The sequence below is a fragment of the Kryptolebias marmoratus genome, linkage group LG19 (assembly GCF_001649575.2).
Source record: "Kryptolebias marmoratus isolate JLee-2015 linkage group LG19, ASM164957v2, whole genome shotgun sequence".
Taxonomy (NCBI): Eukaryota; Metazoa; Chordata; class Actinopteri; order Cyprinodontiformes; family Rivulidae; genus Kryptolebias; species Kryptolebias marmoratus.
Genome location: NC_051448.1, coordinates 7125395 through 7197483, shown reverse-complemented (window position 1 = coordinate 7197483; position 72089 = coordinate 7125395). Strand labels below are relative to the sequence as shown.

The 72089-nt window shown below is 38.4% G+C and overlaps 2 protein-coding genes across 3 annotated transcripts in view; one reads left to right on the top strand and one right to left on the bottom strand.

Moving 5' to 3' along the window:
* enpp1 (ectonucleotide pyrophosphatase/phosphodiesterase 1) overlaps nt 1-16205 on the bottom strand; it is a 29522-nt gene extending 13317 nt beyond the window's left edge. The window contains exons 1-8 of one of the 2 annotated variants that reach the window (XM_017412058.3): nt 15946-16205; nt 15580-15611; nt 14724-14973; nt 9907-9976; nt 3836-3893; nt 1906-2003; nt 1753-1832; nt 244-363 (exon numbers count right to left, since the gene is read on the bottom strand). In XM_017412058.3, coding sequence (XP_017267547.1) covers nt 244-363; nt 1753-1832; nt 1906-2003; nt 3836-3893; nt 9907-9976; nt 14724-14858 — 561 coding nt within the window. In that variant the 5' untranslated portion in view covers nt 14859-14973; nt 15580-15611; nt 15946-16205. Of the gene's footprint in view, nt 1-243; nt 364-1752; nt 1833-1905; nt 2004-3835; nt 3894-9906; nt 9977-14723; nt 15021-15579; nt 15612-15945 lie in introns of those variants that run through there. The other variant, XM_037981656.1, reaches the window with a different exon arrangement.
* A 9894-nt stretch (nt 16206-26099) lies between these two features.
* Nucleotides 26100-58383, top strand: kcnk3a (potassium channel, subfamily K, member 3a). The gene is made up of 2 exons (XM_017411838.3): nt 26100-26550; nt 56242-58383. The coding sequence occupies exons 1-2, from the start codon at nt 26268-26270 to the stop codon at nt 57159-57161; spliced, it is 1203 nt and encodes a 400-aa protein (XP_017267327.1). The 5' UTR covers nt 26100-26267; the 3' UTR covers nt 57162-58383.
* Nucleotides 58384-72089: the final 13706 nt, after the last annotated feature.

Below are 72089 nucleotides of genomic sequence, written 5' to 3'. Positions count from 1 at the left end.
TAGAAAGGAGACATTCTTCATACGGAAAGAGGAATGAGATTTAAGAAGCTTCCCACAACTTTCAGTCCCCGCAGGATGTCACTTCGACACGACCCGAATCCATAATTATAACAAGAAGCTCACAACTGGGAGAGAAAATTACAACATGACTCGAGATTAAAACAAGTGTTTTTGAGCTGAACGCTGGCCTCGCTTTCAACGAGAGCCAAAGTTCGTTTTTATGCATCACACAGATCCACTTACTGGCTCTCCCTGGTACCACATCGGGTTGTATTTCTCGTCACTCCTTAAGCTGAAGAAGGCATTTTGAGTCACGTCGTACATCTTGTTGTCCACGATCCCATGGGACTCGGGATAAAGGCCCTGCAGGAGCGAGAGGTGAAATAAATTCGCAGTCACAGGCAGCTGCTTTGATACTGTAGCTGCAGGGGCTTTGAGTACTAAATGTACAATCGCTCCACATTTAAAGCTGCTTTTTAACCTCATCTTGGTTCCACAAAGTACATTACAATCTGTTTCTCATTCAGCCGCTCACCCAAACACTCATTCACTGCTTTTGTTCTTCATATTTGCACTTTACATCACGTTTTATTCGTCTGAATCACTCTTCATACCACGGCCGCCCCGAACCTAAACATGGCTGGAAACCAGAAGAGTTTACTTCAATTACAGGGAACCGTTTTCAAATAACAGGAGGTGGAATTTACTCGGTGAAGCTTTCAGATGTTTGTTTTCTTCTCCATGCACATGTAAACCATTAGGCCCTAACAGAGAGTTAACTTTAAATTGTTGTGGACAGAAACTGAGTCACTGCGGGGTAAACAAAGCCTTTAAATTGAGTTAAAAGTAACAGCAGAGTTAGGAAGCAATGTTTCACTTCAAGAAGAAACAGCATATTTTAACACATTTGGTTGGAAATCATCTTTCAGCTTGCAGTTTTAATTTCAGACAGCTTTTTTAATGAAGTATTTGAAAGCTAAACCAGTTTCCTCTGACCCATCTAACCCATATTCCTTTGGTAAAGACCCTTCAGAGTCATTACAGAGACTGAAGATGTAAATTAGCTTCGGTTATACTTTTTGCACATTGATATATATACAGTATGTTCATTAATATGTATTATGCTTTTTATAAAATAAACTGAACTGAAACTGAGCAATAATCAAACGGATTTTCCCTCTGTGCTTTTTAATGGTTTTATCCAGATGATTGTTCAGATCTCAAGGATATAAATGAATAAAGATTACAGAATTTTAAAATAATCAGCAGTTTAACAGCGCTTGTCTTTATTCTCATTAAAGCTCAGACACCCAATTTATCTTGAGGCACTCAAGACTCAACAAAAGCTAAATATTTACAACCTAACAGAGCGCTGTCATAAACTGAATTTTCCTGCAGACTGACTATTTGCTAACCCGCAGGACTTTTGTTTTTCCGTCTCGAATGCAGCATTATAATAAATCTGCATTCATTGAGGACGTTTATGAGCAGGACGAAAGGTCTCATATCTACGTTTCGACACGCGATGAAGCAAAATTATAACAAAGAGCAAGAAAAACAGATGGACCAGAGAGCTTGACATGCTCTGTTTGGGAACATTATGATTTCTTAGTCAATAGTCTCTTAGTCAAACCCCCTAATATTGTTAAATAAATCCAAATGAGTATTTCTTCCATCTGTGACAAAAACAGTTCAGACAGAGGATGTCTTTGTGCTCCCTGAATTAACTCGTGATTGTCTGAAAACACTCACAGTCACGATGCTGTAATGGTTGGGGAATGTCTTTGTGGGGTAAACAGGTCTGAGGTACGGCGTCGTCGTGCCAACGTTTCCTGCAACACAGAGGTAGGAAGTGACATTCGGACGCCTGAGGAAAAACCTCAGAGACCCGACTTGATGACTTACTTATCTTGTTGATGACAGGAAGGTGGTCCTTGTGGTCTTTTAGATATTCAGCCCGGAAACCGTCCAACGAGATCAGGATAAGAGGAGACCTTGAAAAACTGAACAGGAAAAAAAGACCTCATTAACATAACTCAAAGGTCCTGTTAGAGTCAACATTTTAGCCTTGTTTACCATCACAGTTAATGGAAAATCTCCAACAAGTAAAACAAGATTAGGTCATCCATGTGGCTGGCAGCAGACATTGTATGAAGATGCTGCTCAGCTGTGTAAGAACAGTTAAAAATAAGCAAACTACGAAGGAAAAAGTCCTGCTCTGAACTGAGAGAATTACAGTACCTCCGTTTGTCTGTGGCTGATGAACTAGAAGTTGTGGAGGTAAACATGTTGAGGTGATTATTTCACAAACAGCATGTTTTACTAAACCTGAGCACATCCTTTTAGGCTTTCAGGCGTACCTATGCCAGGGGGCTTTGGGACCAGATTTCTTGAATTAGGCTTGACAATGTCAAGTGAAATCATCTCTCAGCAGGAGACATTTATTCTACTTGTATGCATTTTCTCTTTAACCTTCTTGAAGCCCTCAAAAGAGAGAGAGATAGAGAAACCCTTGTAACTTTGGGTCAATTTAAGGGTTAAACAACAAACATAGAATACAATTACTCAACTGCAGGCAAATTTTACGCAACTTGATGTTTCTAAATTTCATCCGTTTTGTTTTTTTTAGTGGTTAAAAGAGTCATTTTGGACCAGTTATATGAACTTTCTGAGGATTGTAAGAAGTGTTAGTTCCCTATGTGTTTGCTTTTGCACTGCCAGAGGAACTGACGGTCAGCGCAGCCATGTCATTAATACACATGAACAGCAACAATGGATGACACAGTAGTTCCAGCTGTGTGTTGTGGGTCTTTGGTTTAATTTATTTCTAAAGCTGAGATTCAGAAAAAAACAACACAGGCGTATTTTGAGCGTACTTTGGGCTGTACACGTTCAAAATGAGCAACACTAAAGCAGACAATGACGACATGAAGTAGCTTTTCTACTTTAGAAATCCAAACACAGTTTCATGTAATCTGTTTATGTCTGGATTAATCCCATACACTTACGTCACTTTAGAGGCCATATTGAGCAAAAAAACAAAAACAGAAAAAGGTTTAAGGACTGTTAACTGATTTTATATGAACTGTAAATGTTTTAAGTTTTAAAGAACTTCTCCCTGATTATCACTATGACTGTCATCTACTTCAAGCAATCTGAACTTTTCCTTCATTTAGTGAAATCCATGTGGCGGCTGCCTTTCGGCGTGGCGGCGTGTAAAATGCATAAAAATCAACAGTTTCCAAAGGAATATAAAAAAAACAAAACGCTGAACAATATTTGTGTTGTCTACTAACAGAATAATCCAGAGAAATAAAACCAAACCCAGCAAAGCGAGTGACAAAAAAAAGAAGTAAAATTATTTTTATTGTTTTAAAACCAAAAATAATCACAATTTTGAGCAACTGGTTTCTCTTTCCACTGTATGATGAGTCTGTCTGGGGTCACTCCCTTACCAAAGCTGCAACACACACGTGAAAACACACTCGCTCTACTAACAAACACATGGCCGATTAGTCAAAGTTATTAGCCCAGTTTCCATAGAGACTCATGTTTCCACCACTGGAAAAACAAGTGTTAGGGTTATTTACACATTTTGAAACACAAAGAAGACAGACTGAACTGTCACAGGGACGTAAAAACATCACCCCTTTTCCTTGTGCTCACATTTTAAAGCTGTCTGCAGGAAGAATACCCGCTCCAGCTCCAAACAGCTGAATAGCTTCATTCTCGGCTACAAAACAGCTTGAAATTCATCCCTCAAACAGGAGGAGCTAAAACCAGCAAATCCATAACAAGACGTGACTTTTCTTTCTCAAAATATGGCTTTCATTACCCAGATGGACACTGTGTCTGCTGAACTTCCTTGAAGTCCTCAACCAGCCAAGACTTTCCTGTCAGAAAAAATAAAAAACATTGGTGAGAAAAATGTTGGGTATATTGCATTTTTTTTTCCTGAGCTGAAGTAGCTGCAACACAAAATATTTACATTAAGTCCATAAATTTAGAGTTTAGGTACTAATTTACAATAAAGACCCCTTTATAAAGAATTTAGTAACGGTTATTCACAAGTTTCTAAACATTTTATGAAGCATTAACCATTTATTAAACAGCTATAAAAGCACTATTTATACACTGAAGAAGGCTCATTATTTATTCAGCTGAAGGGCTCATGTTAATTTTCAAACATTTTGTCAGTAAGTTACCTCCATTTGTAGATACAAAGTTTGTTCTGGTTGAAAATGCAAGCCAAACAACGAGTAATAAATGACATTTACCTCAATTAAAAAAAGTACAGCCCTTGATTTTTCTAAACAGTGATCCCGCTTCGATGAACAGTGTTTTAAAAATGACTGGTAGTTCTTTATAAAACATTAATAAATCCTTTACAAAGAGCCCCTTATTGTGATGTGAACCCACCAGCACCATTACAATAATAAAATCAGACTTTTAGATATGATTTTTTTAGTCAAAGCTTTGGTTTTTAAGAACAGTTCCAAACTTGGTTCTCATTTCTAAAAAAAAATAAAATAAAATTTAATGTTTATGTCAAAACAAATATCCCATGATCACTGAGCCTCAGAAGGCAGTTTGAGGAGATTTGCTTGTTAAAGAAAACAATAGTAACTGTGATTAAATGGGTTTGTTCAGTCATGGGGCTGCCGTCAAAAATCTAGAAATAGATAACTGATTTTTATGTGCTTTCATGCAAGTTAAGTCTCTGCAATTTAGTTTTTATATTATAGCGAAACGGTCTCAATGTAAAATTATTCACATCCTAGTGGAACAAGAAGAAAATCTGTTTATCATTTCCACAGATGAGACGAAGGTGACTCAGCCCGGAATCAGTGTGTGTGCGTACACAAAGCAAGAAACTGTTGTGAAAACATGATGACAGCTGAATGAGCCGGGTTTCACTTCCCTCGTCATTTCTTATCCCCTGCCACAGAGCCGTTTCAGCAGCAGATCAACACACACTTTTCTGTTTCCGTACATAAAGCCACAAGTTTAAACTGAAAATATTCTGAGAAAGGACAGGCTTTAAAGTTCTGCTTTATGTAAAAAAAAAAAGCAAGTCAGAATCTGGATAATATTCTGTGTTTTAGAGATCACAGATTATGACATCCGGCTGACGTCTAAACAGTCATTACTTCCTCTCAGTTTTTTTTTGCCTCCAGCTTCGTTCCTTCCTAAATATCCTTCATTTTTGGGTTTCTGTTCTTTGGATTTCCAGAATCCTTCATGTTTTTTCATTTAAATTCATTAGACCTTTCCTGTTTGCAACTTACTACTTCCTGCTTGAACTCTTGATACTTTTAATCAACCTTGACAGTCCTGATTGTTGGAATTAAGTCAACTTGTTTCTTGAAAACGTTTCATCTTTTATCTGGAAGGCGTCTTCGGTCCTGATGATGGTTTTAGCGATCTATTGATGTTGCAACAATCGCACTGAATTGTCCCTCAGAGTCACATGGATCTGACCCGCCCGTCCCTCCTCTGAGCTGAATGGGTCAGAGTTCTTTACGTACAAAACTAATGTGCTTAAGTCACATGTTTCAGGGTGTGAATGGTTATAAAAACACTCAAAACAGGCGTCACAGTAAGTGTTGGATTGTTGAAACCTGAGACAAACCATCTGTCTTCTCTCTACAGAAGTCTGTATGTTACTTTCTTCAAAGCGGAGCCTCTTATCGATGAGGCGTAGCAGAATGTCGACCGGAGGAGCTTTGTGTGGTGTCATGCATTCTTGAAGGAGCAGTTTTAGTTTCTATCTTTTAGGTTCTTCTTGCTGCGATGGACTGCATCCACAACATCCCCACTCCCCTCAGTTTGATTCTATTGAGTGTTTCCAGATTTCTTATCTGTCTTGATAAAAGCCCAGTTCCAGTATCCAAAGGTTAAAAGGCCTTTTTCTGATGTGTCTGTGCTCCTTATGCTTCCCTTTTGTTCTAACAGGGTTATTCTCAGCCCAGTGGAGTTCTGATAAGTTTGTATTCCAGTGAGCGTTGAGATGATAAAAAGCAGGTTCTTGTCTCTCCGTGTGAAGGTTTTTTTTTTTTATAAACATCACTGATGAGGCTTTCATCTTTCTTAACGTGGACCAAACAATTCAAAGCAGCAGCTTAACGGCTGATTTGGATTTTGAAGTTTCTGCTAAACTTGTCTAATGCACAACTTCCAAGCAGGAATGAAAATCATAGGAACGACGGCACAATAAAAAATAAATAAAGGCTTACATTTCCTTGAAGGAATGCATATCACCTGCCACCTTTAATGCCAGAGATTTAAACTAAGATTGTCTTTTGCTTAAAAGCTAAAGCTGTTTTGTCAAACTTTAAAAAGAGTGTCATGTGAGATGTTGTGAATGACTCTCAGCTACGACCGCATCAAATCTGAGCTCAATATCTTTATTTTTGTGTTGGCTATGGTTGATTAGCTGTGGCAACCATCTTGAATTGGGTTGACTCCAGTGATCCAGTGATGCATTTCTGACAATTTCATTAAACTTTCCCTCAGTGATCTATGAGATGTTTTGTAAACAAACAGCGTTGACTCCGACAATTATTGCCAAAGTTTTAAACAAAGATCTGTAACGATCTTTTTAGTGCTCAGAGTACGTGTTGGGGGATGACTAAAACACCAAATTTTAACTCAATATCTAGAAAAGTAAAAAGGTTGATTGGCTCTGGAGATTATAAGGTTGACTTCAGCTGAACATCCAGGATGAGCGCACAGAATAACACAGAGTTTGGGAAAAACAACGCCAGGGAAAGTCCAAACGCTGATGTTGGAATAAAGCCTGAGCAGAAAATAAATCCCACGTCAAACTGCGACACAGTTTGACGCAGAACTTAATCTGAAGGTCTTTTTCCCCCACAGACAGGGCAACACCAGTCAGGAAACTGTGGGCCCCTCTCTATCATATTTCAAACAACTAATACATTTATCAAGTTTGTAGACAAGGAGAGTCTTCTCATGTTGGTAAGAAGCGCCCTCCTCACCGTCTCGAGACCAACATTGTGGTTTGAACCGAACATGGGGATGCTCTGTCTCAGGGGGACAAGATGCTGGGATTTACAGTCAACGGCAAACTCTGCTCTCAGAAAAGAACTAAACTCTTTGATAATTTGTTTCTTGTCATCCGTTTCCAAAAGCTACACAAAGAAAACTGTACTATGACAGATGCACTGCAAGGCCATGAATAAAACAAGTAAACAGGAGCCTGGGCAAGTGAAAGGAGAAAAAAAAAAAATTCAAGACGTATTTTTTCCATGTGGCTTTCATGTCGGCTGAAAGAGCACCCCACCCTTAAAGACAGCTGCCCACATTCACCGCTGCTGCCCCAGAAAAAGGAAGAGGGGCGTTTTTAGCCTGGCAGTTTACAAAGACCATACTGATGCTGCTGCCAGCGTTTAACCAGAGGGAATGCTGAAAACATTCCTGTCTCGTTGGAGGGAAATAAAAGTGCGTTTATGACATGTTTTGCACAGAAATCGGAGAGTGAGGGGTTAACTTGAGACAGCACGTCTCAGGGGTTAACCCTCACATCTAGCTTCTCAGTAACTTGACCTAATGTACCTTCAGTCCTTCCCTAAATACTCCCCGTTTTGAGTTTCCAAAGAATCTGTTGCGGGACTTTAGCAGGATCATTACCTACTTTTTTCCGACAACACAGCAGTTCTGTAGCTCCACAAAGCCGCTGTGACGCTTTGATTATTATTTTACCCACTAACCACTCTACTAAAACAATCCTAAATGGATAAATGCTCCGAGCGTAACCAAGCAGCCTGTCTCATGCTGTAACAGCCAAAGCTTTCACAGTTTATGAAGATTTAAACTTATAACTAAAAAAATAAAAAAACAAACTTGTTAATGCCTTCATATGGAAAGTTAACACTGAGGTTTCAAACAAAGAAGACTGCTGCAGAAATCCGAGTCTAAATAAAGTATTAAGGTTTGTTTACCCACCTTTCATAATGTCATCACTAATACATAACAGACTTTGCATCTTAAAGCACTTATTTATGTAATCTTTTATCTGATTGTCTCTCTACTAACTCTGGCAATTAGTTTAACAGATGTTTTCAAATAAAGAAATTCTTCGTTGTACTTCAAACTTGGTAGGTGTTTCATTGAGGCCCTGTAAAATGCTACGTGTTGACGTGTTGGTCTCTTAAAGTAAACTGTAGACACACCAGCCGCCCACTATTTAAATTCTAAAGAAAGTGTAAAACAAACAAACGTAGCATAAAAACAGCTCTCCTTATGTATGACTCCCAGTTCGTCACTTTGTTTATTTAGCCTCTTTCTCAAAAACACTTCTAAACCATGTAGATCTATGTAGGGGCTGAGGAATGAAGTTAACCTGCTGCTGTTACACCTCCGAGTTGCAGAGGGAGGTAGTCACAGAGCTGAAATGGTCAGTATGTGTAAGGGTAAGCGGGCATTGTGGCTTGCTGTAGTGATGTCAGGCAGTCTCCGTCTACTAGAGATGGGCTGTGACTTTCAAATATTTAAAGTCTAGTAACTCACACACTGAAAGGAAAAACAAATCTGTGCATCCTAGTGTATAAAGTGGAAACGATGGTCGGGGATGAGCTGAGCTTTGCTGTCAGACTACGTGCATCCAAAACCACGTTGATCCATTAAAATGTAGGAACATAAAGATCCCCATCTAGCTGAATTAGCAGCACATCTCTGTAACCAAAACTTCTGTTTCATTAGAGAATATTTCAGCTGCAGGACTTTGGGCGAGTAAACTTTAACTTTAATATTTGGAGGAAAACTAGCATAACTATCAAAGAATTCAAAAAGTGTTTTTGCTTCACCTGTACGTAACTAATATCAACGCTGTCGCTTCAAATGGTTTTACAAAGCGGGCTTCATTCACAGGATGTGGAACGAGCTGTTACTTCTCGTCTCAGAATAGGTGTTATTAGATATTTTTATCATTATTACTTTTAGATTCAAGAGTTTGCAGCAGCAAACCTCCACACTGATGACTAATAGGTGATAAGACACAAATAGAATCAGAGAAAATGGAAATAAAATCTAAATAACTCAAACCAGCAGCAAGCCCACATACAGTTCTCAGATCCCTTCAGAGTCCCTGACACTATCAGACTCATTATTATCCAATTTTTCAGCAGTTAAAATAATGAACTGACTAATGGAATACAATCACTCTCTTTGCGTGTTGAAATTTCTGGCAATACATAAATGAAACTTTCAACATTTCATCATTATTTGCCAATTTTCTGGTCTTGGCAGAACTGTTATAATCAGCTGCTAAAAGAGAAGAAGATTACTTCATATAGTTCTTTTACATCAAACTATGCTGACAAACGTGCTTTTAATCGAACATCTGGACACAGTTTTTCGAAACCTGGATTTTCTGAGCTAACTCAAACCAGCCGTGACACAGAGGTGTTTGTCATTTTCACCTCTGCTGAAGGAACAGTCCAACAAAAACAAATAAGACTCGTCAAATCTGTGGCAACTTTCAGAGCTAGAAGTATTTTATTTTAGCAGGACAAAACCCTGTTTTACAAACTGTTAAAACCTGCTGAGCTGCTTCACATGGTTCAGTTGTAAAGTCACTTTAATAAAGCGGCTTAAAGAGTAAAAACTGTTTTAAACTCAGCGAGCAAAGCTTGTCTAATGTTCTTTACATGTGATGCGCAAGTTTGTTGGTTTGTAGGTAAATTATGGAGGCAAGTCATGACAACGCTGGTTTTTAAAAGTTATTTTTTCCCAAGAACTTTCTACAGAAAAACAGTTAACACCTCCTTTAGTTTACCAACTTCTCATATTAAACAAGTTTTAATTTTCTTCAGTGTTAGCTGTTCCACTCATCTTTCAGTTTTTTTTGTAAATAATCCCTTTACTAATAAAGATGAAGCTTACCTGTGTCCTTGTTTCCCATTTTCACTGAAATCACTACAGCCAGCACGACAATCAGAAGGAGCAGCAGGACCTACATTTTAAACAAAAACAGGTAATCACATATAACTTATCAACATTTATCTTGGATTGCAGACAGAAAGAAAAGAGCTGAAAATAAAATAATGTTTAAAGGTCATTAGAACAAAGTTCATTTCTCATTGTTCAGTCTCAACACTATATGGACTAAAAGATGTTAGCAGCTGATTCCAAATATAACTTCAGAGGAAGCTAAAAATAAAACCCGAAGTTGAACAGAATATAAATGTTATCACAGAAAAACATCTGTTCCAAGTTGCTCTGCAGCATAACCTGTTAAGATGGTGGGTTTAAAACTGCATAATAAAGCCACCGTAACAAACTTCTACAGTCTTGAAATAAGTCATCATCTTCAGGAAACTCAATGAATATTTTCACCTCTAGAGCTGAAAAAAACAAGACACATTGTTATTAAATTATGTTGAACCTAAAATATGGGCAACATGAGGATAACATTTACTGTGTGGAGACCAGCAGACCTCTTTATGCTTTATTAACAATATCACTCAGTACTTAAAGGCTAAAGGTGGGCTGTAATCTAAGAAAGTAATCATTGGATCAACATTAGCCACACAAACATGGCTATAACTCAGTCAGTTTTACAAATAATGAGCTACGATTTGACGTGGTAGTAGCTGAGAGTCATCCACAGCACCTACTCTGAGCGTGACATCTCACCATATGGTGCATAGTTTTAGATGGAAACGGCTAAAACTCTGTCATCCCTCAACATAAGATGATCTTAAGTCTAAAACGTGAGAAGCGTTGGGCGATGTGCATTCCTCCAATGAATCCTGGGAGTTTAATTCAAGATGGAGTCGCCTCTCCTCGCCGTGTCCCGTCCACCCCTCTCACAGCTTCATCTGTGGAAGAAGCTGATCCGTAGAGCCAATAAAAGTGCTGCTCTGGCGTTTGTAATTAGAGGGGCGTATCAAAGGAGACGGACTCTAAAAACAGTTCATGTAGAGATGGGGGGTGGGAGGTGGGGAGCATGTTGTTATTGATAGCATCGCCTGAAACCGCCCTGCAGTAGTCAGTCTGGTTTATTTATCCTGAAGTCTGAGACAGTTTCTATGTTGCCAGGTTTAAATATTCTTCACAACAAACTAAAGTTAGATTCTGTGTTTATTTATTGAAGATCTGTTATTTCAAATATGTGCGACATAACTCTTTAATTAGATTTTTCATCTTGTTACCTCTCAGGCTACAGTGTTACTTTTAATGTTTACTCATCACATTACATGTAATTTTCTCTTATAAAACAACTTTCCCCCCCTATTTTTGATCAAATGATCTAATTTTCTTCTTTTAATCATTTAGGGAAAGTTGCTTCAGTTAGACACTCACAGCAAAATGTAGTTATTTGGTCATGTTTTGTATTTTGCTTTAATCAACTATTACTGCTGTAAGATTTCATCACTCACTAGGTTTATTTATAAGAGCAAAACACTTCAAAGTTGACTGGAATACCCATCTGCAAGCTACCATTTTCATAAAGCTCTAAATTGAAGTTTTTGTTAACTTTTACAAAAACTGAAACTGATAGTCCAGTTACAAACAATATCTTACCTGTTGTAGATGGCTCCTTTGGTTTGGAGTTTAAATCTGACTACATGACGAGCTCAAAGTTCTGCCATCTTGAAATGCCTCAAACGTTTCAGTGGTTTATTCTTTACGTCACGGCTGATTTTACTTCAGGGTTATTTGGAAGGGCAGCTCGCAGCAGCAGCTGGTTGTAGCACTTTATGTGCAGACTAGGGAACTTGCAGCAGTAATTTTGTTAAATTTCTGCTGGAATAGCCGTGTGACGTAAAACTGACGGTCATCTATATGCTTGTATAACAGCATACGCATGAACTGCTGCAGAAATGTTTGATATTAGAGTCATTTTAAGATGTCAGCAATCCACTTTAGTCCAAACTAGCTGTTAGCTTGTCAATCTGGTAAGAATTAAAATCTTTCTCTAAACTAGGGTCATCCAGATTGCCGTCTACAACAGGTAAGATAATTGCTCATAACCTTTCATCAGAGCTGGCTGTTATATCTCAAAAGCAGGATTGTGAGAATTATCGACCACCAGTAATCCTGTTAGTGTGATTCACACAACTGGATTTCTTTATAGCTCTGAAGATGTACGTGTTTGAAATCTAGGGACTCTACAGGCAGGAAACCTAGATGTTTATTTTTAGGAAGAGCGTAATCACCGTACATGTTCCTCGTAGGATGTGAAAGTAAACAGTCCGTCTCATGCAAACCTACACAGTCTGAAACAGTTTTACATCAAAGTCTGTCTCCTTACGGTGAAGGTGAAAATTAACTTGTTACACTGGAGGTCTGAAGTTGAACATTGACGAAATAAAAAGGCTGAAAACCTGCAAACTGTTTTTCCTAAAGTGATGCCAACCAGTCTGCCAAAGCCTAAAGAATACCCAACAAGTTGGAGCAAAACCTGGCCCTGCTTTGTGCAACATGTTGCAATCAGTCCTCTTTAGAGGATTTTTAACATGTAATGGTGAACAACAAGTATTGACAGGAATCCCAGTCACAGCGAATCATATCCTGAACACATCACAGCATCTGCAACTCATGGGTATTCCCTTTGGCACCGAACAGACATCTGGTTTCTGTGGTTTCTAGTTGAAGTTTAAATAAAAGTGAATAGTTTGAAAACATTTTTGACAGTCAGAGGATTTCAAATTATATTTTACAGGCAAGGGTGAGGGAATACATGTTTACAGAGTTTCAACATTTCAAGAAAAAAAAAAAAAAAGTCATCAAAAGAGCTCAAGAACCTTTTGATGATATAACTGGATTGTGGGAAATTTAAAGCCTTTCCAAATTCTCATTGAGAAACTTCCACTTTTTAGGCATAAACTAAACTAAACAGTCAATAAACTAGACTGATAAATCTCTGCCCGTTTTTACTTCGGAGACATTCAGCCTGTCTAAAATGTTCCTTTTATACCCAGTCTTCACTGATTTGTTGCCAACTAAAATTAGTCAAAATGCTCCTCCTGCTCTTTCTCTTTTGTACCGCTAACTTTTATAGCCTTTTTTTGACATGTGCCATAAAATTCAAATCGAACAGTTTCCTACTTTAAAGATTTGTGTGTTTACCAAGAACCGTTATAAACAAAATGTGTTTGCAAGATTTCCAAATCATTGCATTCCATTTTTATTTACATTTTACTCCACAAATTGGAATTGGGGTTGTAATTAAAAGCTTTCCCTTTTTTGTAAAATACAACCATTTGTGTAACTATTCTTTCAAAGTGTAACAGAAAAGTAAAAACGGCTTCAGACATGGAGGCATTTTTCTTTTTATTAACCTACAACAGAAATGTATTCCTGATTAGGCCTCCAAACAGAAATTAGGTTAAAGATCATAACCAAAATTGTTGTTATTGCCTGTCACTATAAAAGGCAGATGATTTTGTCTGTTAGCAAAACATTTCATCTCAATGAATGGATGTACATCTGCAACCCATGAAAAAAAGATGGCCACCACAGCTAAGTGACCTTAGTAAACACAAAAACAACTAACTGTCAGTTTTCCACATCTTGAGGTAAAAGTTGGTGCGGTAGTGGCTGAGAGTGATTCCTGACACATTCGCCGAGTGCTGACAGATTTCACCAAGCCAAGCGACATTGCGTCTGATCAGAACGACATCACTGTCGTTTCTCAACATTACTGGGTTTTAGTTAAAAACTGGCACAAAAGACAGCGGGAGATATGCATTACTTTAAAGAAATGCTAGGCCTTTAATCAGTCATTGTCTGCTGACAGGAACCTTCACCTCTGGGTGAAGTCCTGAGTGATTTAAAGTTAAAGATTAGTGAAATGTCTAATCCAGGTGAAAAACATGCAGGCTGCAAACAGCTTGTATTTGTATTTTTGTCACCACACTAATTTTTGATCAAAAATAGGAGAGTTTGTACCCTTTTTCTTGGTCTTACATTTACAGATTAGTCAGTTCCCACTAGAGTGTAAAAAAAAAAAAAAAAAAAAAAAAAAAATTACTGCAAGTGTCTTCACATCATCATCCTCCACAGTGACTCAGTTTTTACTCCAAAACATTTTTCATTATGACCCAACTGGGAGGTCCAGTTGTGCCGTTCAGCACCAACATGCAGCGGGTCATGTCCACCTGCAGAGCCTCTCCTGGCCTCTGTTGTTTCGCACCGGAGTGAAAACAGTCTGTTCGCACATTTCCTCGCTCGCACTGGCTCCACTGACAGTCTCAGCTGTGTGACAGCTGGGGATTAATGCGACTAAAGTAAACAGAGGGGAAAAATGCTGACATGAAGCTGTGGGATTGGTACCTCATGGTGATCTTGTTTCAGGAGAAAGGAAAGCAGTAACTCATCACTGTCTAATCTGATGTAGCTCATAGTCTAACCCTGGTAAAATGTCTTACATAGTCCAAAAAGAAATGTTTTATGTTCTTTAAAAAGAAAAGAAAGCAGAAAGTTACATATATTTAAAAGCAATATTGCATTTTTTCTTAAAAAAATAAACTATTAAACAATTAGTTTAGGCTTTGCAGCAAAATAATCCACTAAAATCTCATTTTGGCTGCTTTAAAACAGCAGCATACTGTAAATAAATAAAGAACAAAGTTTCAGAGACTTTGTTTCAGTTTTACGCCAATAAAATGCCCATATAGGAGTTGTGCAGTGAGGCGTTCAAGGACCAAAGAGGCTCTGTTTGAACAGAAGTGAAGAAGTGCGCTTGAACGTACCCCAGCGATGATTTTCAAGATGTTAATCCGCTTCTTCCTCCGCGCAGCTGCGCTCCTCTGGTTCTCCATCTCAGAAACCCCAAACAAAGAGGCCGCCTGTTCAGCTGAGCGCTTCTCTCCTTTGGTTCCCTCCATGAGCGCACGGACCTCTTGCAAGAAGCGCTTCTCCAGGAGGGACTGAGCTGCAGGCAGGAGTCTCCAGCAGGATGCGACCCTCTCTGCTCGCAGCACCGCCTTTTCTCACAAGTTTCTAAATCAGCAGCAGCAGGAAAACACGTTCAGGTCTATGAGAGGAGTGTGTTTGACAGGATTGCGTAAAAGAGCTTATTAATGCATGACATCAGTCCTAAACTTTGGCACTGTGGCTCATTTCCCTGCAGTATGTTCAACTCAAAAAAAGTAATTTTCCACTTTAAAACAAAGTGATCGAATTTTGAGAAACGTGAATATAAATGACAAAGAACTTATTGATGCTCAGGTATAAAACAGGACTAAAATTGCGGCTAAAATCCACACCCAGCCTCCTGAGACCCGAACTCTTCCATGGCATGCAGTTTTAATTTCTCCTTGTTTTTTTTGTGCTGATTGGGACCTGATGTGACTCAAGGAATGCTAAACTAAATGTGATGTTCACATATATGAACACCAGGTCCTGAAAGTGCTGCCTCTGTCGCCTCCTAGTGGTCAAATGGAAACACCGACAGGCAGCTCTGCTTGGTTTTCTGTCAGCAGCTGACACTGATAAAAAGTTTTTTTAAACCTTTTTGGTGGGTATCCAGAGTATAGTCCAATTTTTAAAATCCATCTAAGTTTTTATTTTACACTTATAAGTTTTGCATACGTTTTTTTTGTTTACCTGCAGTATTCATCAGTCAGAACTCCTTCAACCTGTAGAAGCAGAGATAGCAGATAGATAGATTATTGCACTTTTACCTGAAAATCAATGTTCAGACCAACAAACAACTCAAACTGGAAAAAACTAAACCCAATAGGAGGTCCACGCAAACAGAATATTGTGAATTCCAACACAGTGTCTTATTTGTATCAGATGATTGTTGCCATTGAGGACCTCTTTGCTGGAATGTAGTCATTGGTGGCTATTAACACATTTTGGTTTCAGCTAAAAACAAAAGTGGTGCAAAACAGTCTAAAATAGCACAGAAGTCAAAGATGAAATTAACAACTAAACACAATTTGCACATATAGAAGTTGCAATATTTACCAGATGGGATTCCTTTGTCTTTAATCATATTCTTCCAAAAAGATTTCAGTAGGAACAAAAAAAAGCCATTTTTTGTCTTCTTGTTTATCTTTTTTTAAGACTATATATACACACTGAACAAAAATATAAAAGGCAGCACTTTTGTTTTTGCTCCTACAATAGGAGGCCACTCTAAAACATTCAGTTTCATCACACAGCACAACGCCACAGATGTCACAAGTTCTGAGGGAGCGTGCAGTTGACATCCTGACTGCAGGAACGTCCACCAGAGACGTTCCCCGTTAACTGAATGTTCATTTCCCTCCAAAAGCCGGCCCAAAGCACACCTGCGCAGTAATCATGCTGTCCAATCAGCATCTTGATATGCCACACCTGTGAGGTGGATGGATTTTCTCGGCTCACTAACACAGATTTACACCAGGTATTCCCAACTCCAGTCCTTGACGAACACTATCCTGCATGTTTTATTTGTTTCTCTGCTCTTCGGCAGGTTTTTCAAGTTCTGCAGAAGCCTGTTAATCACTCATTCATTCAAATCAGAGAAACAACTAAAACATGCAGCATAGTGTTCCTCGAGGACTGGAGAAGGGAATCACTGATTTACACAAAATTGTGAACAATGTTTGAGAGAAAAAGGCCTATTGTGTACATAAAAAAGTCTTAGATCTTTGAGTTCAGCTCATGAAAAATGGGAACAAAAAAAAGTTGTTTTTTTTGTTCAGTATATTTGGCAGCTGTGACCGACCCAGCCATGATATAAGAAACAAACTTTTTGATACATTTGGGAATAAATGTTTTCCACTTTCAGTGTAGTTCTGTGCTGTCTTGCTGAAGCCTGAGAAAAGATATGGTTAATTTTGGGTTGCTTCACTTCGTTCTTCTTTTCCAAAACATGATATTACTCACTGAACAGGGAGACAATAAACAAAACCGAACAGATTTAAACCAGACAGTGAATCTTTATAAAAACAACACGACAATAAAGGAGTTTAAAGAAAGAACTGGAGCCCAAACTGAGGCCGGATCCCCAACAAAGGGGCTTTATTGACAAATGAGGAACAGGCGATGATCACAGCAGGAGGAACTTTTAAACAAAGAGTGGAAGGAAACCCGACAAGTGAAACAAACTCTCCAAAACAAAAGAGAAAAAGCCTCATAATCAAAACACATACTGTATTTTCTACCACCTGCAAAAACATTTAGTAACTTTCTCAGCTTGAAGCCTTTTGTCTGGTGTTTCCCTCATAACATAATTATATATTTAAAGATTATTAATCATGTTTGTCAGTCCGTGACACTGAAAAGCTCCTGGACATTCTCAGGTAGTCCAAATGTTGCTGTTAGATCAAACCTTTTCAGAATAAACTGCTAGAATAAATCCAGAATCTAACAAATATACACTCTACAACTTCCTTGCCTTTTGAAACACTTTCTCAAGTTTTTATGACATCAAGCACAGAGCTCTGAAAGTGAAATTACTCACTAAGATTAGTAGTTTTATAGATGTTTTATAGTTAAGATTCATGCGTCATGTAGTCTGGTAAACTTCTGCTTAAAAAGATTGAATGAAACATAAACACAGTGTGTTTAGAAACAAAAAAGCAGCAACAATAACTAATGTTTTACTTAAATAAAACATAAATGTGTATTTTAGATATACAAATTTAAAAAAATATCACTATTTCTTCTCTAATCCAAAGGATTAGCTTTAATTTCTGATCAATGCTGGCTAAAATAACCAACAAGTGTTTCTGTAATATAATGTGTTTACATGACATCAAGACAACCAATAAAACAACAAATATCTAGGAAAGTTTGGCTGATTTTTGTTTTAGGAAACTGCCCAATAAAAAAAAAATATTTAGCAAAGATATTCAGGGTCCAGTTGTCTTTTAATTCAGCAGCTTTGGTTTTACAAAATAAGAACAGGTCTGAATCATTCTAGTGCAGCCTTTAGAAATAACATTATTTTATCTTTAATAGTCTTTGGTTGTGTTTCCAAAGTTTAAAGAGTTTTTTTCTTTATTTTTACCCTGTCAGCCTCATGGTTTGTTCCCTGTTTCGTTAAAAGCTTAAAATGACATGCATTCATTTTACTTTTACATAAAATCTTACACAAACGTCTTTTTATTTTTGCTCACCTTGGGATATATGTAAACAAACATTAACAGTGCAGATTTACCACAGAAATCAGTTCATGAAAGCATCCACAAGATGGAGGAGTTGCTGCATATTTATAATAGTCTCATCTTGTAGTCTGAATGGTTTTTTGTTAATAAAAGCAGTGCTGTACGATTATTTAGCTCTGTTTTAACACACCTCAGCTCTGTGAGGTCAGGTTTTCTTTACATCCATCTGTAAGCTGTGGAGTGATAACAGAAACCATGTGGCTGTTGACCTTTGACCTCTAACCTCTGTGTTGTCTTCTTCTTGAACAGCTCGGTGTTAGATGTTGTCGCTCCTTGTTTGTTTTCGTCTCTCAGTGAGAAAAAGCCGGCTGCGTGCGTGTGCTTGGGCTACGTACAGCTTGAAAAGCAGATTTTGTGTTTAGAAGATGGACGTGTGTGTCGGTGTGTGTTATTATGTCTGTAAGTGCATGTGTGTGTTAAACTGGATGTCTCTCAGCAGTGTGTCCCTGCCAGCTGTCTCTAACCCTGTTGGAACATGACCTTTAATGATGCCCTACACACATGTTACATTTTACTTGTTTACAACCTTGCTTATGGTTATTTTCCATAACATTCGAAAAACCTTTAGGAGTGAGGTGGAGTGGGTTCACCCGGGACAGAGCCTCGATTTGTAAATAATACCCCGACGATGAGTTAAAAACTCACACTTCCTGTGAGATTTACAGTTAGGGTTCGTAACTCTGTCTTTTAGCTTCTGCCTTTTTGGACACTCCTGTCTTGTTGTCCACACTCAGAGCTAATTTCCTCGCCTGAGCTACATGTTTATCGGCTGCTGCCGAAAAGCAAAACATGGGTGATAATGATTTTGACTGTGTGTGTTTGTCTGCCTGTTAGCGAAACATCTCATGAACCAGTGGGCGTGAAACTTTCAGAAACCAATTGTTGGATTTGCATCTATAGCTGATACAATTTTGGAGTTAATCCAGTTCCATTCAACTCATTTTGTCTCTCGGTGAGGAAAAAACAGCATCATGTATGTGCAGGGGCAGCTGTGGCTCAGTGGTTAGAGCAGTCGTCCTCCAATTAGACAGTTAGAGGTTTGATCCCACACGTTGAAGTGCTCCTGGGCAGGACAGTGAACCCCTCACTGCCTCCAATGTGCCCCATCGGTGTATGAATGTGATCTAAAGAACAGATTAGACTCTATAAACTGATTTATTCAGATTAGCTTTGCAGAGGGAATGAAGGGACAGATTGTGTTTTGAGTGGCCTGGATGCCTGGAAAAGGTGTTATAAAAGTATAGTTTGTTTACCATTTAACTCAGTTTGAGACGTTGGCTTTTATTTTTATTGTTTTACGGTTCTAGCTGTTTTATTGCTTTGATTGTGTTTTATTTGATTTTCTACATTTTATTCTTGTTTTGGAATTTTTTGTGTTCTGCCTCTTGTGTTTTTATTTGTTTGGTCAACGGTGTTGCTTTTAAAGTGCTTTATAAATAAAATAGTTTTGTACTGTATTGTATTCAACATGGCTGCCACAGCTAATCGACTTTACCCAACACAAAAATTGGTAAAAAAAACTCAGTTAGCTTTGCAGAAATTGAGCTAAACTCTGAGTCGTCTCCAACAAGAGGCTTCAGTTTTTTGTTTAAAGGTTTGCTGTAGCTGTTCGTCAGGCCTGCCTGTCTGATAGAAAGTATTTCATAAACCAGGGAACAACTTTTAATGAAACCTGTAGATAATAATCCTCAGATGAAAATCCACAACTGATTACATTTAAAGAGGAACTTGTGAATCTCAGATGAGCTTTTTGTATTTTAATACATCGACGGCTGCACAGAAAGAGGAGCAGGAATCGAAATTTAAAGAGCAGAGAGTGAAAGAAAAAAGTTCAAGCGTGAAGCTCCCACATTTCTTTCCATAAAAATGCACCAGAACCACAAGAATATTCTGTCATTTGGTCCACTAATTCTGTTCAAGACAGAGTTTAATGCACACTAATTACTTTGAGTTAAACCTTTGTTTTATTTACACCTTACAGCTTTCCAGAGGATTTTGTTTCTATCATGGTTTTTTTTTTTTACCTCCTTTGGATGTTGCCAGTTGTGTTTTCTGTCAAATCAAATCAAATTTATTTTTTATAGCATCTTTAAAAACAGTTGCCGTTGTCCAATGTGCTGCACAGAAAACAAAAAACAGTAAAAAGGTAATACCGAACAGAAGAGACCATTAAAACAAAACAATTAAAAATATGATTAAATATAAAACAAAACTGTTAAAATGATGCAAAAAAGCCAGGGAGTACAAACGTTTGTACTGATGTGAGTCAATAAAAACAAGGACTGACTGTTTTGTTTTTCTTTTCTTCTCTTTTCTTTTGGGAGAATCAGAATAAACATAAAGCTTCATGATTCCAGCTTCTAAATTGTGAGGGACACTGGAAAAAAGCAACATGTTGAACTTAATGTACCGTGAGTGGAAACAAGGCGACAATAAAATCAGCTGCAGACAGCGGCGAAGGCACTAAACGCCGCTCGGCTCACACAGATCCATTAGTTGGGTAATGATGGTCACAAAAAGTAAGGAGCAAATCAAAGTGCATAAAAAATCTGTTTATTATAGCATTTTATCAGAGCTCACATCCATTCCTGAAGACCTCCTGGAGTCCTGATTTGTGCAGGATTTATAAATGTAAACCTGATGTTTTTTATGTCACTTATAGCTTTAACAGAGATCATGCTGTCAGTGTTTATCATGCATCCATGTGAGGAAAACCTGGTCGTTTCTCACGGCTGAAATACTAAAAGAAGTTTCATGTTAAAAAAACAAAAGACATGAGGAGTTTTATTACAGTGGATGGTTAATTGCAGGCAGAAGTTGAGGGAGGGGTTGTTTTCAAGGACGTCCTGTGAGATAATCTGTGTGATTTTTTTTGTTTCTGTAAATAAATTCTTCCTGAAATAAAGGAGAGGCGAATGCTGTCGTCAATTAACAGAGTTTCTATATTTTTGTAATACTTGTTTCATTACTGTCCTCAAACACAGAGTGCTTTCAGATCCACCCTTAAGCACATCAGTTAACCTTTGGTGCAAAATGTACAGCAGCCCCCAAAGCATTTCAGAACTCAGCCAAAAGTCTCCCATGCTGCCATAATGATGACAAATGCAGCCGACCAGCAATCCTTCTGGGACACCAAAGGCTCAGAGAGCTAAAATACACAACTTTAAGCATTACGAATAAACATACAAAGGGTGCCTTTTTAACTTTGGCAGCTTGTCATTGATGCTTGAAAATCTTTTGGTGGAAAACCAAAGGCCAATATGTTTATGTTGTTGTCATAGAAAGGCTATTCAAAAAGTATTTGAGGATTAACTTTGATTCCTTGTTTTAAAAAGCTTGCACAGTCACTACTCAGGTCTTCTGAGGTTGTACTCTCCTCTCTCCTTTCATAACTAAAACTAACATTTCCAGAAAGAATGCATATCGCCCGCTGCCTTGCAAAGTGCCAACAGTATAAATCTTGCCGGATTGGTTAATGCTCAGAGTATGTGTTGAGGATGAGTCTCAGCTAAAGCCACACTAAATTTTAGCTGCATATCCGGAAAATTGACTGAGTTGTGGCCATTTTTGTGCCTGCAACAGGTACATCTTTCTGTGAGTTTCATTAAAATCTGCTAAGTGGCTCACAAGATATTTTTTTAACATATAGATTATGGATATAAGGCCACTGGGTCAGTTGTTGTCAGCTCTTACAGTCAAACAATATTTCCAAAGATACAAAAACTAAAACCTTAAACGGTCGAACTGTTTGTTTCCTTATGTAAAGTATCCACAATCTTTTACACGATCGGAGAATACACAGGTGCATTTCACTCACCAGGGTGCCTTTACTGTAATAAAATGATCCACCTGTAATTGGAGGGGAGTTTAGAATAATTGGTAAATGACAACAGGAGCAGTGGCAGTCGCACAGGCAGAGCAAACGATGGGAAAAAGAAAGAGTCTAATTGAATGTCAGCAGGAAGCCACAGGCCACGTTGAACCTCGTGTAATGAGATGAGGGCAGCTGAAGGGCACCCCTCCTCACATGCTTCCAGGGTACATGCAGGAGTGGAAACTAGGGTGTGTGTGTGTGTGTGTGTGGGGGGGGGGGTATCTCCGTCTGCATGGCATTGCCCTTAATCATGTCCTCATACAATAGTGTTATGTAACGTGTTCTTCAGTAAGTCAACCTTATGAACCCAATGCCTTGCCGACGAGTTTAAAAATCTAACACGGGGCTGCTGTCATGCATATTTGTGTGTTTTGAATGCCCTGATGTATAAAAATAGTGCACACTATTTCTTCTGAAAGCGTAAATTTATTTATTTTATCTACATTTTCAGTTGTTAAATTAGAAAAATATGAATAAATGGTTTAAATTTGTATCACAAAAACTTAGCAGATGTTGACAAAGAGATTATAATACTTTTAAAAAGATATATGTTTTATTTAATTGTGTCAAATCCTTTTAAAACAGGCTGGAACAGCAGCGTATTTACACAGGAAAACAAACAACTGCTGTGCTTTTGAAAGTGAAATCTTCTCCTTTTTTATCTACATATAGCAGGTCCTGGAGGGCCACCATCCTGCATGTTTTAGTTGTTTCTCTGCTTTGACACGCCTTATTTGAATAAATGAGTGATTAACAGGTTTCTGCAGAACTTGAAGACCTGCTGAAGAGCAGAGAAACATCTAAAACATGCAGGATAGTGGCTCTCTAGGACCAGGATTGGACACCACTGATGTATAGGATTTCAGCTGCTCACCAGTTTCTTGATCCTCCTTTTTTAAAATAATGTTCTAAATATTCTGGTTGATACTGGACGGTTTATCTCTGGGACATGTTGAGAGCCATGCTGTTGTAACACACAGAGTATAGTTTTGGCTAATGACGGTAATTACAGCTTTTTTTTTTCTGGGATCTGAATCTTTTGGCTCGGTTCACCAGAAAGAGCCGGGTCCCAATCGGCTCTTCACCTGGTGCTGGAGAGGAGCCATCTGGGAGCCGACGGAGTCAGATCTTTTTTGTGGAGCTGAGCAAATGGTTCTAAATCCATAAAAACAGCCAAATTTCCCATTTGGCATCGACTTGCTGAATTAAGCAAGACTTTCCCTGGAAAAGACAGCATCTTTTTTCATTATTGTTCCAATAAATAATTGTAATCATATGGAAAAATGTCAATAATGAGCAAAACACTTTGTTTCGCCACTTTGCTTGTATTTGATTGATTTATCAGCAATGTTTATATTTTTTGGCCTGTATCAATCTGCCACTTTTATTTCTGAGAAAATTGAAAACTACTGTTTTAATCTTCTGCCCTATTTCTCTACATAACCTTTTCTTTTTCAATTTGGCTGCTAATATTCTGTATACTAACTGTACTGTAATTAAATAAAATTGATGTTCTAATTATAAAGAGGATATAAATACAGGGATATGTTTTAAATTATGTTTTAAATCTATTTAATAAAGGCTTTTTAAGCTTTATTTGAAATGCTTTTTCTTATCATGTTGGTTTTAATGTTACTAAAAAATACTCCAAAACAAAAACTCATACACATTTACTTTTTTAAATCTATATTTATTGTTGTTGGTAATTAAAATAAATGTGTTTGATTGCATCAATTATATTGGGTGATTGTTGACAAAGCAATAAAAGTTTTAAGTTCTTGATAACTTATGCATATAATATCGTCTTCAATGTACCACATTGTTGAAAAGTCCTTGTAGGTTGTAAAAGCTATTTATTATGTCACCTGTCTTTACCTTTCAGGGAGTATTTTTAGGCTGGCCACATTTTGAATCAAAGTGTTTTGGATTAATTGATGCTGAGGCTTTCAGCACTTCAATTTGTGAGGGGAGGATTTATGCTGGCTCAGTCACAGTTGACTTGACTGACCTGTTTATTAAAAGTAGAGCTATTTCTGGCTCCGGTTCACAGAGAGGAACTTAAGATTAGCCAAGATTTATCAGTCAGTGGCTAGCAGAATGGATGTTTTGTCACAGGTCGACTGACGGGGACACAACCAAATAAACCCTCAGAAATAAAAATCCACTTATATACCCGAATATAAAATCAGAAACATTTAATTATGTGTGTATGAGGCAAAGGTGATCAGGTTCAGTGCAATCAGAGAGTTGTTTAAAACAATGTTTGTGTGATTAAATAAATAAAGCAGGTTGGGAATAAATGAAATGGTCTCCATCTCACTCTGACGCACAGCTTGTCAGGGAACCACTGACTGGAAACCAATGACTCCAAAAGTCAACAAGTCTGGCAGCAGCCAAACTTTCACTTGACATTTGTTTTTTTGTGTCATTATTGTCATTTCTCTTTCGGTTTTTCATTGTAAAACATGTCAAACCTACATTTTTCACTAAAATACCCTTTTATGAGTATAAACAAAAGTGCTGTAAACTTCCACTTAAAGTTTATCTGCTTTCAAGCTCAACAAGAACCTCCTGGTGTTGACTTTGTGGAACAGAGGAAAGCTGAGGTCAGGGAGCAAACATTTAAGTTTTTCTTGGAGCTACAAGAACAGCTGGCCTCTTTAGACGTTCTGGAATGAGTCACGATGGCAGCATCGCTCCAAGATTGAAACAAATATTTTTACACAAAATACAAAAAAAAATCTCTCACGCAAAACAGAACTGCTGTAGTACACGCAGTCCCACAAGACTTTAACTCTCTCCCTCCAACACAACAAAAAGAAAATATTTTTAATGTTTTAATGAAAAGGGTTTGACTGTACACTTTGAGCAAATCTGTGGGAATCAAAGAGAGGCTAAACCCCCAGAGATCAAACTAAATAATCATTTAATATTCCAACATTTTAAAATAATCAGTTAAGTCTGAAAAATAAAAACTTGAAAGTTCTAAAACTTTCTTATAATAAGTTTATTTTACAACAAGGTGGAGCAAATCTTTTTGAGGAAATGAAACAGAAGAATACTTTATTACAAACAATAATTTTGGCTGAAATTTATAGCTTTTTTAAATACATATTGTTCCTGTTTTCCATTACCTTTTGTTGTCTCTTGTTTCTGTTTCCCAAAGAAAATGCAGGACCATGAAGGAGATAACAACTGAAGGACGCAGGTGTGACAATTAAATCAAGACCAGGTGTGACAAGGGAAGCAAAACTGATGAAGGAACAAGTCCTGCAAAATAAAACAGGAAGTGAACATGTCAAAATAAAAAAAGAACAATACAAAACCAAAGATTATCATCTACTTAATCCTGAAAAAAAAGGAAAAAAAAAAATCAATGACAGTCCCATTAGATTGATATTTTCTTACTGAGTAGCTGCTTAAAATGGGTCATAAGCAAACTTAAGTTCTAATAAAGTATTTAGGAGTTTTTTTTAATGTCTGGATGATTCTGAGAATTAAAAGTTGGAAGCCTATTTCTGCTGTTCTGTTGAAACAAAGATCCTCTGAGTCATATTTATGAGATTCTATTTTAAAATTATGACTCAGCATCTCATAACTTTAAAACAGAATCTCATTTTATTATTGTGAGATGGTAGGCTAGATGGTAAGTCAAAATTATGATTTAGTACCTCATAATTATGACTTTTATTTATCAAAATGGCGGTAATGGGCTTCTATAGGGCTAATAGATTGAAAAACGAGTAAAAAGAAAATAAATTAATAAATTTGCACGACCTTAAGAAAGCCTTGGTAGAAAAGATTCAGGGCTGCTTTAAAATCACAAACAGTCTGGCTGCTTTGACACAAAATATTAAAAAACTGAAGAATGAACAAGAGTTTTGAACCGTAAACAATGTTTGTCATGTCTCCTCACCGAAAGCTAACCAATAATTTAGATCCTGTCACAGTAAATGTTTAACCTGATAAGTGGAATAAAAAAACAGCTTTACAGAGATGAGTGGTGGTCCAGCTGAAATGAAGACACAAACTCTTGGAGGACAGAGAGGGGGGTGAGATGGAGGTGCGTCTGCAGAGGGTGGAGGGAGGTGTGTCAGGGAGGGGTGGTGCTGAAAGAACAGCTCCTCCGCTCATAAAACGCGCAGGGAGCTCCTCTGCTCCGTCACAGAGACACACACAGCCATGAGCCAGCCCAGCTCCCCGTCCTCCAGCCCCGCGCTGCTCCTCCGCCCGCGCCCCTGACGCACACCGGCCCCACCATGAAGAGGCAGAACGTGCGGACCCTCGCCCTCATCATCTGCACCTTCACCTACCTGATCGTCGGCGCCGCGATCTTCGACGTGCTGGAGTCGCAGGAGGAGATGACCCAGAAGAAGCAGCTGGACAACAGGAAGGAGGACCTGCTCCGGATTTTCAACCTGTCTTTGGACAACTTTACGCAGCTGGAGAAGGTGGTGCTGCAGCTGAAGCCGCACAAAGCTGGCGTGCAGTGGAGGTTCACCGGCTCCTTTTATTTCGCCATCACGGTGATCACAACCATAGGTGAGTTCTGACCGGAAAACTTTGACCTCAAGGTGAACCTCACTTTTTTCAGACGTTTTCATGGGTGTCTTATAGATACTGTTGAATGTTCTCACCTGCTAAACCAAAACCTTTCATGCGTTTGTGCAATTATTTAGACAGCAACACAATTTGTTTTTGCAGTAGCTACTGAAATATCAGATCCTTGTACTTCACTGATTTCATTTAATGCCACACAAGGGTACTACATCAGGGGTTCCCAAATGTTTTGGCTATAATGACAAGAATATAATGACAACACAAACAGTCCTCACAAATGTGTTACTGTTTTCCATGAATGTATCACTGCTGTATTTATTAGTTGTAACAATTATAGTCAAAATAAGCCTTTACTTATAATTTGATTTCTGGGGGAAATTGTGAGGACCCTGACTTGGAGATTCATGACCTCACTATGAGGTCTTGACCTCAACTTTGGGAACCACCAAGGTATATTTTTTACAAATCAGGATTTTGGACACATATAGGTTTACTTAAATAGTATTTCCTTTATTTTGATAATGCACTGTACCTCAACGTAGCAGTACAAAATACAATAAATTACTTTAATTAGTCAGTTAAGGTCTTTTGATAGACTGAAACAAAGTTAATCTTTTTTTTTTCTTTTTCCTGAAGCATTTTGTTCATTGGCAGCGGTGAAAATGTCAAAATTGCTCAAGCTAAAAGGATTCTTTCAGACATGTATCCACATTCTGCTTAACTGAAGGTTGTTAGAGAAGATGCTCGAGGAAACTTAAGGCATCGCTGGCTTGTTGTCTTGTGTTCCTTCAAGTTATTTCTGCTCCAGAAAAGAGCCTGTAACTGCACGAGGCTCTCTGCAAGTGTGAAAAATCTGCTTTGGTTGTTTGTCTCTCGGCTGCAGTTTGGTTGCAACGCCACGCTTCATGTGACAATTTAAATGACAGGAAAATTATATTAAAACCAAAGGGATTTGTTTAAAGTCAGGATCTCTTTTCGTTTCAAAAGAATCATATTTTCTTTTATGTTCCTTCTTTTTGCTTTAAATATTAGTTATCATGCAATATTTATGCCAATCAGATATCAGTATTTCATGGTTGTTTGTAGTGCTAAACATATAGAAAAACATTAACCAAATTTCATCTTGATAAGCCATCATTATGAGATTTCACCAGTTATTCTGGCTTTTAAGATCTTCAACAACTGATTAACTTTTGGAGATATAAACAATACAGCTGATTAACATTAGCTAACACAAAAAATATCTATAACCCAGTCAGTTTTGCAGATATTGAGCTAAAGTTTGATGTGGTAGCAGCTGAGAGTCATTCCCAACACAATATTGCATGAAATTGCACAGAATATTATTTTAAAGGTTCTCTCTGGCATGAATGGCAGTGGGTGATGTGCATTACTGTAAGAAATGCCAGGCTTTTATTTTGTTAACTGCTTTTTGTACAAACTGAGTTGAAACTGAGCTACTCAGGTGGCTCAAACACAACCGCTCTCATTCTAATAAGTTTTCTTAAGTAAGCAGGTTTTCTTAATAAGTTTTAAAGTTAAAAATAATAAGTCACCTAATTTTTACTGCATCAAAGAGACAAAACAAAAACGCTTTTATTGCATGTTTAAACCAGCCCCAGAAGGAATTCCCTGACAGAGGCCTTCTAATCCATGAGTGTAATGGACCAAAGTTCTTTGAATTTGCCGTAATTTCCCTAAAGGCCTTTAAATCAGCCGCTTCACCAACATCAGACATCATATCGACGACATGCTACAAAAAAACAGCTCATGAGGAACACAGACAGCAGATCAATCTTGTTTGGCATCATATTATTACAGCCGAGGGCATCATGTCAACTTTTAAAGGCCATTTCTGTTATATATGTGAGCTGAGTGTGAGTTTTACCTGTTGGTGCAAAACACATTAGAAAAACCAACTGAACATAAATACAAGACTGCACTAGAATATCATAAAAAATATCAGTAAACATAACAAAACATGAGAGCTTGACCATTTAGGAAGACATTATATACATATTACGGCTCAGATATAGTATTTTCTAATGAAGCTCAGGGCAACTGCAGCTATCAGTACAGTTTTACTCTGAGTCAGGTGTTTAAATCATTAAATTTCAGCTGATAGCCATCTTACATGAGAGGTTGAAAAACAAAGAGATGAGGTGGCTTCTGCTCATGACAGTCAGCTGAAATGGAAGCGGAATGTGGCTGTGTTTCAGGCACACTTGTTCTGGCAGGCACAGCGCTGGGAGCAAATTCCCTTTTTGTCCAGTTGTCCTTGACTTCAGCATGTCTCACGCGATCAACGCGTTTTATTCTCTCTGCTCTGCTCGCCACATTTTCCCTTTCATTAGTTATTATCCGCTTCAGCCTTCTTCTTCTCTGTTTCTACCTTTGTCCTGTATTTATTATCGCCTGCTGCTGAATGGCGAAGGCGGATGATAATGTTTTTGCCTGTCTGTTAAAGTCAACCCTCTTTGTCTGTCAGCAAAATATCTCACAAACCACTGGACAGACTTTAGCCAAACTCTCAGAAAGTAACCATTGGAGTTTGGATTAACTTTTGGAGTCAACTTGATTCAAGATGGCTGCTAATAAACACAAAATGACAATAACTCAATCAATTTTACAAATATTCAGCTAAAACTTGGTGCAGTAGTAGCTGAGAGTGCAAACAGATAACTTAGATCTTTGTTTAAAACTTTTGCATGAACTGTTCAAACTCTGTCTGCCTGTTAGCAAAATATCTCAAGAACTACTGAACAAATCTGAATAAAAATGGCAGAAAGTAATTATTGGATGTTAAGCTACAAAGCATTCATTTTTAAAGTCAGCCTAATTCACGCTGGCTGCCCCAGCCAACTGAGTTTAGAAAACACAAGATGGCTATAATTCAGTCAGTTTTACAGATATTGACCTAAAGATGAAAAAGTCCAAGCTTGGCTGGGGGAATCAGACATCTTAGGGATAGTTTATGTCATCCTTCCTCAGTCTTCTCCAGAGCAGATCCACTGCAAAATATTCATCTGTATTTGCTTAAACTTAGAAGCAACCTTAAAGAAAGTGCATCTAAATTAAAAAAATCCACTTGTAAAGAGAAACTGTAATAGGTTCCTCATTAAAAACTTACCGGCTCACTATCAGGTTCACTTTATTTGTTTAAAAGGTGTTCGTTTCTTATAGGAGGCTTCCTTCTTGTATTTAGTGACCGGTACAGTTGTTATCCATGACCCATGGCCTGTAACCGTATCAGATGCAGGAAACTAAGTGCACACTAACCCAAAGCCGGGTGTCTGTGACCACAATCTGTAATTGTGAGCCCTGAGGATGCTCAAAACACAGTGATTGGCAGCGTTTCAGTCTGCCATTAGGTATTAATGACAACACCAGAGCCTCGTTCTTCCACTGGACTTCTGGCACACAACAATACCACTGTGGGTACAGTTCTGGTTACACAATATCACACAGCCATGGTTCATAGGAAAGTCAGTGCACTGTGCCAGAATATGTCAAAACCCAATGTTTATTTCTTGATATATCGTGATGAAGAGCATCTAACATGACGCTGGCTCAATGATGTTCTGCTAATGATTGTGAAGAACGAAGGGGAAGCTGCAATTAGTAATTAGACATCACTTTCCATGGAGGGACGGATGAGGCAGAGGGCAGAGTGTCCGCTTACTCACCATCAGGGGATGGGCTGAAGTGATGTGAGACACTCCACGAAGGGAAAAATAAGAGCTCAGAGCTGCACAGCAGAGTTTGGAAACTGAGCGTGATAAGATTCTGGTGCTTGGGGGAGCGCTGCATCACAGACGCCCTCCTCCGGGGGGGTGAACGTCTTGCCATTGCCATGATCACTGAGGACAAAATTACACTGTTTTATAATAAGACACACCACACAACCTTTGTGTTATCCGAAGCCGTATTTGACATGTGATGATGTTGGGAACATGTGATCGTTGCTGTTGTTTTGTTTTCCACTCGCTGTGTTTTCGTAACACGTGGTGACCCTACAGTGAAGCATTCTTTGTGTAACAAGGAATACGATATGGCAGCATGTTTGCACAAGCTAAATTAACTGGACTGGACCACCCAAATTACACTCTGAGCTGCACAGGGACACGTTTGATTCTGCTTTGTCTGGTTCTCACAGAATTAAAAAGAACCAGCAGGACTCCCTCTCTATTCTGAACAGTTTTAATCTGTGCTTGCCAAAATACACAAGCAAGAAAACTCAGCTGTTTTTGGAAGTTCAGTGCGAATAAAGTTTAATCAAATTCAAGCTCCCTATGGGGAAACTTACTTTTAAACTCTACTGTAATAAACTGTGTATATACAAGTCTTTGTTGGTAAATGCACAACTTTTTATTTTGACTCAAAATTTTGTTAGTTTTAAAGACATCAGTATCTAAACATGGATAACTGAGCTTTGGTTTAGCCTATAAACTAATTCACTTATGTAAAGCATAAGCATAAGACAGACTTTTAAATGAGTTAAAATAATCCTAAATGAAAGCATAATTAACAACAATTGAGTGATCTGACCTTTAATTAGTAGCTGTTTTGCTTCTCTAATACTTATGACTTCCTCTAATAATATTTCAACCTTAAAGTTAACAAAATATTACACGTAAGCCAATAAACACAACTTTTCTCATACAGCACAACTGTCTTGTAACTTTAACAAATGTGTGTGAGAAAAGTTGTGTTATACTGTATGACACATGATTAAAAACTCAAAGCATATTTTAGACTGCTTTGTACATTCAGTCAATACACAAAGCAGTCTAAAATATGCTTTGAGTTTTTAATCATATCAATAATTTAGTTAAGTATTTTCTGTCTGAAGATCATGTAACTGTGCGCTTTTTCTTTCCGCTCAACTTCTGCAGCCGGTTCAATTCGTAATCGGTCCATAATCTGCAGTGAAACTAAATTCATCCAGAACATTCAATCTGTCTGAGTCACTGTAATCCCAAAAAATGTCATCCAGGCGGGGTTAGGGCCAGCTGGTGAGGCGAACGCTCTGCCGTCATAATAAAAGTAGCCTGGATCAGAGCACCGAAGCCCCTTCCTGCTTTAGCTGCTCTGTCACCACCAGTACATCAGATTTTGACGTACTGGGCAAGTGTGTGGGCAAATTAGTGTGTGTGAATGTGACGCAGACGCCCTCTTCCAATCCTCTCTGGGTCAGTGAGTCTGATGGTTCTCTCCTTGGACTATGAATAAAATATATTCTTTTTTTTTTTTTCTATTTTCTCTGCTGGCGGTGACTCTGATTTGGCAGCAGATATGAATCCACTTTCAGCTGTTGCATAATGAGGACACATTCTGAATTGCTGATGGTAATTACTTACATTAGTACGATCATTATTATTCAGTCCGCTTAAGAGGTTAGAGCTGTAAGTGGCTGAGCGCACAAAGAATCTAATTCTCGTCGGCAATCACACGTCGGCTTCATCTTCATCGGACCGATGGAGTCTTCCTCTGCTGTCAGAGGAGAGCAGAGAGAGTGTCAGTGCTGAAAAACTGGAACTGTTTACGTTACAATCAAGTCTATAACTCAAATAAAAAATCATGCAACTACAGGAAATGTATTCCCCCCCTCAAGTGATCATTAAAAAGACACTCAAGAACCTTCTTCGCCAAATTTATTCTTTAAGTGTTCTCTGATTGTTGCCAAACAATCAGCATTTATGAATTTTATTATACATTTTTGTATTCTACCACAATTTGCATCTAAAATAAAAAGTCTGATTTATTCCACTGCGATTCTGTAATTTTTAGTTATATATTTCTTTATCCAGGCATCTATTCATCCATTGTCTTCCGCTTATCTGTGGTCCTGTTGTGGGGGCAACAGGTTCAGGAGGGAAACCCAGACACCAAGGTGTTTCCAGAAAAGTATAGTTCCTGTAGAAAATTTTCGGTCTTCCTTGGAGTTTTTCACTAGTAGGATGGGCCCAGAAAACCTCCAAAGAGAGGGGCCCAGGAGGTAACTTAATCAGATGTCTGAACCACCTCAGCTGACTCCTTTCAACATGGAGGACCAACAACTCCAAGCTCCTCACCTTAAGGCTCACCCTGGCCAACCTTTGGAGGAAGCTCCTTTCAGCCGCTTGTATCTGGGAACTTGTTCTTTCCATCATGATCCAAACCTTGAAGGTAGGAACATAGACAGACTAGTCAATCAAGAGTTCTTCTTCTTCACCACAACGGACCAACACAATTCCCTCATTACTGTGGATGAGGCCTCGATCCTTCAACCCATCTTCTGCTTCACCCTGCCCTGAACCGTGAAAAAACTCCTCGATGCTTGATCTCCTCCACTTAAGGCAAAGAGTCAGTGGTCTCTACCAACCCAGAGGAAGCATTTCACCCTTTTCCCAGTTCAGAACCGTGTCCTCAAAGTTAGAGGAGCATCAAACTGCTCCAGTGCACACCGAAGGTCATGGCTTCAAAGTGCCAACAAAACCACATTACTTTTAGGATCTCCACGACTGAGATCCTGTCCATGAACTCCACAAACAGGACTGGAGACAAGGGACAGCCCTGAGTCCAGCCTGCACGAGGAAAGAGCTGATGTGACTTTAACTCCACTATGTGCTCGGAGAGAAAAACAAAACAAAACATGCAAACTCAGAGCAAACTACCTTACGTAACACAGAGCTGCAGTCTGCAGTGAGGCTCGGCTCAAACACAGCATGGAGATGTTTTGTGACAGTTAAAAACAGAAGGCGTAAATTATTTCATTTTTATTTTTGCAAGATGAGAAAAATAATATATTTTTAATGTTAATGCATTCTTGTAAATCACACAAGTGTCACGGGGCCAAAGGTCAGGGGACAAACTGTGTGTGATGTAAGAGCACATTAGCAAGAACACTGGGCTCAACATTTCTGTGTTTCTACCGCCAGGAGGCATTTTAAAATCAAAGCGAATCCTAACTGAAAATAAAAGATAAAACATGTTTTTTTATCGTTTTGAACTTTATAAGGCTTACAAACTTGCACATTGCTGGAGCTGTTTTTAAGAAATGCAAATGAGAGCCTGTGTTTCTAACGGTAGTTGTTCTGCTTAGGTTATTATTAAAGTAGTAATTATGTTTAAAAACAAATTAAAAAGATGTAAACTGAGTGTACGGCAGCATAAATGTTTACACACTAAGCAAACACTTCTTCATATGAAAGGCCTTTAATGGATTCTGTGTAAAATTACCAGCATTTGCACTGAGGTACAAGAGTTTTTCCACAACACTGTTTACATTGACTTTAGTTGGACAGAAGTGTATAAATTACACATTTTTATTTTAGGAGAAATATAAAAACATCAAACAGAGAGAGAGGTTGCTCTGGTTTGACTCTGGAGGAGAAATGTCTGAGAAAGTTGGACAAAAGCGGTTCTCTTTGCTGCCGCTGCCGCTGCTTTGTTCACATGAGCTGCAAATGTTTACTTATTGTGCGTCTGCTTTATGCTTCACTGCCTCAGTGGAAAGTTGAGAGCTTGACTCACTAAGCAAAACACAAGGTTGTGTGTTTTATACTTCATAATTCATCAGAGGCCGACTGGAGTCAGACCAAATAAAACAGTAGGTCTGAATGTTCTTCGCTTGATGTTTCCGAGAGCTTCTCTTTAGGAGAATAAATACGCAACAAGCTGCATGTAAAGTCTCAGCTGGACAGTTGTAAACCGGCTCCTCTGAGGTTTATTTGATCAGAAACATGAACTGTCTCATTTTCTCCGACTTGAACAATGCCTATTATCTCATGTCCTGCGTTATTGAATTATGTGCTTCTTTCACAACCCGGAGCTTTTAGTGAGGGTTAGCCAAGGCCGTTTGATCAATATCCTGATCCTTTCCGTGGAAATTTAAGTCAAACGGAGACAAGACACACCAAATTACCCACTAAAACAGTGTCACAACACTGAAAATATCCTTAAAAACCCAGAGAAAGACCAGATAAATCAACTGAAAGTGTGTGACTTCTGGAGGTGCTAATGATCACAGTTAGAAATAAGGAAACCCAATAAATGAGAGGTGAATTATCAAAAAGGACTCCAACTCCAAAATGTGTCCAAAATGTTTTTATTGCTGAGCTATAACTAAATTGTTTTAAAACTAATCATTCCAACAGTATCATTTATAAACAAACACGATTAAGGCCTCATCTCAATTACTCTGGATATTTTTTTAAATGGATATTTTATTTCTCAGTCTACGTGTTTTAACAAAAATGATGTAGTAATTATGTTGTGCCACAAGAACGTCCACATTAAAGACATCAAAATGCAGAGAAAGTACACGCTTAGCTAGGGAATCAATTTTTTTCAATACTGTTTGCTGTTTCCTCTCAGTTATTAACTATTTCAGCACACAATCAAAAGTGTCAGGATCAGAATAAAGTCCAACAGACCCAGAAAGTCACTAAACACAGCTTTGTATTTGTTTGTTTAGGGATAATGAGCATGTGCAAACTAGGCTGCTGTCATCGTTTCTGAAAAGCTTCATATGTCCTGTCACCATTAAGTCACTAAAAACTTAAAAAAACAAGTTTTTAAAAAACGAAATCTCCACTTTGGAAAGTGTTTTTCTTATCAAAAACCTGTCTGTGTGTGGATGGGAAGCTCACACGCAGCAGAAAATCTATGTTGTTAAAAATGCCCACAATGAGACATAAAGATAAAAACCAAATATTTGTTTTGTTTTTCATTTTTTTGAGTACTTATGAGAGGTCAGTGTTTGCTGACAGCAGTCAGTAGTCAAAGTGATCTCTGGTTAGAGAAAAAAAGAGGGATTTTCTCTGAGCAGCCAAGCTAACAGCTACTCTTAGCAGCCATACATTTATACATGTTGTATATATATTATACACATTTTCACTGTTTCCTAATGCAGTCATGGCTATTTTCTCAGCTTAGCAATGACTTGCAGTTCTGCTGGTCTAATCCTCCCTCAAAAAAAAAAAAAAAAACTGACACAAGAAAATTAAGTGATTATGAAAACAAAGACAATGTGCAGTTTGGAGAGATTAGAGCAGGGGTCTCCAATCCTGGTCCTCGATGGCCACCATCCTGCATGTGTTACTTGTTTCCCTGCTCCAGCATGCCTGATTCAGAGGTTAAATTACCTGTTCATGTTCTGCAGAAGCCTGTTAATCACCCATTGATTCAAATCAGGTGTGTTGGAGCAGAGAAACAAGTAAAACATGCAGGATGGTGGCCCTCGAGGACCAGGATTGGAGACCACTGGATTAGAGGATCCCCATTAAATGATTCAGAGGAAGGACTGGGTCTGGATACATTCATTGTATGTGATGCTTGTATAGATTTGCATGGTTATATGTCTAAACTGTCATCAGAGCTTCCAAACATGATCAAAATCAAACTTTACAGAGTAACCAAAAGAACAACTAAAATGAGATAAAAACAAAACCTCAGTGAGGAGTTAAAGCTCAGGAGGGGCTGTCTCTTGAACCTGTCCATTTCACTGTTTCTCCTCTCGTGACCTGAAAAGGAAAGGAATTGGAAACTTGTGCAGACAGTTGGGATGTGGCTCGGACAGCGATGTTTGGTGGAAACGCAGTTTGTTTTTCCTGACTGATGACGTCATGACGAGGATTCAGGGCTTCAACTGCAGCTAATGTTCTTACATCGTCCAGTTTTTGTTTCTCCCTCACTGGAAAGATATTTCACTTTTTTATTATTTATTTTTGTGTGCAATAGAGGAAACACAGTCCTTACATCACTTCAGATTTCTGTGCTTGTTTTGACTGTTTCATTTCTCTGAACTACTTCTGAGAACAATAATCACACTTCTGCAGTCGAAAACCAATAAACTTTCATTACAGCAGATAAAGTACAATTACTTTTTAATCCCAAAACAATTACAGGCTGCTTTAAAATGGTTTCCAGGTCTATTGAACTCAGTATCTCCTCTAAAGTGAATATTTTGTTCAGTTATTTAATTATTTTACAAAATTCAGTCCACAGTTCAGTCTGAGTCAAACCATCCAACACATTCTTTCTTTTTTATGTTTACATAATTTTGTTTCGTAACATTTTGTATAACAGCCACATAACGGTGTGTTTACTTGTTTTTACAGCTAAAATGTCAGAATTTTGGGACATCCTTTCCGCATGATTTGACTACTTTTACTCAGGTTTAAGTTTAGACACATATGTTTAAAATATTACTCGTAAGAAATAAAAACCATCCTGGCTTTGACCTAAAATACACCCTCCTTCTCACAATGTCTAAGAAATCTCTTGTTTTTCAGCTTATCATTTTGATGATCTTTGCTCAACCTGAAAAACACAAAAACAAGATAAAGTAAAAAAAAGGAAAACAAAAGCTTCCAGGTGTTGGTGTTATGTGTAAAGAAGCATCATAATAAAGATGTATTTGCATGTGTGTTTTTGAGGTTTCTCTGTCTTTTAGCAAAATATCTCATGAACCACTGGAGGGATTTTAACGTAACTCTCAGAAAATAATCATTGGATGTTCAGATACCACTTATTAAACTTTAGTGCCAACCTGATTTAAGGTGCCTGGCCCATCTAGTCAACCTTAACGAGCACAGAAATGGTTTTAACTCATGATTTTACATATATTGACCCTTGACTTGTGTGTGCTCCAGGTGCAAACAGACTGCACAACATATTTATTCAAGCTTTTCATGCAAGGCAGTGGATAATAGTACAATAAGCATTCCCACAAGGAGTGCTAGGTTTTAATTTTGTCTTTGTCTCGTTATCAACCTTGAGGCAGGATTAGACTTAGTGGATCTTTCATTGATTTGCCTTTAAAACTCGAACTTTGTGCTAATTTTATGAGGTTTGCTCTGATTTAAATCTTCAATTTTATTGATTTCATTAGTGAGAAACCGACCTCTTTACTCTCACAAATCAAACTCCCACTTGATGCAGTAAACTACTCGTCTTCCTACGGGTTCGACATAAATTACAAAACAAGCGTTGCTGCTTCAGCTTTTACATCGCGCCGGCGTTTTATTTTAAAACATCTATGCAAAGTCATTTTACATAAACGGCCTCAAAGTAGTTGTGTTCTGTTTAGCAAATAATCCAGAAATGTGGGTGATTTGATGGTACAGACAAAAGCATCTAGACAGTTTCCCTCAATGATACTTAGGAGACACAATATTAAAGGCTGCACTCAGCTGCGAATTGGGTTATTTCTTAAAGAAATGCCTGAATACTGATGGGAAATGGAAAGACTCATAATGGTTATGTGTTGCAGCATTTGAACTCTTTACCTCTCATCGATAAACATTAGAGCTTCTGTGTATAGCCATAATGATTACACATTAGAACAGCACAACACATGGAAAAAATAGTCAGTAAATTAAAGGAAAAAAGGAATTTTGAAGGTTGGCAAAGAAGCTTAATTTTGACATCCATTTTGTAATAATCTAAGCTAAGAAAAAGGATGTTTGAGTCGTAGAAGAAGTGTAAAGAGAATCAGTCGCCCAATATGGTCACCACTGTAACCGCACATCCGTGTCTCTCACTCCTTGACTGCCAGGTGGATGAGAGGCAGACAGAAACAGACTGAAAATTAAGCCTCAAATGAACAGTTGCTGTGCAAAAATGACAAGATCTTGCAAGTTTTTGAACTGTGAGCGGCAGAAAGCTTTGATAGTCTTCTATGGATTTTTTTTTTTACTTTTTAATAGTTTCATAGAGGAGATATGACAAATTGAAAAGACCATTCACTTCCAGATGTAAATTTTGAGCTAAAATACAGTATAACGGAGGTTTGTGGCAGCTTGATTGTGCACTCTTTGTATTCTTGGGGGACCTGAGAGAAACCACAAGTCATGTAGCAGTGAGAGACACTCTGGGTGACAGAGGACAGAAAATGCCAACATTTGGACATATGTTTTGTATATTTTGTGGTAGTAAAAAAAGTTTGTTTGCAAAGGTTTTATATGGTTTAGACTTTTTAAAACCTCGGCTGTCAGTCGAACAGTCTATGGACAATGTGTGAAAACTGTAAAAGATATAAAAATACCAGCTCTGACATGTAAAGCCCCACTTTCTCTGACCTATATTAAAATTAATTGATGTTTCTATTGTGAATGATGTCTGAGCTATAAGCTTCAAAGGGGGCTGGGGTTTCTCATCTGTTTTGCCAAAATTTCTTTAGTTTTTTGCAGCTTTTTTGCAGTTTTTCTCTAATGTATGTATGACATATCATGACCGAAAAGTCACAACACACTGTTTTAAATCGTCTCTCTCTTTGTGTTTTCATGTATGAATTGTATGTTTTATTTCAAACCTGTGTGAAAAATACAGATTTATTTTTTTTAACAGAATAGTTATAAAGGTGCTTCAGTGCTTACACATTGGCACCTTCAACTAGAACATAAGAATTTCAGATAGAGGCAAAAATGCCAGCTTGCTGAGAGTTGATTATTTGCCCAAGGCACCAAGCTGTCTCCATCCACGAATAGCGGAAAGCCTTTTTTAAAATTCTGCCTCAGTACATACATGTGCAAGAAAGAAAGAAAACTTTCCACGTCACATGCTCTGAGTGAGGCGCCTGAACTCTGAGGTAAGAGGGTGTGAAGTTAATGTTTGTTTTTCACAGAAATCAAAATAGGTTTTAGGGTTTGTCTCGCAACCAACTCACTCCTGACACCTCCACCTTCTCAGTGACGGACTCTGCGTTGAATGCTTGGGTAACCTGGGTGTTGTGTTCACCACTCCAATCACACGAGTGATTCAGCTCGACAGCGCCGAGCGACTCAAGCTCGCATGGCTTACAGGCGAATTTGTTTTCCAAATTTGTTCCCAGCATCTGCTTAATCTCTCAGCGAGCCGACCTGGATGAAATGGACTGTCAAACACTGGGAGGTAATGAGAATAATAATAACATTAATAGGTGTAGGTGTGTTTACCCCTCAGGGCTGCAAACAGGTTTATGAGTACACATTTGATCTAATGCCTCCTCCTGCAAGAAACCTGCTTTTAAACCTAAAGGCTGCAAACCTGATTGTTTTTGGGGATATCAACCTGATACTCCAGTTGTCAGGCGTTGTATCCATATTTCCAGATGTCAGAACGTTGCACTCTAGAGATAATGATGCAGCAACTTTGATTGATGAATGTTGCATTCATTGTATTTCTGCAGATAATCTGCAACACCTTGTTAAAAACTGCATACTCTGTGCCAGCCTTCATAAGACGTGCGTCAAGCAGTCCGTCTGAGTTGTGCAGTGAGGTAGAAGGCGGCCATAAATGGACTTGTTTTTAAAATTGTAACGAGGATGAAAAAAAATCAAAACAATCTGACCAAAAATTCATTGATGTAAACTTGTAGGAAGAGTTTTACTGCTTTGAGAATGTTCCTTGGCTTCAGTTGGTACATATTTGGCATGTTTGCGGTTTCAAAATACATAGAAATGTTATTTCTCTATGCAGTCTTATTTGTTTTTTATACATCCCCAGGGCTGGTTTAGTTTGGGTTTGTTTACAAGATTTTAAAGACAGGAAAAGTCCATTCAGGATAAGAATTTCGGTTTTGCTTTGGTGATGTTTGAGAGAGCTTCATGGGAAGAATCTTTCAAAACAAGTTGAATTAAAGGTCCAGCATTCGTTAAAGCCGCCTTTCATGCCAGAGTTTTAGACTAAGATCATCTTGTGCTGAGAAATGATGGAGTCATAGACATTTTGGTCAAACTTAAAAAGGTAACAAAAAAACCAGGTACACACACACCACACACACAGACACGAGCAAATACATCACTGTCCATTTCACCTTTCAGTGGTGGGCGATGAAAAGAGAAAATGTCATGACAACATCTCAAAACAATGAGTTTTTTTTTTAAATTTGTTCTTCCAAATGCGAAGTGACTCTCATCTGTGCTGGCATAAGATAGAAAAATGACCTATTTACAACAAAAGCTGACTCATTTCTGCCCAGCATTGTCTCACTCCGTTTTTTTCCCCCAATAAATTCCACAATACTTACTGAATCGACAAATAAACAGGGCTACCCTAAGTTACTATGACCAAATAACCAAACTTTTCCTGCTTATAAAGGGAGAATGGAAGTCCATAATACTGCTAATACATATATGAACACATAATACTCTGCTGGTGGTACCAAAAGATGAGCTGCAGAACAGTATTTACCTTTTGTTTTAAACCAATTTAAGACAATTCTTTTTATATCAATGTTTTGTTCTGTAAGTCTGAGTCTGACTAATTATTAACAGGCTGTTAATTCTTTGAGAATGCATTGGAAATATTAAAAACCTCTTTATAAACAAATGCAATCCAGTCCAATGAACAGTTTTTGAACATAGATACAAAATTATCACGTTCGTCGTGATGAAACTTAAATTTTCATTAGTCCAACTCTCCAAATAGGTTAAACTGAAATCCATAGATGTATTTTACATCCTTTGCTTTAAGATCTGGACAGAGTGACCCTGCAGAGTGAGTGCAGGAGGAGCTCCTTCTCTGTCTGCTCGAGCCATATGGGAACCCTGAGGCAGTCGTTATCTAACCAAGGTGACAGGAAGACCTGGATAAACATTCTCTCACGCTTTTTACAGACTTAGTTACCCCCTCTATGGGATGCTTATATATTTGCTTAGATATATGGGCTGTAAAAAAAAAATATAAAGAGCTTTAAGGTTTCTACTATAGCAATAAATTCAGGAGAAAACAGGATATTAAAACAAGTCAGTTGCGTCTGAAACTAGCATTCCTGTAAGGAAAACGTGTCACAGACTGCCCTGCATGCCAAAGTTTTAAACAAAAGTTTTAAAAGATAGTGTTTGGAGTATGCGTTGGGAAGGACTTTTAGCTACTAACATACCAAATTTTAACTTAATATCTTTAAAAATTACTGAGTTATAGTCATTTTTGTGTTTTCTATGGTCAGTTAGCTGTGGCAGCAATCTTTAAAAACAATGACTACAAAAGTTAATCAGCTGTAGATGTATATACAATGGTTACTTTCAGAGAGTTTCAAAAACATCCATCCAAGGGTTCATGAGTTATTTTTCTAACAAACAAGCACACAGAGACACAGGCAAGTACATTATTATCTACCTTTTATGGCATTATTATCTTATCATCAGCACAAATAATTTACAAAGCCCAAGTTGAAGCACAGAAAATCTAAATCAATTATTAATAGTTATCCAAGACTTTTTGTCCTCATGATAGTTTTAGTTTATCCTAACAGTTTGTTCAGATATTTTCATAAAAACCACTGAATGCATGACATAAGCAACAGCACGACTTTCTCAAATATCTGTTATCATTTATTTATTATGTTTCATCTATTATTTTGGAGCCAGAGAATTACATCACTAGAAGAGAAAAACAGCAAAACATCTCAGCGCAGAAAGGCAGAGCAGAGAAATGCAGCCAAAGGTTCGTACAACACCTTAATGAGATCCATTACTTGATTTAATTGCCTCTGGTCGTTAAGCCAGGTGCCAGCATTAGTCTCCTGCAACCCACAGCATGTCAGAGGACATCTGAGCCAAGTCAGACGGGTCATCCAGGAGGCTGATGGCCGACTGTGTCTCCGGCAGAAAGCTGCTGTCAGAGAACCATGCAGACCGATTTCTCTGAGTTCATTTGTGAAAAAAAGACTTTCTTTTTTAACCTTTTTTATTATTAATTGCATATTGTGGTAATAATTACAGTGCAATAAATTAAAAAACAAAACAGAAAACAGAAAAATACAAATAAAACAAAATGTAGTACAATGTTAAAAGAAGAAAACAAATAAATAAACAAATAAAGCAATTAACAAGATCATTTCTGTCGATTAATGAAATGAGTGTTCTTTCCAGTCCAGGACATGCAGGCGTGAATTAAGGATTTAAAACTACTAAACTATTTTAACTATTCTCTTGAATAATTAAGACTCTGGTCACTGGATGCTTTAGTGGCCAAGCAGATGTCACCAGGAGTCCTGATTTCAACCCCACAAATCTTATTTCTCCACTTTACTTTTAGTTTCCTGCACATTAAGCTTGTTTGTTATTGCTTCATGGATGGGTTTTTCTATCTTCAGCTAAGCATAAACAATTATTTTGTACAGTATCAATCTAATTTATTGTGGAATAGTCAGTGTTTTGTTTTAAAACCATACATAAGAACAGGATAATAGAAATGCAGCTTAATAATCAGACACAAGCTGACTTTATTTAAGCTGGAAAGTCCAACAGCTTATTTAGGTGTTGACATTTTGCTGCTGACATTTCAGCTGCACAAAACACATTTCCTCTGATAGCTGGAGCAAAGATATTTGGGTTAATCACAGCCAGCAGTTTCCCCTCAGACAGATTAGGCCAGACTGTAAGAATGAGAAAATTATTTTGCTTCAAAACACTTTGAGAATTAGAATAAATAAAGGAATAAATAAATAAATAAGAAAATAACAGAAGCAACAACTGTGCAAACTTTGAACATATAGACATGTTTTGGTCTGAAAATCTTTCCCAAACGAGTATTTATTTGCTGTATGTTTAAAATAGAGATTGATTTAAAAAAAAAACAATAAAAGGAGAAGAGTATATAATTAGCAGCTCACTGAATAAATTCCTAAATTAGGCAGAAATGCTTATCCCTGAGTCTCTGCGTTACTGTGTTCTCAATTAACCCAGGATTTTTTTCTTCCCATATCGTTTTTCATTTTGTCGTGTAAACCGATCTTTGTTTTATGTGCCAGACAAAAGTCCCCCCCACCACCACCTTTTATGCAGCCCAGATCACTTTAGGACAGGCATCTGCTCTCCGAGAGCAGCTGAACGAGGTCGAGAGCATGCAGACAACGTATCAGAGGAATCAGGTGAAAGTGCCAGGTGTAGCGCTGCAAATAAAACCCTCTGCATGAATAAGTGATGGTTCGGGAACACAAAAGAGAGTGGAAAGTGACAGAATTTAAAAGAAAATGAATGTGAGGGTGAGCGGAACGAAATTCAAGAACAATACATCAAAACGAGTTGGGGGGTAAAAAAAGCTTCCAGTGGAAATCAAATCAATGTTCAAAACACAACTTCAAGAAATCAAATGTTTTGTTTTACCTCAAATAGACTATTAAACGCAGTTTCTCATAAAGTGGACCAAACAGACCCCCTCCGGTTTGTCAGGAATAACACCATGTTGTCATATGTTTTACAGTACAGTTCACCATCATATAAAGCCTCATCTGAACAGATCGTGTGTAAACTTTAGTAATCATCTCCTCGTTCACATTCAGCCCATTTCCTACCCTCTGCTCTGTTTATATTACACAGAAAATTATTCTCTTCATGGTGGAGTCATGACATTATGAGTTTAATTACTCTGAAGGAAAATGCATTCCAACCACTTCAGTATAGTCAAACTTATTATTTTTGCTTATTTATCCAACATCCTTTCAGGGTAACATGAGTGACTCTACTGTTGCACAGTCTGACATGATTGTATGGAGGTATGATGACATCTATAATCATGAGCATTTTTTCTACAACATCCTCATGTGAGTTACAGGACCTGACAGTCTTGTTGCTTGACTTTTAAGCATGTTCTTAAAATATGGAGGGCAAATTTCCTCTGTAGATAGATGCAGAGTCATTGCAAACATCTCAAACCCCTCTCAGTTAAATTTCCATAATTCTAAGGCAATGGAGTTGTATTTCTTGTGAAGTGCCACCTGTTTATTATGCATTATGTATTTGTAAGTTGACGCTGCAGGCTTTGTTTGCACTTGCAAATTAAAATGAGTCTTGAAGTGTTTGTGAAAAGAAACCCCTCCTGTAATCGCTCAGCCACGGTGTAGAGCCTCTCTTTAGCCTCACAGGAGGTTTCCTCCCTGAGTGCTCTCTTTGACTCCTGTGTTACCTGTGAGCTCTGCCTCAGTCAGAATCCCCACCTGCCACTGTCCACGGCACAGGTCACAGGTCACAGGTCACAGGTCACAGGTCACAGGGCGGTTGCCTCACAGCACTTGGCAGTCGCCTCCCTTGCATCCCACTGTATTGTCTCAATATGGCAGCCATCCTGGCATCATTGCTAGCTCGTTGTGTGAATCCTGAGTCAGCAGTTTTCCTGTTTATAGTTTCTGTCATACTTTGTTTTGGGCTATAACCACTTCAGCATTTTTATTTCACTCATGTACCAAAACAGGACATCATGGCTATAACTTTGGGGTAATTTTTGAAATCTACTTTAGTCTACTTGCTTTATTTTCGCATTTGCCAACCATTTTGCTAGTTTTATCTTTTAGCTATTGTTTTGCAGGTATTAGTGTTTAGCTATTGTTTTTTCTCGTTGTTTGTATCAACTGTTTTTTGTTAATACTGCTTTGTTAATTTTAGCTTTTGTTCTGCTTATTTTGGCTTTTACAACTCAGTTTTAGCTTCTTCAACAAACCTCAGCAAAGTTTCCAGCCCTCAGCATTCATACTGTATTTTCACAGAAAATGCAATCTCTCTAGCCTGCATTTATGTTCAAATGAAGCCATTTCGTTTTACACTTGATGTTCTCTCCCCAGTTTCTCCTCTCTTCCTGCCCACACAGAAACTCTTTTCCAGCAGATAGCCCAAACGGAGCACTTGAAACAGATAACATCTGTCATTTGAGTCGACCTCCTAAAAGCCTGAAAAGAAATCCCAACTATGAGTTCTTATTTTGGCCACAGATGAGACTTTTATCACCGAAATGAAGTTTACAGTTCTAAAAGTGTTTTGCTCTTTTTTCAGATTTACTAAAATGCTTTCACTTGTGTTTAACTTTGCATCTTGTTTAATTCTTTTGTCATTTTAAGTTCCTGCTGACCATTTCTGTTTCTTCTCCTTTTCTTCTGTGTATGCAAACCTCATTTGTGTTCATCAGTGTTTTGAGTTTCCTAACAAGTTTGCATCAACTGTATATCAGGTACATAAAGCGAGTGATTTATTTAATTAGCCAACTCTTCCAAAGGTCTCACACTCTTCTCGGAATGCCTCGCTTACTGACCTCATGGAAAACTGTGGCCTGCCAAGGTTTCCTCTCATATCCCCTAAAAAGGAAGCTGTACGTTTGGAAGTAGTCCCTGATAGTATTTTTTTTTTCCACACAAAAGTAAAACATTGACTGATAACTCCAGGCAGCAGCAGGCAAGTCGCAGCTCTCAGATCTAACGCCTGGTTGCTTTGGTTGGAAGGCTTGTGACGCTGCAGAGTTCAGGTCTCAGCTGTGTGCTGGATGAGAGCACATGCTCCCAGGCCCGATTTGGAGCCCACACAGGGGTAACCGAGTTAAAGTGAACCCAGACAGACGCTTGGCCAATGCGCTGTCTCCTCTGGCATTAACATCCGATTGCTTTTTGTGATAAATACATCCCACTCTGTGCGTCTTGGTCTCTCTTTGTTCTCACTGGACAGATTTGTTGTGAACTGCTGAGGCATAAAATGAACATTTGATTGGAGAGATTATTCGTACCATTTCTGCCCACTGACAGCATCACATTAATTGTGCAGAAGTCCTTATCAGACTGACTAAAAAAGCTTATGTGTGATTTTTATTTAAAACTTTGGCATGGAAGGCAGCAGATTTTCGATTTATTTATTTATTTATTTATTTATTTTGATTACCTTAAATTTACGTCATAAAAAAAACTAGACTTAAGTAAAACAGTCGAAATGACTTTTTTCTGCTTTGGCGCCACTTTAGCAGGATAACGTTTATCTTCGATTTCATAATCATGGAAATCTTTATTTGTAAAAATTTTAAACATTGGTTTATCTTTCCCTTATAAAGTTAAAGTTTGCTCCAGTTTGACTCCTCTGTGTGCCATCCCCAACAGAAAAACATGATCATATTACACACAGTTTTGGTGAATTGATGTTTAAAATTCAAACCGACTGGGTCAAAGTTAAGGAAATATAATAGTTTGGATTGAAATAGCCCTTTGCTCAGAATAATTGGGTTTATAATTAATGTAAACAAAGTTGATAAAGTCCATTCATCACAATGTTTCTGGCCTTGATTTTGGTTCATTTCCCTCGTGTTTACATTTGCTCCGAGACCATCTTCATCAGACAAACATTTGTTCAAACACAAAATACAACTCAGTGTGATTGTGTTTTCAGTCACGGAATATTTGTGGTCACGTTAATAATGACTTATGGTTCACCACTAAAGAGCAGAAGTGCTTTTTTAGTGGATCAATTATCTTTGTGAATAAATAATGTTCAGAATATGCTTGTAGAAACACCACAATATAGATTTACACCTCTGCAGTGCATTGTGTTGCAAATTGTCGTCCTCCAAGGTTTCCACTGCTCCTTTAGTCCACATAAGTTATAATATAATCTATAAAGCTGTTCATTCAAACGTCAATTTATTTGGAGTATTTATGGTCATGCAGATTGATTTTAAATTTCGTATTGTTTTCACAGATTTCTCCGCTCTCACACACTTGGACATTGCACAGCGGCTGTCAATGAGGCCGTGTGGGTCAAAAGCCAAACAGTGCAGCGCTGGGAGAGATGGGAGGCCCGAGCTGTGTTTGAGTGGCTGTGTAAACAATCACAGGGTTGTCCAGAGTTTGAGGTGTCTGAATGAGAAACGATGGGAGCAGGGGGGTGTTTGTGGGGTCCAAGTGTAAGAAAGGGGTGAGATGTGGTTCGTGGGAAACGCTTCGTCCCAGCCGGTGCTTTCAATGTAACATCTTCATGCAAAAGGCTGCTTCCAGGCAGACAAGAGTTACAGTTTGTTGGGCGTTATGGTCGGTCTGACGCAGCTGGAGATGAAAGTGAGCTGTGAAGACGCAGGGAGCACAGCTTGTACTAATCAGAGGACATGATCAGTGTTTACTTACAGGCTTAACCAGAACATTGTGGCGTTTTAGGGATGGCGTAAACGCAGATAAGGGTGACGTCACAGAGGGATTCCTCCTCAGGCCACCTGTGTGTTGAAGAACTGGGGTGGCCATATAAGGTTGTATACTGTGGTTGTGTGTCACACCTCTGTGCACACTTCAGCTTTGCAAAAAGAATTTGTTTATAGAGTTACGAACAGTCAGGTCCTCTCAGTGAAGCTGTAAATAACAACTTTTCTAGTTTATTTTACCCCAACAGATCTACACTTGTAACCAAAGGTTTTGATAATGACACAAATAATAATTGACATAATGTTTTTTTTGTGTTGGTTTGCACGATGGCAATGTGCAAATACTCCAGAATGTCATGAAGAATCAGATGAATGTCAGATGAAGTCCCTCTTTGCCATAAAAAACAACTTATTCCGTAATATAACCCATTTCAACTGCATTTCAGGCATAAAATGACCTGCGGACATCATTTCAGGGATCCTCTCATTACACAAGTGAAAGTTGATGAAGACAAGACTGGAAATCACTCTGTCAGGTTGATTGAGTTAGGATAGCAGACTGGATACTTTAAAAGGAAGGTGGTGCTTGAAGTCATTGTTCTTTTTCCTGTAACCATGGTTACCTGTGAGGAAACACGTGAAGTCATCATTGCTTTGCACAAAAATGGTTTCACAGGCAAGAATATTGCTGCAAGTGTGACTGGACCTGAATCAACCCTTTATCTGATCATTAGGAACTTCAAGGAGAGAGGTTCACTTGTTGTGAAAAAAGACTTCAGAGTGCTTAAGAAAGTCCAACAATCATCCAGGACAGTCTCCTCTCCACTGGTGGGATCAGGGCCAACGCAGAGCTGGCTCAGGAATGGCATCAGGCAGGTGTGAGTGTACCTGCATGCACAACAATAGGTGAGAAAAAGACTTTTGGAGGATGGCCTGGTGCCAAAAAGGGCAACAAAGAAGCCACTTCTTTCCAAGAAAAGCGTCAGGAACAAATTGGTGTTCTGCAAAAGGTCCGTGGATTGGACTGCTGAGGACCGGGGTAAAGTCATTTTCTCTGATGTATCATCTCTATGATTGTTTGGGGCATCCAGAAAAAAAGATTGTCCAGAGAAGGAAACATGAGCACTACCGCCAGTCCTGAGTCATACCAACAATAAAGCATCCTAAGACCATTCATGTGTGGGGGGGTTGCGTCTCAGCCAAAGGAGTGGGCTCACCAAAGAACACAGCCATGAATAAAGAATAGTCTTTAAACATCCTTTGAGAACAACTTATCCAAGAACAGTTTGGTGATGAACAATGTCTGTTCCAGAATGATGGAGCACCTTAAGGCAAAGGGGGATGAGGGAAGAAAAGAAAACATTGTATCCGTAGCCAGGAAATTCTCTAGACCTTAATTCCATTGAGAACTTGTGGTTAGTCCTCAAGAGGTTGGTGGAGAAATAAAACCCTACAAATTCTGACAAACTCTAAGCGTTGATTATAAAAGAATGGGCCACCATTTGTCCGGATTTGGCCCAGAAGTTGACTGACAGCATGACAAGACGAATTGCAGAGGTCTTGAAAAAGAAGATCCAACATTGCAAATACTGACTTTAATGTGATTGTCAATAAAAGTCTTTGAAACTAAAATGCTTGTAATTATACATCCGTATGCCATAGAAACTCCTGACACAAAGATCTACAAACTCTAATACTCAAATACATTCTTTATTAAGAACAATATTTGTGTCATTCTCAAAACTTTGTGGACTTCCTAACATTTCAATATTTACATTCAATTCTGAAAAGGCTTTTAGGGGTAATGATGTTTTTGCTGAAATATGCATTAATTCTCTCACACAGGAACATCTGAGAGGAATTTTCAGTTTGTGTTCAAGTCGAACAAGAGATCAACAAAAATTAATAAATTAACCACAACTTATTTACACCGTGGCGGTGTTAATGTGTCAGTTACTTGGCTACAATATAATATCAGTTCCAGTTACTGTAAACAAAATAATGTTAAAGTAAAATTGTTAATTGTTATTTATTTTGATTTATTTGAAATAAGTTCATTTATTCAGCAGTCTTGTGTTGTGCTTGTATTTCTTGTTAGAAATTAGGAGTAGGAGATAAATAGGAATAAGTATTTGGTTTTAATGTTCCATTTTTATTTGCATTACAGTGTGCTGATAATCTAATATTAGTTTGTTGTTTTTCTGAGTTGAATAAGAAGTTCAAGACATTTAAAAAGTGTAAAGGAAGTTACAGGAGGGATTTATGGATTTAAAGAAAAAAAAACTCAGGATCCTTATTTTTTTCTTCTACCTTAGAAGGAAGTTCGACATTAATTATGAATAATTTGTTTATCCTCTGGCAACTGGAGACAGAGAAACTGCCCACAGGTGCCAAGCCAGCAGATGAAAGCTGGTTGATGTCGAGGTTGTGGTTAAACTGAGTTCTAGGAAATCTGCTTCTTTTGAATCAGAACATTAGGCTGAGTGATGTTAAAAAACCTAGAGAATAACAGAAATACTCTAAGTTATTAATAAATCAAAGCACATCTAGTCTCTAAATAATGAGTGGAACGTTTTAGAAACATAAACATATTTTCTTTGTTGAGTTCTTTTCTTGTTTTTTTTTTTGCTGCGGTCAGTGAGATATTTGAAAATTTGCTGCACAGTTTATTAAATTTATCTTTATTGCATTATCAGCGATGAATATCAGTCTGTGGAGTGTTGTGAGAGTTGTGATGACAGAAGAAAAACAGAGGAATAAAGAAAGTGTGGCATTAATATCGCCAGCTGCTGACGGGCAAAGGCAGAGGATAATGGTTTTGCTTGTTTGTGTTTGTGTGTCTGCCTGTCTGTTGGCAAAATATCTCATGAACCACTGGACAGATTCGAATTAAACTTTCAGAAATGATTCATTAGATGTACGTCTACAACCAATTAACTTTTGGAGCAACCCCAATTTAAAATAGCCACTACAGCTAATTGATGTTAGTCTACACAAATATATATATAACAGTCAGTTTTACAGATTTTGAGCTAAAGTTTTATGTGGTAGTAGCTGAAACATATTCACAAAACATACTCCAAACCCTGACACATTTCACAAGATTTTACTTTAATGTTATTTTCAAAGTTAGACCAAAACGGACACAACTTCATAATTTCCTAACATAGGTTGATCTTAGTCTAAAACTCTGACACCAAAAGCAATGGTGTGATATGCATTCCTTTAAGGAGTGCTAGGACTTCATTTGCAACTTACATTGCCATCTCAATATTAAGCATTAATATTGTAATTTTATGTTCATCTAAAATTATGCAACCCAACATAGAACCTAACAAAAGTCCAAAGGGTATCTGCTCTTCTGTGATATTTAAGATCACTTTGTATCATTTAGAATGACACTGCTTTTTCTTAGCTTGATAAAACTCATTTTAGAAGCATGCTAGGCTGAATATTCCTTCAAAATATTACTAAAAATATCCTTTTTGTTCCACTACAGCAACATTAAAGGTCAGTTAGAGCTACATAAATCAGAACTTGAAGTAATTTTATTAAAGAGAAAACTTAAAAAGAAATAAGTAACTTCAAAATACTCCTGTGTTTCCTTCCGGTTTCTGCTTCAAAAGTTCTGAGCCACACACACACACACACACACACCGATAAGTGTATTATGGCACTGCCTGTTCTCCAGGCTGCAGAGACGTCTGAGGACATTATTCATCAGCAGTGCGAGTCTGCACCCTGTTGTCCACTGCAGATACCTTTTGTTAGGTGTGTGTTTTGGACAAGATTAATAGTCTCAAATCTGTTTATTTATATTTTGTGACGCTATAACAAATTACTGAATTATATAAATAATAAATAACAATGATGAATGCATCACCTCCTCGAAAACTCGTTGTGCTTGATGAATGGGTCACGCTCCTCGTCTTGTTTGGTGAGAACAAATTGTTCCTCGTAATCAATGGAAATTTAATTGAGTGACAGAGAGCTGAAGCCCTCGGAGAAGCATTATGCCATTCTTTGATGTATTTTCAAAGCCCGTTTTTACACCAGCCTAATTAATCAGCGCAATGGAGGCTTCAGCTACTGTGTGTATTGTTGGTGGTGCTGTATTTTAGAGGCAGAAACCACAAGGAGGGAAGTTTCTACTCCGAGCTGTCATCGTCATTAAAAGATGACAAAAACTAAGACCAATTTTCCAATTGAGCAGATTGAGAAGATATCAGGCGTCTGATTTAGAAAATCTGATTGAGGGTTAATCTGCGCTGCGTTCTGGGCAACTATAAAACAAAGATGGGAAGATTATAAACTGTGAAATTAATTGGAGGAGAAAAATATCTTTCATGCCTGAGTTGAAGTCTTGAAATTAAATCTCTCGCCTGCAAAATGTTGGCAGCATGTCATAAAGAAATACTGTTCTTCCCTGTAAAATGGTTTTTTTAGGCTTTAAGGTTAGCAAGAGGCACAGCAGCAGCTCATGTGATTAACTGCAAAGTCTGGTTTTGTAATAAGAGGAAGCAGCAAGGAGGGAATAAACATTTTAAATATGCTGGACTTGTTTGTTGTAGCCTCATGTGTTTTGTTAGTTTGGCCAAATCAGCCCTTCTGAAAGCTCTTAAAAGGTCTGATACCAATTTACATTCTTGCAGCAATCCCAAACCAATTAATGCGAGACAATTTTTTTAAAAGCAAATTATAATATTCTGTGTTTCTTATTTGTTTTCTCCCATTTCTTCATTAAATGCGACCCTCATGACTGTTAATAGCTAGTTTTTAAAGTGAGGTTTTTTGGAAGGCTTATGAACAATAACTGTGTAGATAGTTCTTTGAATGACCTCAGTTTGGACAAAAAAAAGTCTGATTCTGACCAGAATGACAAGCTAATAGCCAGTCCAAGAGGGACCGAGATCAAAATGGATTGCTGCCATCCCAGAAATTTCTCTCATCATTTTAAAAACCTTTACATCACCTTCAGTTACAGTTATACATGGTTATTTGCAGCACAACTAGTGGTGACAGAACTAGTGTGGCACTTACAGTGTAGCTTAGGGCACTTTGTGTAACATTGGTGGTTGGCATGGATTGGATGATTGGTGAGTGGAAACAGGTGAGACAATTACAGGTGGCTGACAGGTGTGTGTGACAACCTTCATAGGCTGTGGGAAACAATGAGCAGGAAGGCAGAGAAACACCTGGGTGAAATTAACACTAAGACATGCTGATAAACAAGAAACTAAAAAGTACAAAACAGGGGAACATAAATATAATAGCTGCATGCCATTTTATGCCTGAGTGATAAAGCAAACAGCCCTGTGGGCATGGTTTGCACTCCATTTTAAGCGGTGTGTTGGCCAGGGCTTCAGCCGAATGCTCTGTTTAGATCCAGAGGCCAAACTGGCTAAACCACATGACTGATATTTAACATGGTTGTTTCACTTCCATCATCTAAATGTGATGAAGACAGTCACTAAAGCAGCTGAATATGATTAATTATTGTACTAAACAGTAGACAGTTTCTGGTGTTCTGAACTTAGATTGCACTGATCCCTGATTTAAAGTAACACCTCCTTCTACGGTATTGGTGTTCCATCCTAGTCCTGGAGGGCCACTTTCCTGCACGTTTTAGGTGTTTCTCTGCTTTAACATGCCTGATCTGAATGACTGAGTGATAACAGCTTTCTGCAAAACCTGAAGACCTGCTAAAGAGCAGGGAAACAACTAAAACACGCAGGATGGTGGCCCTCCAGATCCAGGATTGGTCACCACTGTCCTATAGCTTTACTAGTTAACTCAGAAGAAACGCGCCCACGAACAAACATCCAGAAAAACAAAGCAAAAATACCATATTATTTCTGCCAGTATACCCGTTTAATGTGAATTAGACAGTAATGTAAAGCTTTAAAAGTTTGCTTTCACATTTACCATTATAAAGTTTTTAAGACTGAACTTGTTTGAAGACAGCAGCAGTCCACTTTGATCTTGGCCCTGTTTGGTCCAGCTGTTAGCTCATAACTCTGGTAAGAATTAAACTTTATTTCTCCAAATTGATTTGTTCAAGGCACTATCTACACCAGGTAAGATAATTAATGTTCATAACCTTTCCACAGAACAATCCCTTTAATTGGAGTATTTCTTCTTGTCAAGGCTCCAACTTTGTACTCCCAGTGATGGTGATTCATGTGGAGCAAAGTGGCACCCGTGTCTTCTCCAGTGAGCCACGACAAGTCATGGAGATATCCTGTCTTGTTTGTAACATGTGGGTGAGACTCTGGAAGGATGAGTTTGTCATGCAGGAGCTTTTTACTCCCTCACACCATGCGAGGACTGCTTGCCTTGTCACCTCGAGCTCCAGCGCCTGCTGCTGATGAGCCTCGCTGTCACTCCGGTCATCCCCACGTCTTGATAAGCTGCTTCCTGCTGCAAACAACTCGTGACAGGCTTGCATCTTTGTCTCTGTGCTCACCTGAACAAACCGCCCTGCTCACTTTGCAGAGGATTGCAACCTTTTAAAGGCACGTGTGAACATACAGGACTAACATCTTAAAGTGAGACAAACACAGTCTTCCTCTTAGAATTAAAAATAAAGTTTACTGTCAGGATAAGTTAACTATTTTCATTCTACGTCTGCTCTGTGTACGCCAGTGTGCAAAATATTTGGTTTGGTTTGAAGAAAATACCATTGTTCGCATAATAACATTTTGTATGCATTGCCGGAAGGGAGAGGAATAAATGAATTGAAATGCAAAGGGAAAAAAAAGAAGAAAAAAGAAGTGTTTCAAATTGAACAGTCTCAAATGAAGGAAATATTGAAAATTCTTTTCAAAAAGTTTCGATTTTTAATATATATTCATAAAAAATGAACAAATTGATATTCACAGACCAGTGAGAGGGAACAGACTGACTGAAGACTTATGCATTTCAAATTAGCCGTGTTTGCTGGAGAAGAGGCACACCAGTTACTTATAATAAAGGCTGGAGGTGGATGACTGACTTAATGTTGGAGAAAGTGCAGCGAACTTGATAGCACTCCAAATAAAGGTGCATTTGAAACTGCAGCAAAAAGCAATAATTCAAATATTCCTGAAGATGAAATTCAATTTTCTTATATAAAAACAAATAGTTTTATTCAGTATGTCTTGTCTATAAGTTATTTATACACCAGTCGGCAAAAAAGGAGTCTTGTAGATTTGGTGGATTTTGGATTTTCTAAAAATTAAAGCCATTTAAACACTTCACTCTTTCAGCACATAAATGATATTAGTTTTATATCAGATCAGGTCAGAACGATGAGTTCACTGGAACGAGTTATGATTATTTTGCCTTGCACTATTCTTGTATCTTGTCTCTAGATGTTCTCCTGCTTCCAGCACCTGACTCATTAGTAATCAGCACACCTGTTTTCACTCAGTAATCACCCTCTCCAGTACACGTACAGCCCTTGTTTTCCTTGTCTGATCCACCTGTTGGTTTATGTTCTTGTATTACCGCAGCTGCACTAATTTCCTGCCAGTTTTGTTATTTAAGTTTTCGGTCCTGTCTTCCACCACTCATGGCCTTTATGCTGAAAACCTGAAAAACTTGAACATCACATGTTGTGAGGGTGAAACTGCAAACATGTAACACAAAATAAACCATTTAATTGCTAACTGTTGGCTAGCTAAAAAAATGTATTCTAATGTAACATTAAAAGCTAAACGATTGACAAGTGTAGTAGTTATGAGCTGTTGAATTTAAAGAAATAAAAAGTGTCTTAAAGTGAAATGTCTCTGCTTGGTGTAAGGTTTTCTTCCACAAAGATAAATCATTTATCAGGGCTCATTATTTGGTTGAAAGAAACAAAATTCTAAAACTTGTTTAGAATAGTTTTTGTCATGATCATGTTGTTTGTTTTTGTTTTTTTGCTGTTGTGGATTTAGTTTATTCCTTTTGTTTTCTATCTCTAGGCCTTCCTTGCTCCTCCCCTGTGTCTTTCACTGCATTTCCTCAGTCCTGTCCCTCTGTTAACCACTCACACCTGCCTCTTAAACTCATTAGTCTCAGTCTTCCTTTGTAATCAACCTTTTCTTTCCGTTCACTGAGTCCTGTGTGAGTCTGCATCCTTGGGTTCAGTTGCCACAGAATCCTGACACTTTTTTAAGGCAATGTATATGAGGAGGCCCGTATCTGCTTTTGTTTTTTTATTTTACCATGCAACACTGGAAGTTATAGTGTAACAGAAGTCCTTGGACATTAGAGAGCTAAATTAAAGTTAAAATTTGCCAGTGATTTGCTTTTTATTAGGATTTTTTTCTTTTATCTGAGCTTTGTCACTGTTCAAAAGTCTTGGAACACACAAAAAGCACAATGTCTCTGGGGTGTCATAATTTGTAAAATCAAAGAACTGCAAGACAAAAGGATTTCTTTTTTTCAGTTGAGCAAATAAGGATGGATATTTGCATCTTACCCTTTGGTGTCCTGTTTATTTGATCTGGGAAAATGTTGAGTCCTAATTAGGTGCAAATGCACTCATTAGCTGAAGCCACTCTGCAGAGACCGATGAATGGCAATGAATTATTCAAAACCTCTCTTCCATACACGACATCAATGCTTGGCTCTTCCTGTCTCCACGCTGCCGTGAATTCTCATCTCCAATTGCATTCTGCCACTGTGAAATGAAGAGTGTTTGAGTTTATCAGAAAAGCCACTCAGAGAATACAAATCATTTACATCTTTCAAGTTCAGATTTGACTAGCTCTCCGGGCTTCTCAATTCAGCTGTCAACTGAAGGGTTGATTTAATGTGCTCTGCCCACTAACAATGCTTCTCTCCCCCATTTTTCTCCAGGATACGGCCATGCAGCCCCCAGCACAGATGGAGGGAAGGTCTTTTGCATGCTCTACGCCCTTCTGGGCATCCCGCTCACCTTGGTCATGTTCCAAAGCGTGGGTGAGCGCATAAACACCTTTGTCAGGTATCTGCTCCACCGTCTAAAGAAGTGCATTGGAATGAGGCATACAGAAGTCTCCTTGGCCAACATGGTGACCTTCGGTTTTATATCCTGCATGAGCACACTGGGTGTGGGGGCGATGGCCTTCTCCCACTTTGAAAAATGGAGCATCTTTCATGCGTTCTATTATTGCTTCATCACGCTCACCACTATTGGCTTTGGGGACTATGTGGCTCTGCAGAAAGATCAGGCCCTGCAGAACAAGCTGGATTATGTGGCCTTCAGCTTTATCTACATTCTGACGGGCCTGGCTGTGATCGGAGCCTTCCTCAACTTAGCAGTTCTGCGCTTCATGACCATGAACGCTGAGGATGAGAAGCGGGATGCTGAGCAGAGGGCTCTCCTTGCCCACAACGGACAGGCAGGTGGGCACATCAACTGCTCTGTAGACCCGGCCTCCCCGTCATTCACGCCACCCAGCTGTGGTGGAGGGAGCGCGATCGGAGGGAGCAGCGGAGGAGCAGCGAGCCGCGGCCTGCGTAACGTTTACGCCGAGATGCTCCACTTCCAGTCTGTGTGCTCGTGTCTGTGGTATAAGAGCAGAGAAAAGCTGCAGTACTCCATACCCATGATCATCCCTCGGGACCTCTCCACCTCAGACAGCTACATGGAGCAGGGAGAGGCTTTTTCCAACCCTCTGCACTCTAACGGCTGCATGTGCAGCTTGCAGCACCACTCAGGCATCAGCTCCGTGTCCACTGGCCTGCACAGCATTAACACCTACAGAAGACTCAATAAACGCAGAAGCTCTATCTGAAAACCAGGACTTTAAGACAGTTTTGTGTGTACCATAAATAGAAGTTGTACCTTTTGAAATGTGGTGCAAAATTAGTTGTGGACATCAAGGGAATTCAACTTCAGTCCTGAAGATATTCAACACTCCTAACATTTGCTTGCTTGTGGAATTGAAGAGCATGGTACTGCAGACTCCAGACTTTTATTAGCAAAGCACAAACCATTTAGCACCAACATTGTTCCTGGTACCTCTAAGAAACAATGCTAATGGTTGTTTAAGGAGTATTTGTTGCACGTGCACTTCTGCAATAACTTAATTATGAACTCAGCATAAGACAGGCATTAAAAGTCTACCAAGAAAAAGGGATTAAACGCACTGTGAGACATGTTTGTTGGACTGATTGGAGTGTTTCAATTGTATTAAGAATCCTGTTAAACGGAGAGTCAAGATTTTTGAAGTGGGGTTTGATAGAAATGGTATGAACAATAAGTATTTTACCTGTTTTAGAAAGCTCTTTGGACAAACTCAGTTTGGAGAAACAGAGTTAAATGCTGACCAAATTAATGTGCTAATTTTGTTGTTAATAATAAAAGAGCATTAAATTACTTTAAAACACAATAGAATTTGAGATTGAAGTTGTCTAAATATGGCAGCAAACCATTTTGGTTTTGGCTCTGCTCGAACTAGTCGTTGGCTTTTTAATCTGGCTAGAATTAAACTTTATTTCACCAAAGTGAGGTAATTCACAAAGCTATCTACAACAGGTAAGATAATACTTGTTCATAACCTCTCTATCAAACCCCACTTCAAACAATCTGACCTGTTACTTCAAGAAATGTTTCAATACCTAAGCGTAGACCCAAATTTTCCTAAATGACTTTCCAAAAGAAATACCTGCTTGTTTGTTGCATATCCAGGAGTGGAAAAAAGATGTGTATATAAAAGTACAGGTAAAAAAAATAGAATATCATGAAAACGTTCTCTATTTTTTTGTCAATCATTTCAGAAAGTGAAACTCATGTATTCATTACACAGAGTGAAAAGTTTCAAGCCTTTTTATTCTTCTAATTTTGATGATTATGGCTTACAGATAATGACAATCCAAAACTCAGTGTCTCAGAAAATTACAGTATTACATAAGATCAATTAAAAAAAGGATATTTTAAACACAAATATCAGGCTACTTAAAGTATGTTCATTTTTTTGCACTCAGTATTTGGTTGGGCCTCCTTTGGCCTGTATTACTGCAGCAATGCGGCGTGGCATGGAGTCGATCAGCCTGTGGCACTGCTGAGGTGTAATGGAAGTCCAGATTGGTTTGATAGTAGCCTTCAGGTCATTTGCACTGTTGGGTCTGGTGTCTCTCCCCTTCCTTTTGACAGTAGCCCATAGATTCTCTATGGAGTTCAGGTCAGGCGAGTTTGCTGACCAGTCAAGCACAGTAACACCACGGTCACTGAACCAGCATTCGGTACCTTTGACAGAGTGGCCAGGTGCCAAGACATGCCGGAAAAGGAAATCGGCATCTCCATAAAGCTTGTCAGCAGAAGGAAGCATGAAGTGCTCTAAAATTCCCTTCCTCCAGACGCTGGGACCTTGATTTTCAAATGACATGCAAAATTTACTTTCATCTGAAAAGAGCACATTGAACCACTGAGCAACAGTCCAGTTCTTTTTCTCCTCAGCCCAGGTATGACGCTTCTGACGTTGTCTGTCGTTCAGGAGTGGCGACATTTGTAGCCCATGTCTAGGATTTTTCTGTACATAGTTGCTCTTGATCCGCTGACTCCAGCCTCAGTCTATTCCTTGTGAAGCTCACTCAAATTATTGAGTGGATTTTGCTTGACAATCCTCTCAAGGCTGCGATTATCGCTGTTGCTGATGCACCTTTTCCAACTTTCAATGAATATGCTTGGATACAGCACTCTGTGAACAAACTGCGTCTTTAGCAATGACCTTTTGTGGTTTTCCCTCCATATGCAGGGAGTCATTAACTGTCTTCTGGACATCTGTCAAGTCAGCAGCCTTCCCCATTATTGTATAGCCTTCTGACCCAGACTGAGAGACTGTTTAAAGGCTCAGGAAACCTTTGCAGGTATTTTGAGTTAATTAGCTGATTAGGGCGCGACACAGTGAGTTTCCAATATGGAACTTTTTCACAATATTCCAATTTTCTAGGACACAAAGTTTTGGGGTTTTATTATCTGGAAGCCATAATCATCAAAATTACAAGAAATAAAGGCTTGAAATATTTCACTCTATGTGTAATAAATCTATATATTATGAGTTTCACTTTCTGAAATGTTTGGCAAAAAACACTGAACTTTTTCACAGAATTCTAATTTTTGGAGCTGCATCTGTATTTGGATAATTTATATTTATCTGTTATTGATGGAAAGTCTATTTTTTCAGTGAAATCTTACACAAAAATAAACAATGTAGTGTCTTTTTCTGTGTGTCTGTATCTGCGGTACAGGTTCAAGCCAAACTTTCTGATCTTTGTTACATTTTTTCCTTTTATTTGGGGGGAAAAGTACAAGAGCAAAGAAAAGAGAGTAAAAGTGGTTGGTTTAATTTTCCTGTACAGAATAATATGACATCATGGACACATTTACGGGGATCGGATCAGATGCAATAGTGTCTTTAAGGCCTCTTTGCCACCCTTTTCAAACCTCAGTTCAAATCACTATGAATTTATTTTTCATAGTTTCATCTTGTATAATAATCTGTTTTATGTACATATTGCTCAACATGTTTTTTTTCTTTTAAAGCTTGATTTTAAACCACAGCATGTAAACTCAATGTGTGTTGTAGAAAGGCATATCATATTCACTGCTGCACCTTAGAGGATTGTTGTATGTGCTTTCAGACACTGGGAGTCAGTGCACAATTTGATTTGATTATTTTAAAGGAATCACACTGTTTATTTAAACCCTTGTGTTATAAGTCAGAAGCGTGTGACTTGAAAACTCTGTTGTTGTTGATCGGCGTCGGTAATGACAAGCAGCCACAGACTTTGCACATCTTGCACTTAAAGGGGGGTCTCTGCTCCAGCCCCGTGAAAACACACTTGATTCAGCCAACTGAGGTCTTTATGCAGTGTTCTTTTTTCTGAAGAAATTACCTTTTATCCTTTTTAATTGTATTTTTGTAGTTTACCTTTACAGTGAAACCTTCCAGTCCTGTTTTTTGAGTTTTTGTTTTGTTGAATGTTGAGGGAAGCCTGCTAACATCATTTCTCATAACTGATCAGAACATTTGTGTGTGATCATACATTTATAGGATTTTTCTTTGACTATAATAAATATTATTTAATGTAAAAACAGTCACTTCATTTGAGTGTTTATTTCTGCAGTGTGGCTTTTTTTTAAAGGCAGGAGGCATCCTAATCAGGTGCTCAAACCACCTCATCCTATCGATGCGGAAGAGCTCTACTCAGAGCTCCCCCCGGGATGATGGAGCTTCTTTCTAAAGCTGAATCCGGCCCTCCTGTGAGGAATGATGGAACTCCTTTCAGTCGCTTGGATCCAGGATCTTGTTTGGAGCATAAATGAACCAGCAAATCAAGAGTTTTGCCTTTCAGCTCAGTGGGAGCAGGTCAACTCACTGTGCAAAATGTCAAGTCAGTCAAAAGGTGTTTTTGCAAAGCAAATACTTGTAGAGTATAGCAGTGCATTGGTGTGGTGAGTTGGGATTTCGGTTGGTTGTCATAGACCCAGATTTGCTTCTTCTTGGTGACGACAGACCGGAGCAGCGCCCTCATTACTGCAGACAAGGCCTTAACCAATCCATCTCCCGGTCCCTCCTGCCATCACTCGTGAACGAGACTCCACAGTACTTCAGCTCTTTTCTTGAGGCAAAGACTCACTCCTGACCCGGAGGGGGCATTCCACCTTTTTAAATAATTAAATGAAGAAATGAGCCGGTCATGGCAGGGGGCTTTTGAATAATGAAAACTCCTAAAAATATGTTGGCCTGCCTTTTGTTGACAGATTCTTGTTTAAATTTCTAAGTTGTTTTTGTGACTCTGTCAACAACTGGGTAATGCAGTCTTAAAAAGGGGTGGAAAAATCCTACAAATTAAGGGTGTGCAGGTTCAATTAAGAGTTTCATGTTGCCCTCACCTTCTTTGACCTAATATTTGCATTGGTCCGTGTCTCTGCTGCTCTCATCATGGCTAACTTTATAGCCTCGGTGCATTAAGTCAAAGAAAGATCAAGTGATACAGAGTTTATTCACCTTTTGCAATAATATTCCTTATTTAACTGTCACTGTTGAATCATGACAGTTGCAACTTAAGTGTTGCAGACCTAAAGCTTCTAAGTAAAAAAAGCTGAGCCTTTGAGACTGTAAAGTTGATTATTGTATTTTTTACACATTGTCTCTTCCTTCCCATCCAGCATCAGCAGTAACTTTTTTACTTTAATAAACATTATTGAATCAAAGTTATCTCCATTCTTCATGCCTTCGTTCAACTATTCAATGTGACTTATTTATGATCATCAGTTTTGTAGTTCCATTTATTTTTGCAGTGCTGATTTATTTAGTGCAATACGTTTGAAAATAATGATGAAATATGGGTCGTCTTTTCTTTATTGTATTCCTTTGCACACATATTCTAATTTAGATGTAAAATATGTCATCCAAGCGCTGCATAAAAAACATATTTTGAGAAAATTCTTATTCGTCTTTCTTTGTATGTTTTATCTTTTTTTTTTCTTGGAAATGGATATATGTCATTCACAGGATTGATATTTTTCCCGAAGTGTTACTGTTCTGAAAACTGCCTTTTCTCCAGGCTCCCTGAAACAAAAATTAAAAGAATCTATCACTTTTTAAAGTCGCTGATGCATTTATTCATCTATAGTTCCACTGCTGGGGAATATAAAGTAGAGCACCAAGCACAGCACCAGTGGTGAGCACTTCTTTAGGTCGGTGAATCCTATCAGTACCATCTGTAAAATGATATGAAGAAAGCACGGATCAATGAGTTTCAGGAGATAAATCTCATCTGACAAGCTGCGGTTCCTCATGCTCCGATGACCAAGCAGTGAAGAAAGACATTCAGTCTGAAGCGATGCTTCTGTTTGTGATGTGTGAACACCTGGAAGGGTTAATAACTAACTGCCTGTTTTCCCAAACACAACTTCTTCTCAGCTCAGACACAACAAAGATTCTTAGAAATGTCCGATGTGGAAAAATAACTCATTTTAATTGGACAATGGTCACTGGATTAAGGGCTCTGTGTGCTGCAGAATCACACAAAAAGTCCTCTCTGTCACAAATAAATCATCTGGAAAAGGTAATCTCCGCTTCTTTTGTCAAAGTGCAAAACAGTTGTGATGCTGACTGTCAAATCGAGCCGGTTGATTTTGAGAACAAATATAGACAGGAGGCTGAGGAGAAAGAACACAATACTTTCATCAAACTATTCAGATTTTTGTGGCTGAAAATGTGTCAAATCTTACAAAAAAAAAAGTTCTGAGGAAAGATTTTAACGCCCTCATTTCCTCCTAACTTCCCTTCATGCTTTTTATTTCACTCTATTGTGCCGTAAGATTAGCAACCTGTTGAATTAATAGTGATTATTCCAGAGAATAATCTCTGAGTAAGTCCCTTTCAGGGTTAGCAGAGCATATACATGGTAATAAATGGAAGTGTAACAGTGGTTGTTTAGAGGATAATTTCCAATCTTCCCGCACTCTGACTGTCCAGCACTCAGTTTCTCTCAGATCTCCCTCTTATGGCCCAAAGCCGACTCATTTTTTACAGAAAGCTGAAAATTCTGACGTTAATCAGGTCCTTTATCTCAGGAGAGCAGAATCCCATTAAAGTCTTGTTCAACTCAGGACTGTTAATCACATGGAGAGGAAATGTCTCTTTATGTCCTGAGAACCATCCGTTCTGAAAAAATGAAAAATAAAATAAAATAAAAACAGCAGGATGTATAAACTGACATGTCAGGACTGCTGTTCACAATTAAAATATCACAGCTTGCCTCAAAGTTCAATTCGCTTCCTTCTTTTTGACACACCGCGCCGGTGTGCATCGCCATCAGGAAATATACTGATATGCGTTTATAATTTTATTGGGTTAATAATTAAAACACAAAAGACAGGGAATGAATTCAGAACAGAAGGTCAAAAGGAAAATGTGAAATGATCTGACACCTCTTTAACCTCTCTCACTCTCGCTTTGAAAAAGAAGAACCTGTCAGCAAATCCAACAGTTTTGCAGACGTGCTGCAGGCACATTTTTCTCAGCTTTTTCAGCTGGTGGAAGAGCAAAAAGAGCCGCAGTGAGCTGCTAGAACATGCTTCACATCGTTTTCGTGGTGTGATACCCAGATTGTCAGTTTTAAACAAAGATCTCACGCGATCAGTTGGCAAATGGAGTATGTGTTGGAGATGACTCTCAGCTACGACCACACCAAATTTTAGCTCAATATCTGTAAAACTGACTGAGTTTTATCCATTTTGCACCGGCCATCTTGAATCACAACAAATCCAAAGGTTAGTCAGTTGTAGATGTACAGCTAACAATTACTTTCTGAGAGTTTTATTAAAATCCATCCAGTGGTTCATGAGATATTTTGCTAACAGACAAACAAACACACGCCCAGTGTTCAGTCGGCAATAACTTAAGGTAGTATCTCACGGAGATGCGACTGCTGGTGATTACACAGCAAACGGCATTTACAAGGCAGTTTCCAGAATGTCTCACAGTGTTTGTGTCTATTTCAATGCTTGAGTCTCGGAGGCTTGTAGTCCTGACGCTTACATTTTGAAGATGTTCAAAAACATTTTTTAACAAATTTTCTCTCAAAATAGTCAAAGAGCTGGCACTGGCTTCTCCAAGACACCTATTCTGACACCTGCACAGGGAGCTGTCCTCTGACAGAAAACATGTCCAGGTCTAAAATCCACTCCGATGATAAATAATAATCGATAAAAACTAGTCTAAATCTGCCTATCTTAATTTTCAAGTGTACTCGAAGTCGATAAAATCATGAATGTGGGGGTGGCTGCTGGCGTGGGTGGAGGTGGGCAATGAAAATGAAATAATGTCCATGGTATAAAACACAGTTTTACAAGCCGTGAAAACAAAAATCCTGGTTTTGAAAGGCTGGTCACTCAAAACATGGCTCACTGGTTACTTCGTTGTAAACACTCAGAATTCACAGAGCCTGCAAGTGAAAATTTGTCTGTCTTTTTACAATATTTAATCAAGTTTGAGTCACAAACTAGTCTCAGTCGCAGCCCAGTGAGATCATACCTTTATGGATCAGTTCCTCGTTATCTGTTCAGGACCTTTGTTGCACCTCTTTATCATTATAAACAAAATAATATAAGACAGAGAGTTAACTCTTTCTATCTCAACGCTGTTATCTTTTACTGATTTGACTTTGAATTTCAGTTCTGTCAGACAGAATCCTATTTCCTAGTGTTACATCTACCCTTCACCTACCTCCTGTCCTTTATTATACAATCTAGTTTCTAAAAAAATTCTCTCCATATTTGGAAAAATAAAAAGAGCACAAATTAACAAACAATGACAGGGTCAAATTTTCCTCCTTCTAACACCCACTGCTTTGCTATCTCTGTTAGTATAAACTATGATGAGTTTTTCTACATTTGCTTTATTTTAAACCTGAATTAGTAATGGCCTGAAGTGGTCAGTTTCCACATTTAAGATCAGCCGTATTGAATGTTATAACTAATGTTAAAAGAAAATGGCATCAAGCAACAGGGATGCTGACCAGAGGCTCATCTTATGTGAAGGTCTGACATTCGTGGTGTTACATAACTGTGCCCTGCAGCTCTGCTGCTGCTGCTGAGTCTGGGACAGTCATCCCTCCCCAGCCCCCACCTCCACCCCTCAACCATCCCAACTTCTCTGTAATCATTCTGCTTGCATGAAATGAAGCAAGAGCTCAGATTTGTGGCTAAACATGATGTCCATACTTGCTGAGATGTTCCTTATAGCTGACAGAAAATCACCTGCGAGATGAACAATTGGGGAAAGATACAGACTTAAAACTATTTTACTGATTCTACAACAATCACAGGTGAAATAATTAAAGTTTAAGGTAGTGCTGTAAAAAGATAAGGTATACATTAAGGGGTTAGGGCCGTTTGGCTCTGGGCTAGGGTTAGGGTCTCCTCAGGGTTTGAGTCATGACGGCCTTTTGGCCCAGGGCTAGGGTTAGGGTCTCCTCAGGGTTTAAGTCATGAGGACCTTTTGGCCCTGGGCTAGGGTTAGGGTCTCCTCAGGGTTGAAGGGGTTAGGGCCTTTTGGCTCAGAGCTAGGGTTAGGGTCTCCTCAGGGTTGAAGGGGTTAGGACCTTTTGGCCCTGGGCTAGGGTTAGGGTCTCCACAGGATTGAAGGGGTTAGGGCCTTTTGGCCCTGGGCTAGGGTTAGGGTCTCCACAGGATTGAAGGGGTTAGGCCCTTTTGGCCCTGGGCTAGGGTTAGGGTCTCCTCAGGGTTGAAGGGGTTAGGGCCTTTTGGCCCTGGGCTAGGGTTAGGGTCTCCACAGGGTTGATGGGTTTAGGGCCTTTTGGCCCTGGGCTAGGGTTTGGGTCTCCTTAGGGTTGATGGGTTTAGGGCCTTTTGGCCCTGGGCTAGGGTTTGGGTCTCCTTAGGGTTGATGGGGTTAGGGCCTAGGGTCTCCACAGGGTTGAAGGGGTTAGGGTCATTTGGGCCTGGGCTAGGGTTAGGGTCTCCACAGGGTTGATGGGTTTAGGGCCTTTTTGCCCTGGGCTAGGGTTAGGGTCTCCTCAGGGTTTTAGGGGTTAGGGCTTTTTGACCCTGGGCTAGGGTTAGGGTCTCCTCAGGGTTGAAGGGGTTAGGGCCTTTTGGCCCAAGGCAAGGGTTAGGGTCTCCTCAGGGTTTTAGGGGTTAGGGCCTTTTGGCTCAGGGCTAGGGTCAGGTTCTCCTTAGGGTTTAATGTTGCTTGCTAGTAAGCTAAAGCTTTTTAGGTATCATGCCAAAGACTAGTTCTGAGAACGTGCCCAGTGGTTTGGACATGGTTTTGACTCTTTCAGTTAAAAGTTTTTCCAATTTGATCTGTTTTTTTCTTAACTCACCTTGTGAGGCAGCTGGACTCCTGCAGGGTTAGCCAGGTAAACTGTGTTTTTTTTACCAGAACACCAAGGATAGTGGCTTCTTTTCAACAGCAGACTGTGCTTGTAGAAACTCATTGATCTAACAGTGGAATGTCTTATGATAGGTTCTAGACCTTTTTGAGTTGTTTTTTCTTTTTTCTGAGAACAGGTTTATGTCACAAACTGTCAAGTTTCTAAAAGACACAAAGTTGACCCTGGGGATGTAAGACTAAATGATACCTTCAAATGTTTAATTTTGTTCCTGAAAAATTAAAATACCCTTGTTTTCTCCAGAAACAGCCTGCGATTGGTCTCAGCCTTACAAAAAAGGATAAGGAAAAGCTGGATCAAATTTAGCAAACATGGAGGTCCATGTGAGCCTTTTCCTGACTGAGGTGTCTGGTCCTGAATAATGAACAGGTCTGTGTGAGCTTTGAAGTAAAATGAGACTAATGGGGAGGTTTGCCAGGTTGATTTGATAGAGCGGCACTGCAGAGAGCAATCAAAAGAGAGATTTACAGATATGAAACATCAAAAAAAAAAAAACCTCTAACTGTACCAGCACAGACTGAGGAGGAAAATAAATGACAAAGTATCAAAGAAAATATTCAAAGAAAGCATCTTTCTGGACTGATTCACTACATTTCAGTCTGATTTGTTTTAAATCATATTTATTGTTCTTCAACACAAAATGGCATTTATTTATATAATTTCATCAATTGTATCACTAAAACCTGTATTTTACAAGCTTCCAAAATGTGTCAATGTGTTTGTGGGGGTTTTCATTTCCTCGCTCGAGTCACAAGGCCACGCTCTTGGGAATTTTAAACATGTTTGAAAAATCTGCAAAAGAAATTTTTTCTCAACAAAAGTCACAGAGTTGTCGCAGGTGTCTGGAAATGGTCTTTTTTTCCCCAGATTTTGTTTTTGCAAGTCAGAAAGTGTGACAAATGTGGCACAACTTTAGGAGGGTTTTATGACCTATAAAAACCTATAAAGTCAAAACTGAAATCTTGTGTTTTGACAGCCAAAAGGGGGGAAATAAAGTTTACTGTGTGAGTTATGGGTCCTATTGTATCATTTTCTTTCATTTCATCATACCAATGTGCAAAGGTTTGAAATAAAGAACAGATTCAGGAAGGAAATCGACAATAGGCTGCAGACATAAACACCTCATAGTAATATATGCTTACATATTCTGCAAAAACAACTAAATCTGACAACCAGTGGCTATTTGAGCAGCATATACGACGGGAAAACCTGCACACGGGCTGCTCTGGGCTCTGCTCTGCTGCACATTTCAGAGTATTTCTCCACACAATTTTAATCACACTCTTTTGTCTGGAAAGAAGTGCTGATCGTCTTTGAAATGTTTTAGGCTTCAGGAAGGATCAGCGTCACCGTTGCAGTGGCGCCCCGGTGTCGCTTGTGATTAGGTGTCCTCCAAGAAGATGTGCAGGAAAATTTGCCAGGCCCTCTTTGTGTCCTGGCCGCCGTGGTCGAGAAGCTCCTTTTGTGGTCAGATAATCAGTCTGGACATGAGCTGATGTGTCTGTAAAAACCACAGCTTGTTTAAGATCAGACAAGTTATTCTGGACAGTGACTGATGATGCACTGATAATTATCATGCAGCTGTACACTATCAAAAACACTGTGATCTTCTCCTCCACTGATAATATCAAGGCTTCATTCGACGATAAATAAAACATTATATTTTTAAATCAGAAGTAAAACCTTGAAGCTGGGGTTCATAATCTGCTGTTTTAAAAATGACATAGTGAGATCTTAATGAGGCCGAGATTTATGTTACTGATTAGAAACGACAACCCTTGTGCCCTGGGATTTTGTTTCTGTCCAACAGTTTGTTTTGTGCCTCTGAGGAATTAATTGAGGACGGTGTAAATGAGCACAGGGTGAGCTATATATCTGCACAGTAAAGTGATTAAAAGCATGATTGAATTTATCTTGCGAGGAGCAGAAAATTCAGGCTCATTACAAGAAAAACTCTGGGGGACAAACCAGATTAATTCTCTGGAAGAATCAAGACATTTTATTCAAACCTTCCCTGCTCACAGATTTAAACATCAGTATTTTGGTTTTGGGTTGTAAAAGCAAACTTTTTCATTTTTTTTTTTTTAACCTTAACCAAAAGGTTTTTATGCTTCACTTCAAATCTCTACTTTGGAAAGCCTTTTTAAAAATCTCTGTTTTTCTGACAAAAATCTGAGCAAGCCAGCAGAAAATGTCCATTTTTGAAAATGTAAGGAGTAGTGTGGACAAGGTTTCTTTTTTACCCAGTTTTGACATTTTAATCTGTCATAAAATTCTTGCATATTTCATAAACCTTTAGTCTTTTTTGCCTCCCTTCCATCTTTTAAGGGGCTATATTTGTATGTATATTTTAAAGGCAACAAAATTTGTTGGTGCAATAATTTCATTTGGTAAAAAAGACATATTACAAATGTATATTTTGTTGCATTTTAAAAATATTTTGGTGTAATTTGTTTTTTAAATAATTTACATAATAATAATCCACAGGAAAATTACAAATATATTATCATTATATTATTACTTGTGATCTTAAGAGAACTGGATTTAAGAATAATTTGATTTAGTCTTGGCTCATGTACTGATCATTTAATGTTTTGTCAGTTTTAAAAGACTGATACTGGTAACATGAACATCCAAAAAGTGATATTGGCTGTAAGTTTGGAGTTTTTATGATTTTATTTCCAGGCAAAGTTCAAACGACTCCAGTAACTGTTCTCTTACAGAAAAGGCTCTTAAAATGCTTTGATATTTGCAAATAATTAATGCAAACCAATTCCACTCCTCTCAGCAGTGTAAAGCACTTGCCAAAGTGGTTCAATGTGAAAGTGAAGCAATAAAAGTGCAAATCCTGGTGGCAACCACACAGTAGGTTTGATAGGTTTGAGTGAAGTGAATCTAGAGCGCAGACTCATCTTCTCTCAAAAAAAGAAAAAAACAAAACCGATTTATTGAACAAAGAGAAAAGGTTTACTTTTGTGTCTCATGAATATGTAATACTCTTAAAACTTCCCAAGAAGATGAGATAATTTCTTAAAATGATTCGCTCAACGACCTCTTCGGGTCACTCCAGGCCCTGTGAGTGAACAGGTTGTAGCTGCGAGCACCACTGGAGAGCGGTTGCATAACCAGAGACGCCCTTCAGCGGCTGATCACGACAAATGTCCCGCCGTGCTGCTGATACAGTAGTTAGAGAGGAGATGGGTGGACAGGGATGACAGGAGGTCAGAGGTCAGCCAGGTCTGAGTCAGACGGTGTCAAACTTCAACAAGCGCAGCATAAAAAAGCTTTTTATTAAAATTAAGCAAATCCAACATGAAGGTTGTGTCTCACAGATGAAATATGTGATTTTTCTGACTGTCTCTTATGCTGCAGGGGCTACATCTGCAGTAGTTTTTAGTTTTCCCTCATTGAAATAAATTACGGACGTTGCCATGGGTTAATGCTTGTCCATAAAACAATAAAAGTCTTGGCCACCGGGGTTTTAGCTGAGGCAGATTTACATTGGAACAAGTTGTCTCCCTCAAAACAAAGCGAAGCCATCAGCAGTGGTTCTGTGTTCAAATATGGACTGGATTCTGACCTCACGTGTGTTGCTCCAAGCCTGGCTCTGTCATGGAAAAAACCTGAACAACGTCTCAACCATTTCAAATTTAACCTTTCTCGGAAAGCAGGTTTGTTCTCCTATGATTAGTTTTACTGCAAACCTACAGCTTTAAATAAACTTTCCTTCCCGAACGAACTTAAATCGACTTCTAATGTGCACGTTTACTTGCATGTGACAGTTGCTGCACCTGTTCTGGTGTTGAAAGAACATGCAATACATTTCTGTCCAGTAAATTTATGTGGAAACAATGGAGCCAGTCATTAAACCGTCAAAATACTATATTCTGTCTACAGCTTTAATATGATTTTTCTTTTCTTTCTCATAAATGATGAGTCACCCACAGCTACAGATCCAGCAAAGACAACATGTTTTTTTCTTCTGGTCAAAAAGGCTCAAATTATAGAGCAATATACAGTAGTTAACTAAGTTTACTTAGCAAACTAAAGCAATATAGTTAAACCTAGTTGTTGTCAGTTCAAATTGGACAAACAGTTGAATGACAATATCTATCTTTTATATTTACTTTACTTTAACTACAGTAGTTTAAAAGTGTTTTTTCCCTCTACATAGTTCAAATTCAGACAAATTACTTCACTGGTCATTCTACATTCACCCACTTATATATATATATATATATATATATATATATTGCAGTGTCACCCCTTGAATTGCCACCTTATTGTGGTGGAGGTGTTTGAGTGTCCCAATGAGGGGCCAGATAGAGATCGATTCAACGACCCTTTGATTGATTGATTTGTATTTATTGATCCTCCTTACAGCTCTGTGTGTGTATGTGTACCTTTTCTGGTGTACACACCTTGTCACAACCACTAGTCCCTTTAAGGACCAAAGCCTGCTTCTAATATGATGGAACGCCACTTTAGTACCAGGCTTGCTTTTACTCCCAAGTGCCACCCAACATTCTGACGTCATCCCACCGATGTTCTTTCCTCTTTAATGCACTGACTTTCCAGGTACTGAAAGAGTTTTCAAGAATAAGTCTGTGTGTGTTGGAAACAGCTCTTGCTGGCGTTGTCAATGAGTCAGAGTAATAACTGGCATATTGCCTGTAATGTCATTACACCCTGCACGTCTTCAGCCCTGCAGATGTACACATGGGCTCGTGTTTACAGTTCCTTTTTTTATGGGAGAGCTTTGTTCGGAGGCCTTGAATGATTTCCAGAGGAGGCAGCGTTCATCTACTTCGTAAACTCCACAACTTGTGATTAATTTGAACTTTTGCCATAATCCTAAACAAAAAAAACCCCTGCTCTTTTGTATAGAAGTGGGTATATTACTGTCTTATAAGAGTAACTATGATTGCTGTTGTCTCGTTTGAGAAAAACCACCTGCAGATCAAACGTTACTGTATGTCTGTAGTAATTAATGTTTTTTAATGGGATGACAGTGCATACCAGTAGTCCCAAATAATTATCTTTAGATCATGACATACATCTTCTATGGAACCTCCTTTCTCTGCTCTATTTATTTTAACTCACAGCCTCTGGCATGACTGATAGCAGTATTACATTGTGTAGAGGTTAAAATTTAAAAAATAATAATAAATTTTTTTCTATTGGATGGTGTTGCCTAACCATTTATGTAACCTGCTGTAAAAAAATCAATTTGTTATAAATGTGTACTTAGAAACTAATGTTATTAACTCTTACAAATATGTGCAACTTTTAAGTCGTATTGTTTTTGCAAAACAAGAGTGCTGCTGTGCCACAGATGTTCCGTTTAAAGATAAACAGGAAATAGTATTTTCAAACTTTTGGCAAGACAGTCTAAGTATGACAAAAGAAAGTTGGATTTTCTAGAGTATAAAACATCATATGAAATACTTGTGTGTCATTATTAAACAGTTTCCCTCTTATGTTGAGTGAACTATTTAACTCACGGTGATGAACTGTTGTTGTGATCAGAGCAAAAATCAAAGGCGGAAAAATGACTTCCTGTGTCTGAAGTCAGTGAAGGCATCATCTGAAGCAGAAACTGGATGGAAATAAATGAGATAATGGAATTAAACTCTTCAACATGTCTAAATGGGACCGTTTTAAACCTAGAACCTTGGAAAAACATCCTCATTTATTTAAATACTTTTGTGTTTTGAAGATATTTTTATTGATTTTGATTAAAAAACACTAAAACAGGTGCTTGTATTTCTCTTTCTAAATAAAATGGATTT

Excerpts from the sequence above, each read along its gene's own strand:
- kcnk3a (XM_017411838.3), top strand. The coding sequence starts at position 26,268 with ATGAAGAGGCAGAACGTGCGGACCCTCGCCCTCATCATCTGCACCTTC. Across the intron at positions 26,551-56,241 it reads CACGGTGATCACAACCATAG|GATACGGCCATGCAGCCCCC; the intron begins GTGAGTTCTGAC and ends ATTTTTCTCCAG.